Below are 72089 nucleotides of genomic sequence, written 5' to 3'. Positions count from 1 at the left end.
TGTATTTGGGGGTCCAAAAAGTTGCTTATAGTAATCAAAGATGTATTCTTTCAAATTTTCATCCCCACTATTGTCCCCTCGTCCTATTCAAGATGGATGATTTTCTTCTTCCTATGTTTGCCATTTGCAACCATATGGAAAAATTGTGTATTATCGTCCCCTTGGACAACCATAAGTGTTTTGGCATGCAGTGCCCACTTGAGCTCCTACTCTCTCAAGAGAGCTCGTAGACCTTGCTCAGCTTCGGACTTGGATTGTTGCTCATTAACCGAAAGAAGAGTATCTTCAGAATTTAAGTCTAGTGCCTCAATTAATTGAGTAAGACGCTCTCTTTTGTGTTTGTAAATCCCACTCTCATTTCTGGCCCAACCTCTCAAAAACTGTCGGAGATGTCTAATCTTGTTTTGCCATCTCTCAACATGCGTCCTTCCACTAACTGGCTTAGCCCATTCACATGCAATGAGTTCCAAAAATCCTTCTCTCTCAAACCAACTTTGTTCGAAGGAGAAAGAATTTTTATTTGCCACATGGGTAGCCTCACCCGAGTCTAAAAACAGTGGTGTGTGATCTGAGATTGCTCTCTGCATCGCATGGACCGACACCAAAGGATATTTTTGTTCCCACTCCACACTAGCAAGCACCCTATCCAACTTCTCATAAGTCGGAATGGGTAATGAGTTGGCCCATGTAAATTGTCTACCGATGAGTTCAATTTCCCTCAAATTAAGACTCTCGATAATCATGTTAAACATCATAGACCAACGTCCATCAAAATTGTCATTATTCTTTTCATCTCTCCTCCTGATTATATTAAAATCCCCCCTACGAGTATCGGCAGATTTTCATCTCCACAAATCCGCACTAAATCGGCTAAAAAGTCTGGTTTGAATTCAGGTTGTGCTGCCCATAAATAGCAACTAGAGACCACGAGAACTCGTCCAGTTTTGATCTCACCCTAAACTTAACCGAAAAGTCACCCTGAATTAATCACCTCAAGCGTATGGCACCACACACCTAGTAAAATCCCATTGGATCTTCCTCTAGGGGGTAAAATGTGCCAGTCAAAGTCGATACCATTGGATAGACTTTGAAGAAACTGTGATGTAAAATGATCTCGTCCTGTTTCCAATAGTGCAATAAAGTCCAAGTGTTTTTCCATCGTTGTCTCCGCTAAGAACCTTTGTTTAGCCAAGTCAGCTAGACCTCTGCTATTCCAAAAGAGTCCTTTCATAAGTCATCATGAATTTTTTTTCTTAAGCCTAACTCGAGCACTTCTATGTACTATCGAAGTAGGATAATTTTTCCGCTTCCAGGATCGTTTGGGCTTCTCCCCAATACCATGTGGGAGAGTTGGATCGGGTACTACAGAAACCGCGCCCTCCATCATAAGAGGCGCTACCGTGTCAATATTCTCCGACCCTCCTCATCCTCATCCTTGGCCTCCGTATCAGGCAAAAGATTGTTACATATATTTGCGAGGTCAACCATTCCTAAGTTATAAATTTCGTTATCATTCATAGGTTTGATTGATGCAAGATTACGAATAATTTCGGAGGCCCTCTCTGCTTCCAAGTCTAAAAGATCATTGACGGATTTGGCGACCTCGGTTTCATTTGACCCCAAAGAAATTCCTAAGTCATTAGCCTTATCCACTATTTCATTCTCAATGAAATGCAAAATTGAACAACTTTTATCAAAAGATGTACCTGTAGTCGCCTCGGCATGACGCAGCATGGCTGCCCTCTTGGCACGCGCTAGCTGCATGTCATCCGCATCTGGCTGCCCCTGAATCCGGTTGCTGACACGCCTGCCAGCCGTCACCGGATCCACGATCCTGCCGAAGGTGATAAGCTCGTCCACCGTCCGCTCCCGAGGAGTATGATCCCGACTCGCACACCCTTCCCCTAATGTCGGTGAAGGAGGGTAGGGCATGGTCGTGCGGACATTGCCCTCAGTGATGAAGGGAGAAGAGGACCGTGGAGCCACGTGCTCAGTAGTCCCGCTCCCCCCTCGGCAACATAGTGTCGCGGTCCCTGACCATCCAGCGTGGGGCGGTCCTACAGAGGAGTTAAGGCACGGGCCTCCTGCCTGCCCCTCACTCCCAAGTCACCCGAGACAACCGTGATAGAAGAGGTACGACGGACCTCCTGTCCGGGTGCCCCTCCCAAAGGGCTCGAGCCGGACGCGTGTGAGCGGGCGTGATGAGCCTCCTGCCCACGACCCCCCCCCCCAACTCGCGAGCAGCCCGGAAGCGTCCATCAGCCCACCTGGCGTGGAGCCTGTCCTAACTGGGCCACTGTCAGTCTGTCTAAATCCCTGTGGTGCTTGCTGAGTATCGGAGACCTCAAGTGTTGTCATCTCCTCACAGACAGGGACCAGCACCGGTGGGAGCTCAAGCTCTGCCGGGTCATCCGCCTCGACTCTGGAACTCCATAGCTGACTAGGAGCCGCCGACCTTGCTCCAAACGAACCAAAACGAAGAGTGTTCATCGGAGTAGTGGACGGGGTCACCTCTTTGGCAGAGTTGTCTGCCTTATCTGGTTTATCACTGGGCCCCTTGGCCGGCTCCTGTGGTGGATTCTCAGACCCCTTATCCTGATCCCCGGAGGCTCCGCCCCCCTCAGTTGTGTCCATATCCTGAATCTCATCCCCATCCTGGGAAATCGGAGTGTCCTCAATCTCAAGCTCAAGAACGTATGTGACTTGAGCATGTGTCCATCGAACCACATCTGGTATGAACTCAACACTCAGCACACTAACCAACAACCTCGCAGCCCCGTGCGCGTGAGTGAAAGGCATGTCTACCTTTTCTGTCTTGCCAATCATAGAACCCAAGGTCCAGGAAATCAAGAAGTGCTTAATCAGTTTTGGTGGTGCACCAAAGAACCGTACCCACACCTTCTCCAAAGGTGTACCCTCTAGTTCATCCGGCTTCCACTCATCAAAAGGAATAATATTGTTGGTACATGGAACCCTGCATAAACCCCACTTAAGAAAATGCATCTGATCCTCTTTAGTTGGAAAATCCACCTTATAAGCATGTCCCTTCAGTTTTTCCAGATGCCACTGATGATTACCCGGTACCAGGTCATGCAGCTGCCTCACAATCTGAGCTTCAGTCAATTGCCCATTAGTAACCCGGACCACTGCAGGAAAAGAACTCTCAACCATCTGGGGAAGGGGATCCACCTCCGGTGTCTCAAAGAACATCAGCTCCTTGCACCATACACCATAAATGTTGACGCCAGGTTTGGGACCGGTTAGGAGTGGGCACTCCCCGGTCACATGTTGCGATCTGTTACAATAATCGCAAAGCTCATTAGTGCACTCTGCCACAAAGTGACCCGGTTCACCACATCTATAGCAAGGCAACTTCTTCTTTTTAATTGCCCACTTCGAAAGTTTTCGCCCTCCGGTTTATCTGTGTTCTTACTCGGTCCACCATCACTAATCTTAGCAGCCCCAGTGACCGCCGGAATAGAGACTGCTGCCAGGGCCTTGACTGTTTCTACAGCCACAGTGGGAAGAGTCGGTGAAGCTGCCACCGCCGAGGCTCCGGGGTCCGTCACCGCCCCTGGGGACGCATACGCCGCGTCCGCCGTCGGAGTTGGCGGTGGGGGTTGGCGCGGTGGAGCTGGGCGCTTCCCCCCCCCCTCCCCGCCACCGGCGAAAACCATCTCGGTACCGGTCTGTAGGTCCGGCAACTCCCTCAACAAAATTTCCAGGCGGTCCCTGAAAGTGCCCGCCTCCATTATGCCAGTTGTTACCTCGACCACCACCCAAGGATGACCCACGGTGTTGACCATCACCGTACGCATCATATCCATTGTCGCCCCACTGCCCATATCGATTGTACCGAGGGCCATCTCTGCCGTAGCCACTGTAACCCTGGCCATCCCAACTCTAATTCGTCCCACCTCCACGTCCCAACGCCCGCGCTTCGGCCGCCGGCAGCTGCGTCGGCTCGTCCGGGTGCCCCGCATTCACCCAACCAGTAGCAGGAGCGCCCCGGCCGACACCAGCGACGGTGGTGGCAGAACAGCAGGTGGCGGCAGTTGCGCCACGGCCTGTCCTAGCGGCAGTCGTCGGGCCCTGCTTGGCAGGCGGCGGTTGCCTCGGGGGGGGGGGGCGGATGTGCACCACGGCCGGCCCCAGCGGCGGCAGGCGGGCCTCCGCGTCCAGCCATCGTGTCGGCGACGAAGATCCTAGTCGCTCTCCCTGCTCCGAGCGATGGAAACCCAGGAGAACGAGAAACCCTAGACGAAACAACGCGAGTCGACTCGGGCCTCAGCGTCTCATGCATGTACGTAGAACCGGGCAACCTGGCTTGGGCTTCTGACTGGGCCACATGCCCCAAGTTCAGAGAGCCCACGACCTGTGTCAGCTCCGATTCCACATCAAGGCCCAGCAACGAGTTCAAACGCGCCTTCCTGGCCGCTCGAATCACGCTAGCCGAGGTGGCCACCGGCGATCGCTGCGGTGCCGGCCTCGATAGTTGCCCTTTCTTGCCTTTCTTCTTTCTAGTGACTAACGTCCAAGACTCCGGAATAAAATCAGACAATGTAATGGGTGCATGAGATACCTTAGGGATCGGACCAATCCAAGGTTTAACAATTTTCTTCAAAGTCGGAGCTTTGGATTGAGGACGATCAATTGAATGTGTAAATTCCAGCGATCTCTCCGGTCCCGGAGTAAAAACCGTCAAAGTATTCTTCTTGGCATGCTCGATCTCACCCTCATCTTCTTCATTGCTCTCGATTAGAACCCAGAAACATCCTCCCAGTCGATCCCGCCTTGTGGTGTTCGTTGTGTTCGTCAGATCAACCAAGTCCACCGCCGTGATCTGATCAACCCACACACGCTTACCAACAATAATGTAATAGTTATCCAACTTAAATTGAAACCCTACCTTGATCTGATCTTCGTCGGGGAGGTAGTCTCCGGCCAACACGTCCTTTTCCAAATCTATCAGGGCCATCCACCGAGAGGACGGAGTGAACCGGAGCTGCCCAACGATCCAATGATCGGGATCTGTCGCATTAGCAAAATGAACCTGCCACTGCCACCACTTCGTCAGCCCTCCCGCGATCTCACCATCCGACTTGCCGCCGGGATCCACTCCCGCCGCTGCCGCTAGATCCGCCCCTCCCCCCAGACGACGACGCCACACGAGTGGGAGATTGCGCTGAGGGCAAATCCGCCGCTTCAGACTCCCGCGAAGATTCGGTACCCGCGTCGAGGTCGGCCTCATCGGCACCGGCCGTGGTGGCGGTGGCCAGAACGGGCACCTGCGTGTCGTCGGGCGGCCTCATCCTCCGCCGGCAGGAGACACGATTTCTCAAGAACATGTGATGGCCATAAGGTACGTACTGGCTATCGCTAGTCTGGTCTCGTCATACGATCATCGGCTCAAGTGCAAGAGCGCCCATGCATGCATGCGTGCGCTAGCTATGTGAGCTTAAAAATAGGGGAGAATTTTACTTCACCGGTCTCTGCATCAACTAGGGATGCATACAGTCATTTTAATATCAGTGTCAAGATAAACATAGTCCTTAAAAAAATTAATGAATATCAAGATATTTTTTGATGAGTGGTTTCACCACACACCAAACTTGATCCTCAATAAATGAGGGAAAACTCATGTGCATCATCTGTCGATTCTAAGAATTGAACTCGGGTCGTTAGGCTGCACAACTGCATGCCCAACCACTGAGCCAAAGCTCTCTTTGCAAAAGCCAAGATGAGTGCGAAGCAGCCCATGAAAGTAGATACACCTTTGTTTTTCCTAGCTGACGTACCGCATGGTTGTAGATAGCTCTCTTTTCTTTTCTTTGTGCAGGTGATACACACGAGTTTGGTAGCACCAGTAGGAAATACGGTGCTGCGCGGGTTGCATACGGACGAAGCGCATCCGGGCCGGCTGGCAATCCATCCATTCCATTCCATTGTAGGAGCAGCTAGCCGGTCTCCCTCCCTCCCTGTGTCTACACTAGACGATAGCTATTGCTGAACCGTATTAACTTGACTTTGGCGTGCGTACTTCGTCATAGATCCCACACCCTCTGCCTCTTCTGCTTGCTAGAGTACAGTACTGCATATCCCCTGCACCGATACGCTACACGTACTCCCCGCGAAGAAAGAAAGGAAAAAAGATAGGCTACACATAGTACGTAGGAGTACTCCTAGTTGTAAGCACCACCAAATCACGGGAATAAATGGCCGTGATCTCTTCTTGATATAACTCGACTGCTAGTACTGCTGAAGTGCTCCCACTCGTGATCGAGCCAGGCAAACAAAGACTACAAGGACATGATCGGAAACGGGAGAGTTTGGCCTTGGCACCTAGGTGATGTACTGGTACTAGTACTGTAGTAGTACTGCTTTTTCTTAAAAGGGTGGAGATCCAAGCAGTTAATACTAGCACTTATACACTCGTCCTGGTACGTCCAGGAGGTGCCCAAAATGTCAAACAAGTTGCGTCATCGGCTCCGCGGTGGGGGCTCAGTTCTCACCACCACAATCCACGAATGTAACACAGGTTGTTCTCTTCGAGTGCAAAGGAGAGGGCAAACACATCATGATATAAAAAAAATTGATCGGATGCAGAAAGGCAGCATAGCACATCATATAGCTATCCCATAGATACTGATCAATTAGCCCGGTGGACGGATAGGAACTTACTTGTGATAATATAATATAACAAAGCCAGGTTGAGTTTCGAATAAAATACATAGATAAATACATAGATAACAAAGCCAGCTTAGTGACGATTTGACCGGCCAACAAACACGTAGTACGAATCATCGGTAGGGTGGATGCATCATCATCATCATCATCGATCAATCACCTCGGGCCGTGGCCATCAACTCGGGATTACCACATACTGCATTTTAGGTAGAGCACCACTATTAGAGTAGCACATCTATATATATCGTGGTGGACGTCAGGTCAGGTGGGGTTTGAGTCGAAAGGTACGAGCAGCAATTAGCCAATCATCGGCCAACCAAACCAATCAATCATTAGGAAAAGAGAAGCATCTGATAATTGAGGGCTGAGCGCTTTGGTGGTGTTTCATTTCATACCAGCATAATATCTCGCTCTAGGAATCGCCGGAGACTAAACAAAAGAGAATTGTAACCTCCAGGTCCAGGATTATAAGCTCCAAACAGAATAAGAATTCAGCAATTCCTCTTGCTGACGTTTTAAAAAGGGGACGGGGGGCTCCAAACGTACTATTAGTAGCTGCGATAGGGTAGCATCAATGATGCCACTGCAGAAGAAAATTAACACTTGTGGTGGTAGCATGATCATGCCCACCACTTACTAATGGTGTGGGACGATGGTAGGAACTAGGTTTTTACCGGGTCTAGGCCGGAGGTTGTACGGGAAGGAGGGAGATAGGCGAGGGCGAACACGCGGCGGCCGGCGGCTGGGCGCCGTCCTACGCGGAGGAGGAGGCGGCTGCGATGAGAGGAGGCGGCTAGGGTTTAGGGTTTTCGGCTCCTCGGAGAGCCGGGTAATAGAATTATCTTATTGCTTAATTTCCAAAAGAACCTTTACAGCTGTTTATATAATCTCGATGCTAATAAAAATAAGATAACTTGTGGGCTAAGCCCCTAACTAAACGCGTTCAGTGGGCCTCCTCCGGGTATAAGTTACCCCGGTCATAACATCTCTCCCCGCGTGCACAAACAGCTCGTCCTCGAGCTGGAAGTCTGGATATAGTGTTAGCGGAACTCGTCACGCTGCTCCCAAGTGGCGTCCTCCCCCGGAAGGCCTTCCTACTGGATCAACAAGTACCACACCCCGCGGCATAGCTGGGCCTGCAACACCTTCGCTGGCCCGGGAAGGAGTCGCCCGTCGGAGGTCGGAGGAAGCGCTGGCATGGTCGTCGATGGCTCCCCACGGAAGGGTTTCAACAACTCCGCATGGAAGATGTCGTGGATGTGAGCACCGGCCGGAAGCTGAAGGCGGTAGGCCACCTTTCCGATGCGCTCCAGCACGAAAAATGGCCCGGCGTAGCGAGGGCCCAGCTTGCGCTTCGCGCGCGGGTCAAGGGACTGCGTAGAGCGGTGAAGAAGGCGCATCCACACCCAGACGCCCACCGCGAACTCCGCCTCACGATGGTGGCCGTCGTAGTAGTGCTTGGCCAGCTGTTGGGCCTGAATGAGGCGTTGCCGCACCCTCGCAAGCATCTCGTCCCGACTATGAAGAAGGTCGCCTGCCGCCTCCGTCTGAGCCGTCTCCGGGTCAACCGGTAGAATGGGCGGGGGCGGTCAGCCATAGACCACCTCGAACGGCATGGCACGCAGGGCGGAGTGATAAGAGGTGCTGTAGCAGTACTCCGCCCACGCGAGCCAGTCCACCCAAGCGCGAGGACGATCACCTGTGACACAACGCAAATACATGGCAATCACCTTGTTGACCACCTCGGATTGGCCATTCGCCTGAGGATGGAAGGCCGTGATCAGGCGAAGCTTCACGCCCGCCATCCAGAAGAGATCGCGCCAGACATGGCCCGTGACCACCGGGTCCCGGTCGCTGACGATCGAAGAGGGAAACCCGTGAAGGCGGACGATGTCGTCGAAAAAGGCACGGGCCATGGATGCGGCAGTGTAGGGATGGCCGAGCGCGATGAAATGCGCGTACTTGGAGAAGCGGTCGACCATCGTGAGGATGACGGACTTGCCGCCCACCTTGGGGAGGCCCTCGATGAAGTCCATGGAGATATCAATCCAGACCTGAGAGGGCACCGCCAAGGGTTGTAGTAGACCAGCCGGCCTCAGTGCCTCCGTCTTGCTATGCTGGCACGTCACACAAGACCGCACCCAGTCCCGGACCAGTGCCCGATCACCGGGGATGTAGAAGTCGGCGCGGAGACAGTGGAGGGTCTTCTACACACCCTCGTGGCCGGCTGAGTGTGCCAGCTGCAGAACCTGGTGACAAAGGTCATCGTTGTCTGGCATGAAGAGACGGCGCCCATGAAGGAGCAAGCCATCCGCCAGATGCCACGGCTCCTCCAAGTCGCCGGCATCAAGGCGCTACCGAAGGAGCTGAGCGTCCGGCGCGTCCGCGGTGGCCCTGCGGATGTCGACAAAGAGGGCGAAGGAGGGCCTCAAGCGGATGCAGAGAGCCACCCCAACAGAGTCGTCGATGGCTGCGTCGTGGTCGGCGTCGCGGCTGGACATGGTGTCGGCCACGATGTTAAGGCGGCCCGAACGATACTCGATGGTGAAGTCGAAGCCAAAGAGCTTGCTGATCCACTGGTGATGCGGCACGGTAGACAGCCTCTGGTCCAATAAGAACTTGAGGCTGCAGTGATCCGTGCGAATCTGGAATGACCGGCCCCAAAGATAGGGCCACCAGTGGCACACGGCTTGCACCAAGCCAATGCGCTCCCTCTCATAGGCAATGGTCTCCTCGCTTGCACGCTCGCCGTCGATCTGGCCCTCCGCCAGCCGGTGCTGCTCTACAAGGAACATGTTGTATCGCTATTCCTCCTGCACCTGCTGCAACACCGACATAGGCACCGACGCAGGCTGCTCCTCTGCCATGGCAGCGTTGTAGTGCGCCTGCGCTTGCTCCATGGTGAAGCCAGCGTGCATAGGCGCGGGCTTTGTTGCGGTATCGTCGAAGCCCGTCTCCATCGTGGGGTCGTCCTTATTGTTGGAGAACTTGGGCGAGCTGGCAGGCATGCCGGCCTCGGTCCGCCTGGCACGGCGGCTCTTCCAGGTGGCCGCAACGACAGCTACCTCATGCCTCATCTCCGTGGAAAGGCCCTCCCACAAAGTGTTGCCGCATGCAGTCATGGCGGATGCGATGTAAGGGAGGAGGCTATGGAGCGGCTTGTGTTGTGGCGTGGAGTTAGCCGGGTGTGGCCGCCTTTAAATAGCGGATTCCGGTGAGGCCAGGGCGTCTGGGGGTGACAATGCTGAAGGAAATATGCCCTAGAGGCAATAATAAAGTTGTTATTTTATATTTCCTTATTCATGATAAAGGTTTATTATTCATGCTAGAATTGTATTGATCGGAAACTTAAATACATGTGTGAATACATAAACAAATACCATGTCCTTAGTAAACCTCTACTAGACTAGCTCGTTGATAAAAATGGTTAAGATTTCCTAACCATGGACATGAGTTGTCATTTCATAACGGGGTCACTTCATTAGAAGAATGATGTGATGGACAAGACCCATTCGTTAGCTTAGCATAATGATCATTCAGTTTTATTGCTATTGCTTTCTTCATGTCAAACACATATTCCTTCGACTATGAAGTTATGCAACTCCTGGATACCGTAGGAATGCCTTATGTTCTATCAAACATCACAACGTTACTGGATGATTATAAAGATGCTCTATAGGTATCTCCGAAGGTGTTTTGTTGAGTTGGCATAGATCGAGATTAGGATTTGTCACTCCGAGTATCGGAGAGGTATCTCTGGGCCCTCTCGGTAATACACATCATAAGCTTTTAAGCAAACGACTAAGGATTTAGTCACAAGGTTATGTATTACGGAATGAGTAAAGAGACCTGCCGGTAACGAGATTGAACTAGGTATGAAGATACCGACGATCGAATCTTGGGCAAGTAACATACCGATGGACAAAGGGAATTACGTATGTTGTCATAACCGTTCGATCGATAAAGATCTTCGTAGAATAAGTAGGAGCCAATATGGGCATCTAGGTTCCGCTATTTGTTTTTGACCAGAGAGGTGCCTCAGTCATGTCTACATAGTTCTCGAACCCGTAGGGTCCGCACGCTTAACGTTCGATGCCGATATAGTATTATATGAGTTATGTGATTTGGCGACTGGATTTTGTTCGGAGTCCCAGATGAGATCACGAACAAGGCGAGGAGTCTCGAAATGGTCGAGAGGTAAATATTTATATATAGTAAGATGGTATTCGAACACTAGAAGAGTTTCGGGGGGTACCTGGTACTTACCGGGTCACCGGAAGGGGTTCCGGGCAACCCCGGCAAAAGATATGGGCCTTATGGGCCAAGAGGGGAAATGCACCGGCCACAAGGGGCTGGTGCGCCCCCCATATGGGCGGCCTAGGAGGAGAAGGGAAGAGGGGAAGGGAAAGGAAAGAGTGGAATAGGATTCCCCTTCCTTCCCCCTCTGTCCTTCTTTCCTTTCCCCTTCGACAAACATGGCAGGGGCAGCCAAGGGGAGGATCCCAAGTAGGATTTGGCCTACTTGGGGCTCCTCCTGGCAGCCTCCCCTCTCCCTCCCACCTATATATATGTGTGGGGAGGGGGGGCTAGCACACCCCCAGACTATTGCCTAGCCGTGTGCGGCGCCCCCTCCACCGTTTACACCCTCGGTCATATTTTTGTAATGCTTAGGCGAAACCCTGAGGAGATCACTTCACCATCACCGTCACCATGCCATCGTGCTGACGGAACTCATCTACTACCTCGATGTATTGCTGGATCAAGAAGGAGAGGGACGTCACCGAGCTGAACGTGTGTAGAATACGAAGGTGCCGTGTGTTCGGTACTTGATCAGTTGAAGCGTGAAGAAGTTCGACTACATCAACCGTGTTGTGAAACGCTTCCTCTTATGGTTTACGAGATTAGGTAGACATACTCTCCCCCTCATTGCTATGCAGCTCCATGGATAGATCAATGCGTGTGCGTACAATTTTTTTGTTTTCCATGCAATGATTCCCAATAGTGGCATCATGAGCCAGGTCTATGCGTAGATGATATGCACGAGTAGAACACACAGAGTTGTGGGCAGGAATAGTCATACTACTTACCACCAACGTCTTATTTTGATTCGGCAATATTGTAGGATGAAGCGGCCCAGACCAACCTTATGAAGGAAATATGCCCTAGAGGCAATAATAAAGTTATTATTTATTTCCTTATATCATGATAAAATTTTATTATTCATGCTAGAATTGTATTAACCGAAAACATAATACTTGCGTGAATACATAGACAAACAGAGTGTCACTAGTATGCCTCTACTTGACTAGCTCGTTGATCAAAGATGGTTATGTTTCCTAGCCATAGACATGAGTTGTCATTTGATTAACGGGATCACATCATTAGGAGAATGATGTGATTGACTTGACCCATTCAGTTAGCTTAGCACTTGATCGTTTAGTATGTTGCTATTGCTTTCTTCATGACTTATACATGTTCCTATGACTATGAGATTATGCAACTCCCGTTTACCGGAGGAACACTTTGTGTGCTACCAAACGTCACAATGTAACTGGGTGATTATAAAGGTGTTCTACAGGTGTCTCCGAAGGTACTTGTTGGGTTGGCGTATTTCGAGATTAGGATTTGTCACTCCGATTGTCGGAGAGGTATCTCTGGGCCCTCTCGGTAATGCACATGACTTAAGCCTTGCAAGCATTACAACTAATGAGTTAGTTTCGGGATGATGTATTACAGAACGAGTAAAGAGACTTGCCGGCAACGAGATTGAACTAGGTATTAAGATACCGACGATCGAATCTCGGGCAAGTAACATACCGATGACAAAGGGAACAACGTATGTTGTTATGCGGTTTGACCGATAAAGATCTTCGTAGAATATGTAGGAGCAAATATGAGCATCCAGGTTCCGCTATTAGTTATTGACCGGAGACGTGTCTCGGTCATGTCTACATAGTTCTCGAACCCGTAGGGTCCGCACGCTTAACGTTACGATGACAGTTTCATTATGAGTTTATATGTTTTGATGTACCTAAGGTTGTTCGGAGTCCCGTATGTGATCACAAACATGACGAGGAGTCTCGAAATGGTTGAGACATAAAGATTGATATATTGGAAGCGTATGTTTGGACATTGGAAGTGTTCCGGATGAAATCGGCATATTACCGGAGTACCGGGAGGTTACCGGAACCCCCCGGTAACCTAATGGGCCTTATTGGGCCTAGTGGAGGAAGAGGAGAGGAGGCCAAGGGGCAGCCGCGTGCCCCCCCCCCAAGTCCGAACTGGACAAGGAGAGGGGCGGCGCCCCCTTTCCTTTCCCCTCTCTCTCTCTCCTTCCCCCCCCCCAAGTCCTAGTCCAACATGGAAAATAGGGGAGTCCTACTCCCGGTAGGAGTAGGACTCCTCCTGGCGCGCCCCTTGCCTGGCCGCACCTCCTCCCCCTTGCTCCTTTATATATGGGGGCAGGGGGCACCCCATAGACACAACAATTGATCATTGATCTCTTAGCCGTCTGTGGTGCCCCCCTCCACCATAATCCTCGATAATATTGTAGCGATGCTTAGGCGAAGCCGTGCGCGGTAGAACATCAAGATCGTCACCACGCCGTCATGCTGACGGAACTCTTCCCCGACATTCTGCTAGATCGGAGTCCAGGGATCGTCATCGAGCTGAACGTGTGCTAGAACTCGGAGGTGACGTAGTTTCGGTGCTTGATCGGTCGGGCCGTGAAGACGCACGACTACATCAACCTCCTTGTGCTAACGCTTCCACTTTCCGTCTACGAGGGTACGTGGACAACACTCTCCCCTCTCGTTGCTATGCATCACCATGATCTTGCGTGTGCGTAGGAATTTTTTTTGAAATTAATATGTTCCCCAACAGTGGCATCCGAGCCTGGTTTTATGCATTGACGTTATATGCACGAGTAGAACACAAGTGAGTTGTGGGCGATATAAGTCATACTTCTTACCAGCATGTCATACTTTGGTTCGGCGGTATTGTTGGATGAAGCGGCCCGAACCGACATTACGCGTACGCTTACGCGAGACTGGTTCTACCGACGTGTTTTGCACACAGGTGGCTGGCGGGTGTCAGTTTCTCCAACTTTAGTTGAACCGAGTGTGGCTACGCCCGGTCCTTGCGAAGGTTAAAACAGCACCAACTTTACAAACTATCGTTGTGGTTTTGATGCGTAGGTAAGAACGGTTCTTGCTAAGCCCGTAGCAGCCACGTAAAACTTGCAACAACAAAGTAGAGGACATCTAACTTGTTTTTGTAGGCATGTTGTGATGTGATATGGTCAAGACATGATGCTAAATTTTATTGTATGAGACGATCATGTTTTGTAACCAAGTTATCGGCAACTGGCAGGAGCCATATGGTTGTCGCTTTATTGTATGCAATGCAATCACCCTGTAATGCTTTGCTTTAGCACTAAGCGGTAGCGATAGTCGTAGAAGCATAATATTGGTGAGACGACAACGATGCTACGATGGAGATCAAGGTGTCGCGCCGGTGACGATGGTGATCATAACAGTGCTTCGGAGATGGAGATCACAAGTACAAGATGATGATGGCCATATCATATCACTTATATTGATTGCATATGATGTTTATCTTTTATGCATCTTATCTTGCTTTGATTGACGGTAGCATTATAAGATGATCTCTCACTAAATTTCAAGATAAAAGTGTACTCCCTGAGTATGCACTCTTGCCAAAGTTCGTCGTGCCCAGACACCACGTGATGATCAGGTGTGATAAGCTCTACGTCCATCTACAATGGGTGCAAGCCAGTTTTTGCACACGCATAATACTCAGGTTAAACTTGATGAGCCAAAGGTATGGCCTCGGAACACTGAGACCGAAAGGTCGAGCGTGAATCATATAGAAGATATGATCAACATAGTGATGTTCACCATTGAAAACTACTCCATTTCACGTGATGATCGGTTATGGTTTAGTTGATTTGGATCACGTGATCACTTAGAGGATTAGAGGGATGTCTTTCTAAGTGGGAGTTCTTAAGTAATATGATTAATTGAACTTAAATTTATCATGAACTTAATACCTGATAGTATCTTGCTTGTTTATGTTTGATTGTAGATAGATGGCCCGTGCTGTTGTTCCGTTGAATTTTAACGCGTTCCTTGAGAAAGCAAAGTTGAAAGATGATGGTAGCAATTACACGGACTGGGTCCGTAACTTGAGGATTATCCTCATTGCTGCATAGAAGAATTACGTCCTGGAAGCACCGCTAGGTGCCAGGCCTGCTGCTGGAGCAACACCAGATGTTATGAACGTCTGGCAGAGCAAAGCTGATGACTACTCGATAGTTCAGTGTGCCATGCTTTACGGCTTAGAACCGGGTCTTCAACGACGTTTTGAACATCATGGAGCATATGAGATGTTCCAGGAGTTGTAGTTGATATCTCAAGCAAATGCCCGGATTAAGAGATATGAAGTCTCCAATAAGTTCTATAGCTGCAAGATGGAGGAGAATAGTTCTGTTAGTGAACATATACTCAGAATGTCTGGGGTACCATAATCACTTGACTCGGCTGGGAGTTAATCTTCCGGTTGATAGTGTCATTGACAGAGTTTTTCAATCACTGCCACCAAGCTACAAGAGCTTCGTGATGAACTATAATATGAAAGGGATGAATAAAACAATTCCCGAGCTCTTCGCAATGCTAAAGGCTGCGGAAGTAGAAATCAAGAAGGAGCATCAAGTGTTGATGGTCAAGAAGACCACTAGTTTCAAGAAAAAGGGCAAAGGGGAGAAGAAGGGGAACTTCAAGAAGAACAGCAAACAAGTTGCTGCTCAAGAGAAGAAACCCAAATCTGGACCTAAGCCTGAAACTGAGTGCTTCTACTGCAAGCAGACTGGTCACTGGAAGCGGAACTTCCCCAAGTACTTAGCGGATAAGAAGGATGGCAATGTGAACAAAGGTGTATGTGATATACATGTTATTGATGTGTACCTTACTAGAGCTCACAGTAGCACCTGGTATTTGATACTGGTTCCGTTGCTAATATTTGCAACTCGAAACAAGGACTACGGATTAAGCAAACACTGGCGAAGGACGAGGTGACGATGCGCGTGGGAAATGGTTCCAAAGTCAATGTGATCGCGGTCGGCACGCTACCTCTACATCTACCTTCGGGATTAGTATTAGACCTAAATAATTGTTATTTGGTGCCAACGATAAGCATGAACATTATATCTGGATCTTTTTTGATGCGAGACGGTTATTCATTTAAATCAGAGAATAATGGTTGTTCTATTTATATGAGTAATATCTTTTATGGTCATGCACCCTTGAAGAGTGGTCTATTTTTGATGAATCTCGATAGTAGTGATACACATATTCATAATGTTGAAACCAAAAGATGCAGAGTTGATAATGATAGTGCAACTTATTTGTGGCACTACCGTTTAGGTCATATCGGTGTAAAGCGCATGAAGAAACTCCATACTGATGGACTTTTGGAACCACTTGATTATGAATCACTTGGTACTTGCGAACCATGCCTCATGGGCAAGATGACTAAAACGCCGTTCTCCGGTACTATGGAGAGAGCAACAGATTTGTTGGAAATCATACATACAGATGTATGTGGTCTGATGAATGTTGAGGCTCGTGGTGGATATCGTTATTTTCTCACCTTCACAGATGATTTAAGCAGATATGGGTATATCTACTTAATGAAGCCTAAGCCTGAAACATTTGAAAAGTTCAAAGAATTTCAGAGTGAAGTTGAAAATCATCGTAACAAGAAAATAAAGTTTCTACGATCTGATCGTGGAGGAGAATGTTTGAGTTACGAGTTTGGTCTACATCTGAAACAATGCGGAATAGTTTCGCAACTCACGCCACCCGGAACACCACAGCGTAATGGTGTGTCCGTACGTCGTAATCGTACTTTACTAGATATGGTGCGATCTATGATGTCTCTTACAGATTTACCGCTATCGTTCTGGGGTTATGCTTTAGAGACGGCCGCATTCACGTTAAATAGGGCATCATCAAAATCCTTTGAGACGACGCCTTATGAACTGTGGTTTGGCAAGAAACCAAAGTTGTCGTTTCTGAAAGTTTGGGGCTGCGATGCTTATGTGAAAAAGCTTCAACCTGATAAGCTCGAACCTAAATCAGAGAAATGTGTCTTCATAGGATACCCAAAGGAGACTGTTGGGTACACCTTCTATCACAGATCCGAAGGCAAGACATTCGTTGCTAAGAATGGATCCTTTCTAGAGAAGGAGTTTCTCTCGAAAGAAGTGAGTGGGAGGAAAGTAGAACTTGATGAGGTAACTGTACCTGCTCCCTTATTGGAAAGTAGTACATCACAGAAACCGGTTTCCGTGACACCTACACCAATTAGTGAGGAAGCTAATGATAATGATCATGAAACTTCAGATCAAGTTACTACCGAACCTCGTAGATCAACCAGAGTAAGATCCGCACCAGAGTGGTACGGTAATCCTGTGGTCTGGAAGTCATGCTACTAGATCATGATGAACCTACGAACTATGAAGAAGCGATGGTGAGCCCAGATTCCGCAAAATGGCTAGAAGCCATGAAATCTGAGATGGGATCCATGTATGAGAACAAAGTGTGGACTTTGCTTGACTTGCCCGTTGATCGGCAAGCAATTGAGAATAAATGGATCTTCAAGAAGAAGACTGACGCTGACGGTAATGTTACTGTCTACAAAGCTCGACTTGTTGCGAAAGGTTTTTGACAAGTTCAAGGGATTGACTATGATGAGACCTTCTCGCCCGTAGCGATGCTTAAGTCTGTCCGAATCATGTTAGCAATTGCCGCATTTTATGATTATGAAATTTGGTAGATGGATGTCAAAACTGCATTCCTGAATGGATTTCTGGAAGGAGAGTTGTATATGATACAGTCGGAAGGTTTTGTCGATCCAAAGGGAGCTAACAAAGTGTGCAAGCTCCATCGATCCATTTATGGACTGGTGCAAGCCTCTCGGAGTTGGAATAAACGCTTTGATAGTGTAATCAAAGCATTTGGTTTTGTACGGACTTTTGGAGAAGCCTGTATTTACAAGAAAGTGAGTGGGAGCTCTGTAGCATTTCTGATATTATATGTGGATGACATATTACTGATTGTAAATGATATAGAATTTCTGGATAGCATAAAGGGATACTTGAATAAAAGTTTTTCAATGAAAGACCTCGGTGAAGCTGCTTACATATTGGGCATTAAGATCTATAGAGATAGATCAAGATGCTTAATTGGACTTTCACAAAGCACATACCTTGACAAAGTTTTGAAGAAGTTCAAAATGGATCAAGCAAAGAAAGGGTTCTTGCCTGTGTTACAAGGTGTGAAGTTGAGTAAGACTCAATGTCCGACCACTGCAAAAGATAGAGAGAAAATGAAAGATGTTCCCTATACTTCAGCCATAGGCTCTATCATGTATGCAATGTTGTGTACCAGACCTGATGTGTGCCTTGCTATAAGTCTAGCAGGGAGGTACCAAAGTAATCCAGGAGTGGATCACTGGACAGCGGTCAAGAACATCCTGAAGTACCTGAAAAGGACTAAGGATATGTTTCTCGTATATGGAGGTGACAAAGGGCTCATCGTAAATGGTTACGTTGATGCAAGCTTTGACATTGATCCGGACGATTCTAAATCGCAAACCAGATACGTGTTTACATTGAATGGTGGAGCTGTCAGTTGGTGCAGTTCTAAACAAAGCGTCGTGGCGGGATCTACATGTGAAGCGGAGTACATAGCTGCTTCGGAAGTAGCAAATGAAGGAGTCTGGATGAAGGAGTTCATATCTGATCTAGGTGTCATACCTAGTGCATCGGGTCCAATGAAAATCTTTTGTGACAGTACTGGTGCAATTGCCTTGGCAAAGGAATCCAGATTTCACAAGAGAACCAAGCACATCAAGAGACGCTTCAATTCCATTCGGGATTTAATCCAAGTGGGAGACATAGAAATTTGCAAGATACATACGGATCTGAATGTTGCAGACCCGCTGACTAAGCCTCTTCCATGAGCAAAACATGATCAACACCAAGGCTCCATGGGTGTTAGAATCATTACTGTGTAATCTAGATTATTGACTCTAGTGCAAGTGGGAGACTGAAGGAAATATGCCCTAGAGGCAATAATAAAGTTATTATTTATTTCCTTATATCATGATAAATGTTTATTATTCATGCTAGAATTGTATTAACCGGAAACATAATACTTGTGTGAATACATAGACAAACAGAGTGTCACTAGTATGCCTCTACTTGACTAGCTTGTTGATCAAAGATGGTTATGTTTCCTAGCCATAGACATGAGTTGTCATTTGATTAATGGGATCAGATCATTAGGAGAATGATGTGATTGACTTGACCCATTCCGTTAGCTTAGCACTTGATCGTTTAGTATGTTGCTATTGCTTTCTTCATGACTTATACATGTTCCTATGACTATGAGATTATGCAACTCCCGTTTACCGGAGGAACACTTTGTGTGCTACCAAATGTCACAACGTAACTGGGTGATTATAAAGGTGCTCTACAGGTGTCTCCGAAGGTACTTGTTGGGTTGGCGTATTTCGAGATTAGGATTTGTCACTCCGATTGTCAAAGAGGTATCTCTGGGCCCTCTTGGTATGCACATCACTTAAGCCTTTCAAGCATTGCAACTAATGAGTTAGTTGCAGGATGATGTATTACAGAACGAGTAAAGAGACTTGCCGGTAACGAGATTGAACTAGGTATTAAGATACCGACGATCGAATCTCGGGCAAGTAACATACCGATGACAAAGGGAACAACGTATGTTGTTATGCGGTCTGACCGATAAAGATCTTCGTAGAATATGTAGGAGCCAATATGAGCATCTAGGTTCCGCTATTGGTTATTGACCGGAGACATGTCTCGGTCATGTCTACATAGTTCTTGAACCCGTAGGGTCCGCATGCTTAACGTTACGATGACATTTTCATTATGAGTTTATATGTTTTGATGTACCAAAGGTTGTTCGGAGTCCCAGATGTGATCACGGACATGACGAGGAGTCTCGAAATGGTCGATACATAAAGATTGATATATTGGAAGCCTATGTTTGGACATCGGAAGTGTTCCGGATGAAATCGGCATTTTACCGGAGTACCGGGAGGTTACCGGAACCCCCCGGTAATCTAATGGGCCTTAATGGGCCTAGTGGAGGAAGAGGAGAGGAGGCCAAGGGGCAGCCGCACGCCCCTCCCCCCCCCCCCAAGTCCGAATTGGACAAGGAGGGGGGCGGTGTCGTGGTTCTAACTCTGACAGCGATGTAGGGGGGTAAGTATGGAGAGGCTAGATCTCAGCTATTGGGAAGTTGTAAACACACCAAGATGTACGAGTTCAGGCCGTTCGCGGAGGAAGTAACAGCCCTACGTCTCGGTGCCCGGAGGCGGTCGATTGGATTACTGGCATGTGAATAACAGGGGTGCGAACCCTTCATATTGAGGAGGGGGTGGCTTATATAGAGTTCGCCGGCCCCCTCCTGCCCTCAGTAATGCAGGGTTTAAGGTACATTTAAGGTTGGGCGTTACTAGTAACGCCCCTAATAAAGTGCTATGATGACCATAAAGACTACTTAACAGCTGACCGTTTGCCTGCGGAGTGACTGTAGGTCTCCTGGCGGTCGAGTGGTTGGCTTCATGGTCGAGTGATAGCTTTCTGGTTGAGTGTCTTGAGTCCGTCGAGTGGGATACCTTTAAGTCGATTGAAAGGTGACTTCTCCTAGGGATGTCCTAGGGTAGGACTCTTTGGTCAGGTCCGTGTCCCTACCCTAGGTATATGTCTTCATCATTAGCCCCCGAATGGATCGAGGTTAGAGTGGGGAAAGAGTTGGAGATCTTTCCGACTGGTTCTTCAGGCTACGTGAGCGCCTCGTTTTGGGCCAATCGTCACGGATGACGTTGCCAACCTTTTTCAGTCACCTTGATCCATTCCAGGCCTTTTGTCGAGTGAATTTCTTTGCTTGTGACATACCGAGCGCCGACGCGGTCGGGGTCTTCTATTTTGACAAGTTGTTTTGTGGTCCGCGGATGTCACGGGATTCGGATTTTGGGAAGCGCGCGGGACGGGAGCGGCCGCAGTAATCGGAAGCGATAAAGCGGAAGCTCCTCGATCCCCGCGTCGCCTTTTTCGCCACGTACCGCGCGCGCGTCTGTTGCGGGATTTGACTGGATAGCCTGGGCCTACCAGTCAGCCACTCGGAAGCGGTCCCTTATAAATCGCCGGCTCGGGGTTTCCCAGCAGTGCGCTCTCTTCTCCTCCTCTCTTCTTCCTCTCTCCCTTCGCAAGTCCTTCCGCCACCTCCGTTCTCGCCCTAACGCAGCAGGCTCCTGCAAGACCTCGCCGGCGATGATGACGAAGGGCAAGACCTCCGCTCTGGAGCGCGCGAAGAAGGCGGCGGCGTAGGGGAAGGGAAGAAGATCGGCTCGGGGCGGATCCTCCTCTTGGACCGCTCTGCCCAAAGGTTGGATTCAGGGCGACTGGATGCCGTCGGTGCTCCATCAAGAGGATCTCGATGACATGGTCGAGGGGGGAGTCATCCCCCACCAAGCCGCGCGTCTTCCGGGGGGAGAGATCGAACCTCAACCCCGTGACAGTGAGTGCGTGCTCCTAGCCACCCACATCGACCGAGGGTTTTCTCTGCCGCCCCATCCCTTTTTCCGGAGTTTTCTGAACTTCTTCAGAGCACAACTCCATCACTTCACTCCCAACTCCATCGTATACCTCGCCGCTTACATTTCTATGTGCGAGGCCTTCTTGGGTTGCCTCCCCCACTGGGGACTCTTCAAGCACATCTTTACCTGTCGCTCTCAATCGGTCAAGAAGGCCAAGTCGAGTGACGAGAGGACACAGGTGATCCAGCTGTGCGGGGGTCTGGCGATCCAGACGAGGGGGAAGAGTTGTTTTCCTTCCATCACTTTCCTGGAGTCGGTCCGCGGTTGGCAGGCAACCTGGTTCTACTGTCAAGACCAGGCGACCCCAGGGCAGTCGACTGGACTTCCTCCATTCTCTCTCGACCGAGCTGAAAAGCCTGCTTCTCTGAAAGTGTCGCCGGAGGAAAGGGCCCAGGTCAAAGTGTTGGCGGGTCGAGTGGTTGACCTCGTCCGTGAGGGTGTGACTGGCATGGACCTGCTGGAGGTCTTCCTCCGGAGGCGTATCCAACCGCTCCAGGCCCGTGACCACCCGATGTGGTTGTACGCGGGCCTTGACGACACCACTCGGGTCCACCCGGAGGAGGTCACCGACGAGATGCTGGAGGGGTGGCTGTCGAGCATTACGGGGAACAAAGACAACCCCCGAGGAGCCAGGAGGGTGGTTCCACTCGACAATTCGTATGAGGTGGACTAGGTATGTCTTTATGTTCCCGACTGAAATCTTGTTTTCTGCATTGGTCTTCTTTGAGTTGGTCGATTGACTTTCGTCTTGTCTATTGTCTTCCAGGCGATCACCGAGATGTACTCGACGCCCAACGGGGCTCAGGAGCCAGCTGAGGAAGGGGAGGCGAGCGGAGGTGAGAGTGGGGACGACCAAGGCGAGTGGGAGTCCAACGGGGAAGGAGAGGGAGACGACGACGTCGACTCTAGCGAAGAGGAGGAGGAGTAGGTCGACCCCCCTCGCCCAGAGGGGCGGTCCAAGCACGCACACGACCCAGCGCGGGAACGTGGTAAGGCGACTGATTCTGTTGGGCAGTCGTCGAAACGCCCTCGGACCTCTTCTCCTACGCCGATTGGGAAGGTTCCCAAGCACCCACGCACGACGCTGTCCAAGCCGCCCAAGGCTCTGCCTAAGATGAAGATAGCTATCCCTACCATTTCCGGGTAATAATAAAACTTGCTTTCCTTCGTCGACCATGGACAGATCCTTGGTCGATTCATTGAGCCAACTGACTGACTTTCGAGATTTGCAGCGCTGCTACTTCTGAGGTCTCCGCCAAGGACGGTGACCAAGAGATGGAGGATGCTGTTACCTCCAACCCTGGTACGGTTACTGACGTTCTGCTTTGAGTCGACTGATCATTTATTGCAACCCTGGTCGATTGAACCTTTCCTTTGTAGCCCCTCCTCATGTTATCGACCTCCCGGATGACGATGACAACGGTCCGTTGAGAGTGAGGAGGCACAAGAGGGCGTCGGCTGACAAGACCCCCCCAATCTGCTCCAGCGTTCGAGGCCGAGGCTCGGGATGGTGGTGACACCACTCGGGCTTCAGTGACCTTCGCCGTTCCTCTGGCGAGTGCGCGGCCCTCGTCGTCGACTGCGGATCCGTCTTCGCTTTTTGCCACATACCCCGTCCCTGAGGACCAAGCGGCTGCTGCGAAGGAGGCTATACGCCAGGCGGGGATCATGATGGAGCAAGTGAAGATGGCTAGGGAGGCCAGCCAAGCAGCCTATGACGCGAGTTCGGCTCTTCAGAGCAACGTCCAGGTCAGTCGACTCAACACTTGGTCTGTTATGTTATGCCGTTTGGAGAGTCTCTTTTTCGAAGATCTTTGTATCTGTACACCCACTGGGTGTGTCTGCCAATCCTTGGACAAGTGGGGGCACGCTGAGTGCACCCACTGGGTGTAGTCCCCGAGACTACGGTGGACTGCTGGCAGTCGACTGTAGTCTTTACATTGTGTTGCTGCAGTTGTATTTCTTCACTCGGTTTGGTCGGGCCAGGTCGAGTGGAACTTTTTCTCTCTTTTTTTTGGTCAAACCAGTGGGGGCACGCTGAGTGCACCCACTGGGTGTAGTCCCCGAGACTATTGTCGAATGTTTTTGATTCGGTTGTGGCCTTAGAAACGTCGTCATTATCCCTTAGTTACTCGGAAGCAACTTATCTTGGACGTCTGTCGACTGACTTTGCTTTTACAGAAATCCTGCGAACTCGTAGCTCGCTATACTGAGTTGGAGAAGTAGAAGATTCAACTGAACCTTGATCTGGAGCTGGCCAGAACAGAGCTGCAGAAGGTCAGAGACGGCGCCGCAGGTAAGACGACTTTGTCGATTGGTTAGTCTTTGGGCTTGAGTACCCTTTTGTTATTTCCGATTCAATCATCATTTCTTCGCAGAAAAACTGAACGAAGCTCTGGCGAAGAAGGATCAGGACTTGGCTGCTGCCCATAAGGAGGCTGATGACAAGACTGCTCTGGCCGCACAGAAGCTGGCTTCGGTCGACCACTTAGAAGAAGAGAATACCAAGCTGAAGACCGCTCTGAATGAAGCCAACAGGGAGTGTTCACGTTGGAAGAAGGAGAACCTCACCCTGAGCGAGAAGCTGGAAGGCATCGCTCGCAGGAGGGACGACTTGGAGAGCTACTTGGGGACGCTCGCCAAGAAATTGTACCTTAAGCTTGAAGGTGCACATTCAGTTCCGACTGGTTTTTGTGTCGACTCAATCTATGAAAATTGACTTATCCTTGGATCGTGTATGCAGAGCTTTGCCAGAATTTTGAAGAGGAGACCAGTCGAGTGGAGCCAAGCTTGGACCCTGTTAACTCTCTTGTGAAGGACGAGGCTGCAATGAACGTGCTCCGTCTGGAGTCTCGTACTGCCAGCGTCGTTGACTATCTGGCTCGGCTGAAAGTGGCGATGTCGCGGATCGACACATCACTCTGGCCTGGGACGACGCTTCAGAACGACCTCGAGTCTCTGATGGCTCGACTTAATGAAGTCCCAGGTCGAGTGGCGGAATGGAAGAAATCTTCTGCTAGATGTCGTGCTGATGTCGCTCTGTCTCTGGTCCGCGTCCATTGCAAGGAGGCGCGAGAAGAAAAGCTGGCGGCCATCCAAGTTGCCAATACCAGGAAGCACAGCTTTCAAGACTTCATGGAGACTTTCATCGCTGCTGCCACCCGCATTGCCGCCGGGATCGACTTGGATGAGTTCGTTGCCCCTTCCAGTCCTCCTCCCGAGGAGTGAAAAACTTTGAATTTACCTCGGGATGCCGAGTGGATTTGTAACCGTTTAAACTCCGCCGAGCCGAGGGCTCGAGTACTTTGAGGTCTGGGACCTTTTGGGCTTTTTCTGAACTTGATTTATCGTTGGATATCTTCACGGTTTGATTCGTCGAGTGGAACTTGATCTTCACTCGGAATAATCTTGTATTTGCGACGCAGCTCCGAGGGAGAAGGTAGCAGTCGACTCGCGAATTGGGCTGTGTCCTGTACTTAGGCGAGCGTTGTGCTGCAGCTAAGCCCCCGAGTGGGAGGTTTGCTCTCCACTCGGTAGGATTTTTAAACACTTAGGCGAGCGTTGGGCTGTAGCTAAGCTCCCGAGTGGGAGGTTTGCTCTCCACTCGGTAGGATTTTTAAACACTTAGGCGAGCGCTGGGCTGCAGCTAAGCCCCCGAGTGGGAGGTCTGCTCTCCACTCGGTAGGATTTTTAAACACTTAGGCGAGCACTGACTGCAGCTAAGTCTCTTAGTGGGAGAACTTAGGCGAGTCCTGGACTGCAGCTAAGCCCCCGAGTTGGAGGTTTGCTCTCCACTCGGTAGGATTTTTAAACACTTAGGCGAGCGCTGGGCTGCAGCTAAGCCCCCGAGTGGGAGGTTTGCTCTCCACTCGGTAGGATTTTTAAAACACTTAGGCGAGTGCTGGGCTGCAGCTAAGCCCCCGAGTGGGAGGTTTGCTCTCCACTCGGTAGCATTTTTAAACACTTAGGCGAGCGCTGGGCTGCAGCTAAGCCCCCGAGTGGGAGGTTTGCTCTCCACTCGGTAGGATTTTTAAACACTTAGGTGAGCGCTCGGCTGCAGCTAAGCCCCCGAGTGGGAGGTTTGCTCTCCACTCGGTAGGATTTTTAAACACTTAGGCGAGCACTGACTGCAGCTAAGTCTCTTAGTGGGAGAACTTAGGCGGGTCCTGGACTGCAGCTAAGCCCCCGAGTGGGAGGTTTGCTCTCCACTCAGTAGGATTTTTAAACACTTAGGCGAGCGCTGGGCTGCAGCTAAGCCCCCGAGTGGGAGGATTGCTCTCCACTTGGTAGGATTTTTTCAAACATAGGCGAAACGGATTCGCAGCTAAGCCACCCACTGGGGGATTTTGTATGTAAACAAAAGTGACAACAATTATTGGAACACTTTTGCCTTTGATAAAAACGAACTGTAGAAATTTTTCTTATTACATCTCTGCCAAGGGAGAACTCAAGTGTAAAAGGGGCGGAGTAGTTCCGCATTCCAAGCTCGTGGCTCATCGATCTGGTGATCAACATTGTAGAGGTGATATGCTCCATTGTGGAGGACTCTGGTAATGATGAAGGGGCCTTCCCAAGTAGGAGCAAGTTTGTGTGGTTTCTGTTGATCCACTCGGAGGACCAAATCTCCTTCTTGGAAGGCTCGACTCTTCACATTCCGGGCGTGGAATCGACGTAAGTCTTGCTGATAAATGGTCGATCTGATCATGGCCATCTCCCTCTCTTCTTCTAGGAGGTCGACTACGTCTTGCCGGGCCTGTTCTGCTTCATCTTCAGTGTAAAGCTCGACTCGGGGCGCGTTGTGAAGAAGATCGCTTGTCAGAACTGCTTCGGCTCCATAAACCAGAAAGAATGGAGTTCTTCCAGTCGACCGGTTAGGGGTGGTCCTCAATCCCCACAGAACTGACGGAAGCTCATCGACCCAAGCACCTGCCGCATGCTTGAGATCACGCATCAGTCGAGGCTTTAGTCCTTTGAGAATCAGACCATTTGCTCTTTCAGCTTGTCCATTCGACTGGGGATGGGAGACCGAAGCGTAGTCGACTCGGGTGCCTTGAGAGGCGCAGAAAGCTCTGAACTTGTTCGAATCGAAGTTTGACCCATTGTCAGTGATAATGCTATGCGGGACTCCATATCTGAATGTTAGCCCTCTGACGAAACTGATAGTAGTGCAAGCATCAAGATTCTTGATAGGCTTAGCTTCAATCCATTTGGTGAACTTGTCGACTACCACAAGCACGTGAGTGAAACCACTTCTGCCTATTCTCAGTGGACCAACCATGTCTAGTCCCCAGACAGCAAAGGGCCAGACGAGTGGAATGGTCTTCAGGGCCGATGCAGGCTTGTGTGACATGTGGGAGTAGAACTGGCACCCTCCACACTTGTTGACTATCTCTTTTGCCATCTCATTTGCTCTTGACCAGTAAAATCCTGCTCGGTATGCTTTAGCCACAATGGTCCGAGAGGATGCATGGTGACCGCAGGTCCCCGAGTGAATATCATTAAGGATCATCTGACCTTCTTCTGGTGTTATGCATTTCTGACCAATTCCAGTCGCGCTTCCCTATACAACTGTCCCTTTATGACTGTGAAGGCCTTGGATCGATGGACGATCTGTCGAGCCTCTTCCTCGTCCTCTGGGAGTTCTTTCCTTAGGATATACGCGATGTACGGTATCGTCCAGTTGGGAGTGATTGCCAAGATTTCCATGATTAGGTCGACCACAGCAGGAACTTCGACTTCAGTCAGATCTGTGGCGCTTTTTGGCTGCAGGGCTTCTTCTGTAAAAGGATCTTCTTGGACTGACGGTGAGTGAATGTGTTCCAGGAACACGTTGCTGGGAATGGCTTCTCTCTTGGAGCCTATCTTTGCCAAGTCGTCAGCTGCCTGATTTTTCAGTCGGGGAATGTGATGAAGCTCCAACCCCTTGAATTTCTTTTCTAGCTTTCTCACTGCATTGCAATAAACAGTCATAGCCGGACTTCTGACGTCCCACTCCTTCATCACCTGGTTGACCACCAAATCTGAGTCGTCATAGACCATGAGGTGACGGACGCCGAGTGAAATGGCCATGCGCAACCCATATAAAAGTGCTTCATATTCTGCTTCATTATTGGAGGAATCGAAGTGAATCTGGAGAACGTATCTGGGCTTATCCCCTCGGGGGGAGACTAATACTACCCTAGCACCGGAACCATTCAGCATCTTAGATCCGTCAAAGAACATGGTCCAGTGCTCCGAGTGGACTTGAGTCGGAAGTTGCTGTTCAATCCACTCGGCGACGAAATCTGCGATTGCTTGGGACTTGATAGCCTTCTTTGCTTCAAACCTGATATCTAAGGGAAGGAGTTCAATCGCCCACTTAGCCACTCGAGCAGTTGCATCTCTGTTGTGCAGGATTTCTGACAATGGGGCGTCGCTGACGACTGTAATGGAGTGGTCAGAGAATAATGTGCAACCTTCTTCGTGGTCATATAAATCCTGTATACAAGCTTCTGGTAATGGGGATATCTTTGCTCTGAAGGGGTCAAAACTTCAGACACATAATATACTGGGCGCTGAACTCTGAAGGCCTTTCCTTCTTCTTCCCGCTCGACCGTGAGCACTGTACCGCCAACTTGTCCCGTGGCCGCAATGTACAGCAGCAGAGGCTCTTTGCTGATTGGGGCAGCAAGCACCGGCTGGGTGGACAGCAGAGCTTTGAGCTCTGCAAACACTGCGTCAGCTTCTGGAGTCCACTCGAACTTGTCAGACTTCTTCATCAGTCATTAAAGAGGCAACGCCTTTTCACCGAGTCGAGAAATGAATCGACTTAGAGCGGCCAAGCAACCTGTAAGCTTCTGGACATCGTGTATACGCACGGGGCGCTTCATCCGGAGTATGGTGCCAACTTTCTCGGGGTTAGCATCGATTCCTCGTTTGGAAACGAGAAAACCGAGTAACTTTCCACCTAGAACTCCGAATGTGCACTTTGATGGATTGAGCTTGATATCATATCTCCTGAGGTTAGCAAAGGTTTCGGCAAGGTCAGTCAGTAGGTCGGAACCTTTCCGTGACTTAACCACAATATCATCCATGTATGCTTCTACGTTCCGACTGATCTGAGTGAGCAAACACTTCTGAATCATCCTCATGAACGTGGCTCCAGCATTCTTGAGGCCGAAGGGCATGGTGACATAACAGAAGCACCCAAATGGGGTGATGAAAGCTGTTTTGATCTCGTCGGGTCCATACAGACGGATCTGATGGTACCCTGAATAAGCATCTAGAAAAGACAAACGCTCACATCCCGCGGTCGAGTCCACCATCTGGTCGATGCGGGGGAGAGGGAAATGATCTTTCGGGCAGGCCCGATTGATATGTTTGAAATCAATGCACGTGCGAAGTGACTTGTCCTTCTTGGGGACCATGACGACATTGGCGAGCCACTCGGAGTGGTAAATCTCTCGGATGAACTCCGCTGCTAAGAGCCGAGCCACCTCCTCGCCAATGGCTTTCCTCTTCTGGACGGCGGACCGTCGAAGATGTTCTTTCACAGGCTTGAACTTCGGGTCGACTCGTAGACGGTGCTCAGCCAGCCCCCTGGGAACTCCAGGCATGTCAGAAGGCTTCCATGGAAGACGTCCCAGTTCTCACGGAGGAACTGGATGAGCGCTTCTTCCTATTTGGAGTCGAGCGTCGTTGAGATGTGAGTCGGAGCAGCGTCGGGGTCGGTCGGGTGAATGTGAGCTGTCCTTGTTTCACCGGACGACTGGAAAGCTGACTCTGAAGCAGGCTTCTTGGCCCGTAGCAATTCACTCGGATCGGCAGTCTTTTGGTACTCTTGCAGCTCGACCACTGCCATCTGAGCATCTGCAATCTTTGAGCCTTTCTGAAAGCACTCTTCTGCCTTCTTCCGATTGCCTGTAACGGTGATCACACCTTTGGGACCAGGCATCTTCAATTTGAGATACACGTAACATGGTCGAGCCATGAAGCGTGCATAAGCTGGCCTGCCCAGAATGGCATGATAGGCACTTTGGAAGTCCACAACCTCGAATGTCATCTTTTCCTTGCGGTAATTCTTTGAATCTCCAAAAACCACATCAAGAGCAATCTGGCCGAGTGACACGGCTTTCTTCCCGGGAATGACTCCGTGGAAGCTCATGTTACTGGTACTGAGTCTGGACATCGGAATGCCCATCCCTTTCAATGTTTCAGCATATAGTATGTTCAAGCCACTGCCGCTATCCATCAGGACTTTGGTCAGTCGAGTGCCTTCGACAATTGGGTCGACCACCAAAGCTTGCCTCCCAGGGGTGGCAATGTGCGTCGGGTGATCGGACTGGTCGAATGTGATGGCAGTCTGAGACCACTTCAGGTAACTGGGTGTTGCTGGGGCAACCATGTTCACCTCGCGGTTAATGACTTTCAGTCGACTTTTGCTCTCGACATCGGCAAAAATCATCAGGGTGGAATTGACTTGGGGGTATCCATCGTCACTGTCTTCCTTGTCCTCAACTCTGTCCGACTCATTTTCCTTGTCTTTGGGCTGTTTTCCCTGAAACTGCTGGATCAGGAGTCGACACTCTCGAGTGGTATGCTTTGGGTAAATAAAATTACCCTCTTCATCTTTCTTGGTGTGGATGTGGCATGGCAGATCCAAAACATCATTTCCATCTTGATCCTTGACTTTCTTGGGCTTCTAGGGGCCTTTGGGTTTTCCCTTGAAGTTTCCCTGGGCTGCGGCCAGGGCCTCCCCAGGAGCGGCTGGCTCGGCCTTCCGCTTCTGTTTCCGACTGGAGTTTCCTCCGGTTTCTTGGGCGACTGCCTTGAGCTTGCCGCTTCGGAGTCGATCTTCGTCTTCACCATTAGCGTACTTGGTGGCAATCTCCATCATCCGATTCAGAGACATCTCTCCAGTTCGACCGAACTTCAGATTCAACTCTCTGTATTTAACGCCTTCCTTGAAGGCACAAACTGCTTGATGGTCTGGCACATTCTCAACCGTGTGATGCAGCGTGATCCACCTCTGGATGTAATCCCTCGGTGTTTCATTCGGCTTCTGTACGCAGGACCTCAACTCTGTAAGGCCTGCAGGTCGCTTGCAGGTTCCTTCAAAGGTTTTGACAAACACTCGGGAGAGGTCCTCCCAAGTGTAGATGCTGCTGGGTGCCAACTGATTCAGCCACGCTCTGGCTGAGCCCTCTAACATGAGAGGCAAATGCTTCATGGCCACCTCATCATTGCCGCCGCCAATCTGTACAGCCACTCGGTAATCTTCGAGCCAAGTGTCAGGCTTAGATTCACCGGTGAACTTGCTGAACCCAGTCGCCAGCCTGAAGTTGGGAGGAATCACTGCGGCCCTGATGGCTCGACTGAAACACTCTGGCCCTGAAACACGTGCTCTGCTGCTGGCGAGCGCATCTCTGTTCTGGCCTTCTCGATGAGCCATGTTCCTGTCAACCAAGCCTTGAACGAGGACAGATCTCGCGTCAAAGCCTGGGTCCCTGGGGTCGACTGGAATCCCCTGCCCAACACTATGAGGGCGTCTGTCATCTTGCCGTCGGGGCGCATATGACCCACTCCTCGGGGGAGGGGTTGGCACTCGACGTCGATCATCACGATCGAGCCGGCGATCATACTGCTCATTCCTCCTGTACCGATCATGTCGGTCACCATGTCCCTCACGCCTCGGGGGCGATCTCGGGCTGTGAGCCGACTCGACTGTATCGGTTGCGACGGGTCGACTGTGGATCCTGTTCCACGACTGAGAGATGGCGGAATTCTGGTCTCCCGCCGCCCGGAGCAACGCTCTGATCTACGACAAGCCCCTGCCAGCCTCCGACTGGGAGGGCTGAATTGATTCTGCTATACGGGCCGCAGCGGCCAAATTCTGAATTGGGGTTCGGTATACCTGCAGTGGCGGGAAGAGCTGACGCCGACTGGACTCGGGAGCTTGCTGACGTCGACTGGACTCAGGAGCCCGCTGACGCGCTTGCTCGTCGAGTATTCGCTGGAGATTCTCCAATCGAGTGCGCTCGGCCAGGTTAGCCAAGCGCGCGTCCTCCAAGGCCCGGGCCTCGGGGGTTTCTCCGACAATAGGAGTGTGGAGCGCGTCCATGTTCCGGCGGCGAAGCTCCTCTCGCTGCAATGATGTGAGAGGTTCGAGGAGATACTCATCGTGAGGATGCGACGGGTCGCCCCCACCTGCGCCTCCATCAGCGCGAGGGAAACCGGGAGGACCGTGCGCCCCATCGACCGCCAGAACCTCAGCCGCTGGGTCGCTGCTGTCGCATTCGGATGCGGTCTCCGCGGAGCCAGTCGACAGGTCGAACATGCCGCAGAGGGATTCGTCGGGCTCGATTGCTGCGACTTGCGGGGCGGCCGACTGGCAAGCCACGGCATGTCTCACCCACCTCTGAAGTCTCGACCGACCGGAGCGCTTGCGCCGGTGGGAGACAGAGCGGGGAGACGATACGGGGGCCGACCGATATTGGGTCGACGGCTGCCGCAGGAGGACGCCACGAATGCATGCGCGGAAATGCGTCGCACCGCGGACGGGGAGCGCGTCGATGTCGAGTGGCGCCTCCTGAAGCCAGGCGGAGTCATCGACGAAGAACGTGAGCGTGCCGAGACAGATCTCGCGGCCCTCCACCAAAACTCCGCACGAAACCATGATCAAAGGGATCGGAAAAATCACAACTCCTCCAATTAGGCGCTAAGATTCCGGCCCCATGGTGGGCGCCAGCTGTCGTGGTTCTAACTCTGACAGCGATGTAGGGGGGTAAGTATGGAGAGGCTAGATCTTAGCTATTGGGAAGTTGTAAACACACCAAGATGTACGAGTTCAGGCCCTTCGCGGAGGAAGTAACAGCCCTACGTCTCGGTGCCCGGAGGCGGTCGATTGGATTACTGGCGTGTGAATAACAGGGGTGCGAACCCTTCATACTGAGGAGGGGGGTGGCTTATATAGAGTTCGTCGTCCCCCTCCTGCCCTCAGTAATGCAGGGTTTAAGGTACATTTAAGGTTGGGCGTTACTGGTAACGCCCCTAATAAAGTGCTATGATGACCATAAAGACTACTTAACAGCTGACCGTTTGCCTGCGGAGTGACTATAGGTCTCCTGGCGGTCGAGTGGTTGGCTTCATGGTCGAGTGATAGCTTTCTGGTCGAGTGTCTTGAGTCCATCGAGTGGGATACCTTTAAGTCGATTGAAAGGTGACTTCTCCTAGGGATGTCCTAGGGTAGGACTCTTTGGTCAGGTCCGTGTCCCTACCCTAGGTACATGTCTTCATCAGGCGGCGCCCCCCCTTTCCTTTCCCCTCTCTCTCTCCTTCCCCCCCAAGTCCTAGTCTAACATGGAAAAGAGGGGAGTCCTACTCCCGGTAGGAGTAGGACTCCTCCTGGCGCGCCCCTTGCCTGGCCGCACCTCCTCCCCCTTTCTCCTTTATATACGGGGGCAGGGGCACCCCATAGACACAACAATTGATCATTGATCTCTTAGCCGTGTGCGGTGCCCCCCTCCACCATAATCCTCGATAATATTGTAGAGGTGCTTAGGCGAAGCCCTGCGACGGTAGAACATCAAGATCGTCACCACGCCGTCATGCTGACGGAACTCTTCCCCGACATTCTGTTGGATCGGAGTCCGGGGATCGTCATCGAGCTGAACGTGTGCTAGAACTCGGAGGTGCCATAGTTTCAGTGCTTGATCGGTCGGGCCTGAAGACGTACGACTACATCAACCGCGTTGTGCTAACGCTTCCTCTTTCGGTCTACGAGGGTACGTGGACAACACTCTCCCCTCTCGTTGCTATGCATCACCATGATCTTGCATGTGCGTAGGATTTTTTTTGAAATTACTACGTTCCCCAACACCTTACATGTCCACGCACATGAGACCGGTTCCAACGACTGACATGCAACTAGTTTTGCATAAAGGTGGCTGGCGGGTGTCTGTTTCTCCTACTTTAGTTGAATCAAATTTGACGGCGGCCGGTCCTTGAAGAAGGTTAAAACAACAAACTTGATAAATCACCGTTGTGGTTTTATGCGCAGGTAAAAACGATTCTTGCTGGAGGCCCGTAGCAGCCATATAAAACTTTCAACAACAAAGTAGAGGACGTCTAACTTGTTTTTGCTGGGCATGTTGTGATGTGATATGGTCAAGATATGATGTGATATAGGTTGATGTATGATATGATAATGTCTTGTAATATTGACAACCGGCAGGAGCCTTAAGGTTGTCTCTTTATTATATGAAGTGCAAACGACATGTAATTGCTTTACTTTATCACTATGCGTTAGCGATAGTTGTAGAAGCAATAGATGGCGTGACGAACTTGACGCTACGATGGAAATCAAGGTGTCGAGCCAGTGACGATGGAGATCATGACGATGCTTTGGAGATGGATATCAAAAGCACAAGATGATGATGGCCATATCATGTCAAATATTTTGATTGCATGTGATGTTTATCCTTTATGCATCTTATTTTGCTTAGAACGGCGGTAGCATTATAAGATGATCCCTTCCCTTAATTTCAAGACAAAAGTGTTCTCCCTGAGTATGCACCGTTGCTATAGTTCATCGTTTCGAGACACCATGTGATGATCAGGTGTGATAGACTCTACGTTCACATATAACTGGTGTAAGAAAATTTTGCACATGCAGAATACTTGTGTTAAACTTGACGAGCCTAGCATGTACATACATGTTCTCAGAACACTAGAGACCGGAAGGTCGAACATGACTCATATAGTAGATATGATCAACATAGAGATGTTCACCATTGATGACTACCCCATCTCACGTGATGGTCGGACATGGGTTAGTTGATTTGGATCATGTATCACTTGAATAACATGAGGGGTGTTAATTTAAGTGGGAGTTCATTAGTAATTTGAATAATTGAACTTAAATTGATCATAAACTTAGTCTTATAGTTTTGCATATCTATGTTGTAGATCAATAGCCACGATACAGCTCCCCTATTTTTGATATGTTCCTAGAGACAAATAAAGTTGAAAGATGATAGTAGCAATGATGCAGAATGGGTCTGTGATCTGGGGATTATCCTCATTGCTGCACACAAGAATTTTGTCCGTTATGCACTACAGACCTATTCCAGGAGCAGATGCAGATGTTATGAACGTTTGGCAAGCTCGATATGATGACTACTTAATAGTTTAGTGCGCCATGCTTTACAGCTTAGAACCGGAACTTCAAAAAACGTTTTGAATGCCAAGGAGCATATGAGATGTTCCAAGAGCTGAAATTGGCATTTCAGACTCATGCCCATGTCGAGAGGTATGAGACCTATGACAAGTACTTTGCCTACAAGATGGAGGAAAATAGCTCAGCCAGTGAGCATGTACTCAGAATGTCTTGGTACTACAATTGCTTGAATCAGGTGGGAGTTAATCTTCCAGATAAGATAGTGATTGACGGAGTTCTCTAGTCACTATCACCAAGCTACTAGAACTTCGTGATGAGCTATAATATGCAAGGGATGACGAAAACGATTCTCGAGCTCTTCGTGATGCTGAAATCGGTGAAGGTAGAAATCAAGAAAGAGCATCAAGTGTGGATGTTTAACAAGACCACTAGTTTCAAGAAGAAGGGCAAGGGAAAGAAAGGGAACTTCAAAAAGAATGGCAACCAAGTTGTCGCTCCCATGAAGAAGCCCAAAGCTGGACCCAAGCCTGAAACTGAGTGCTTCTACTACAAAGGAAATGGTCACTAGAAGCGAAACTGCCCCCAACACTTGGCGGATAAGAACGATGGAAAAGTGAACAAAGGTATATTTTGATATACATGTTATTTATGTGTACCGTACTAGTGTTCATAGTAGCACCTGGGTATTAGATACCAATTCAGTTGCTAAGATTAGTAACTCGAAACAGGAGTTGCAGAATAAACAGAGACTAGTTAAGTGTGAGGTGATGATGTGTGTTGGAAGTGATTCCAAGGTTGATAAGATCACCATCGCACACTCCCTCTACCTCCAGGATTAGTGTTGAACCTAAATAAATGTTATTTGGTGTCTGCATTGAGCATGAATATGATTAGATCATGTTTATTGCAATACGGTTATTCATTTAACTTAGAGAATAATTGTTGTGCTGTTTACATGAATAAAACCTTCTATGGTCATACACCCAATGTGAATGGTTTATTGAATCTCGACCATAGTGATACACATATTCATAATATTGATGCCAAAAGATGCAAAGTTGATAATGATAGTGCAACATACTTGTGGCACTGCCATTTAGGTCATATTGGTATAAAGCGCATGAAGAAACTCCATGCGGATGGACTTTTGGAATCATTTGATTATGAATCATTTGATACTTGCGAACCATGTCTCATGGGAAAAATGACTAAAACTCCATCCTCCGGAACAATGGAGCGAGCTAATGACTTATTGGAAATAATGCATACCGATGTATGCGGTCCGATGAGTGTTGAAGCACGTAGCGGGTATCATTATTTTTTGACCTTCACAGATGATTTGAGTAGGTATGGGTATATCTACTTGATGAAACACAAGTCTGAAACATTTGAAAAGTTCAAAGATTTTCATAGTGAAGTGGAGAATCATCGTAACAAGAAAGTAAAGTTTCTACGATCTAATCGCAGAGGCAAATATTTGAGTTATGAGTTTGGCCTTCATTTAAAACAATGTGGAATTGTTTCACAACTCATGCCACCTGGAACACCACAGTGTAATGGTTCCGAATGTCGTAACCATACTTTATTAGATATGGTGCGTTCTATGATGTCTCTTACCGATTTACCACTATCGTTTTGGGCTTATGCATTAGAGACAACTGCATTTACGTTAAATATGGCACCGTCTAAATTTGTTGAGATGACACCGTATGAAGTGTGGTTTGGCTTGAAACCTAAGCTGTCATTTCTTAAAAGTTTGGGGATGCGACGCTTATGTCAAAAGGCTTCAGCCTGATAAGCTCGAACCCAAAGCGGAGAAGTGCGTCTTGATAGGATACCCAGAAGAAACTATTGGGTATACCTTCTACCATTGATTCGAAGGCAAAATCTTTGTTGCTATGAATGAGTCCTTTCTAGAGAAGGAGTTTCTCTCGAAAGAAGAGAGTGGGAGGAAAGTAGAACTTGATCAGGTATTTGTACCTTCTTTCGAATTGGAAAGTAGTACATCAGAGAAATCCATTCCCATGATGCATACACCAACTAGAGAGGAAGCAAATGATGATGATCATGACACCTCAGTCAAGTTACTACTGGACCTCGTAGGTCAACTAGAGCACATTCTGCACCAGAGTGGTACAATAATACTATCCTGGAAGTTATATTATTAGCCCATGGTGAACCTACGAACTATGAAGAAGCTATGATGAGGCCAGATTCTGATAAATGGCTGGAGACCATGAAATCTAAGATAGGATCCATATGTATGAGAACAGAGTATGGACTTTCGTGGACTTTCCTGACGATCGGCAGGCCATTGATGGATCTTCAAGAAGAAGACAGACAGTGATGGTAATCCAACCATCTACAAAGCTTGACTTGTGGCAAAAGGTTTTCAACAAGTTCAAGTGGTTGACTACGATGGGACTTTCTCACCCGTAGCGATGCTTAAGTCCGTCCGAATCATGTTAGCAATTGCCGCAATTTATGATTATGACTGGCAAATGGATGTCAAAACTGCATTCCTTAATGGATATCTTAAATAAGGGTTGTATATGATGCAACCAGAAGGTTTTGTCGATCATAAAGGTGTTAACAAAGTGTGCAAGCTCCAGCGGTCCATCTATGGGCTGGTGCAAGCATCTCAGAGTTCGAATATATACTTTGATAAGATGATCAAAGCATATGGTTTTATACAGACTTACGGTGAAGCCTGTGTTTACAAGAAAGTGAGTGGGAGCTCTGTAGCATTTCTGATACTATGTGTGGATGAGAAATCATTGATTGAAAATGATATAGAATTTCTGGATAGCATAAAAGGATAATAATTTTTCAATGAAAGACCTTGGGGAAGCTGCTTACATATTAGGCATCAAGATCAATAGAGATAGATCAAGACGCTTGATAAGATTTTCAATGAGTACATACCTTGACAAGATTTTGAAGGAGTTCAAAATAGATCAGTCAAAGAAGGAGTTCTTGCCTGTATTGTAAGGTGTGAAGTTAAGTAAGACTCAAAACCCGACCATGGTAGAATATAGAGAAAGAATGAAAGTCATTCCCTATGCCTCATCCATAGGTTCTATAAAGTATGCCATGTTGTGTACCGGTCCTATTGTGTGCCTGGCCATAAGTTTGGCAAGGAGGTACCAAAGTAATCCAGGAGTGGATCACTCGACAGAGGTCAAGAACATCCTGAAGTACCTGGAAAGGACTAAGGAAATATTTCTCGGTTATGGAGGTGATAAAGAGTTAACCATAAAGAGTTACATTGATGCAAGCTTTGACACCAATTCAGATGACTCTAAGTCTCAATCTGGATACATATTGAAAGTGGGAGCAATTAGCTAGAGTAGCTCCATGCAGAGCATTGCAAACATAATTTGCAAAATACATACAGATCTGAATGTGACAGACCCATTGACTAAACTTCTCTCACAAGCAAAACATGATCACACCTTAGTACTCTTTGGGTGTTAATAACAAGGAGTTGTGAACTAGATTATTGACTCTAGTAAACTCTTTGGGTGTTAGTCACATGGCGACGTTAACTATGGGTGTTAATCACATGGCGATGTGAACTAGATTATTGACTCTAGTGCAAGTGGGAGACTGAAGGAAATATGCCCTAGAGGCAATAATAAAGTTGTTACTTTATATTTCCTTATTCATGATAAAGGTTTATTATTCGTGCTATAATTGTATTGATCGGAAACTTAAATACATGTGTGAATACATAAACAAATACTGTGTCCCTAGTAAACCTCTACTAGACTAGCTCGTTGATCAAAGATGGTTAAGGTTTCCTAACCATGGACATGAGTTGCCATTTGATAACGGGATCACTTCATTAGGAGAATGATGTGATGGACAAGACCGATCCATTAGCTTAGCATAATGATCGTTCAGTTTTATTGCTATTTCTTTCTTCATGTCAAAAACATATTCCTTCAACTATGAGATTATGCAACTCCCGGATACCGGAGGAATGCCTTGTGTGCTATCAAACGTCACAACGTAACTGGGTGATTATAAAGATTCTCTACAGGTATCTCCGAAGGTGTTTTGTTGAGTTGGCATAGATCAAGATTAGGATTTGTCACTACGAGTATCGGAGAGGTATCTCTGGGCCCTTGTCGGTGTCAAAATCGACCGATCTCGGGTAGGGGGTCCCAAACTGTGCGTCTGGGGATCGAAGGTAACAGGAGGCAGGGGACACGATGTTTACCTAGGTTCGGGCCCTCTTGATGGAGGTAATACCCTACTTCCTGCTTGATTGACTTTGATGAGTATATGGGTTACAAGAGTTGATCTACCACGAGATCATAATGGCTAAACCCTAGATGTCTAGCGTGTATGATTGTGATTGCCTCTACGGACTAAACCCTCCAATTTATGTAGACATCGGAGGGGCCTAGGATTGTACAGAGTTGGTTTACAAAGAAAGGAATCTTCATATCTGAACCCCAAACTTGCCTTCCACGTCAAGGAGAGTCCCATCCAGACATGGGGGGAAGTCTTCTATCCTGTATCTTCAAGGCCCACCAGTCCGTCCCATGCCACCTAGCCCGGACGCCCGAGGACACCCTAATCCAGGACTCCCTCAGTAGCCCATGAACTAGGCTTCAATGGCGATGTGTCCGGCGCGCATATTGTCTTCAGCGTTGCAAGGCGGGTTCCTCCTCCAAATACTCCAAAGTAGTTGATAAAAAGGACTATATCCGGATCTGTACAATAGCTACAACCAAGAACCACAAGGGTAAATACTTAAACAAAAACAGGTCATGTCTTCTAACGGCTTTTTCAGCGAGGCGTCGTGTTCCAGCATTATTATCATTTCGAACCGTTTTTTAGCCTCCCGCTTCACGTTTCGAGACGCGGTCTTCATTGACACGTCTCGTCAAAGCAGAGATCGTGTCCCTTTATTGTGGGATTCTCATCAATACGGGTTTGGGTAATCCAACTGCGTCGTTCGCACGACCCCTGGGGAATAGGCGAGTTTTAAGGCTCGTGAGGGGGACGTTCGATATTCACTGCCTTTATAAGGAGATAAGGATCCACCTTTTTACCCCACGCCTTCTTCCTCCTCAGCCCATCCGTCCTTGAGCTCTAGCGCCCCAACTTCAACCCCTTCCGCCCCCAGTTGACACTCTAGCCATGTTCGGATCTGGAGCGCAGGGCAAGTGGATGGCCTCCTCCGTCACAGAGGAGAACATCAAGGAACTCCAGGAAGCAGGGTACTTAGCCAAAGAAATCGCCCATCGGCTCCCTACCAAGAAGCAGATCATCCCCACCCCGGAGCCCAATGAGAGGGTAGTCTTATCCCCCACTTTCTTCGCGGGCTAGGGTTTCCACTCCACCCTTTCGTCTGTGGGCTCATGTTCTACTACAGGCTAGATTTCCATGATCTAGCCCCGAATTCATTCCTCAACATCTCGGCGTTCATCGACATGTGTGAGGCGTTCCTCCGCATGCCCCCCCCCACTTTAGCATGTGGCTCAAGGTCTTCAATGTGAAGCCCAAAGTGGTCAAGGGTCAACACGCGGAGTGTGGCGGCGCCATGGTGAGCAAGCTCCCTAACGTCACCTGGCCCAAGGGGACCTTCGTAGAGACCGTGAAGGGATGGCAACAGGAGTGGTTCTACATCACCGAACCCCATGACACCACATGGGCCGCCACTCCTGTATTCAAATCTGGTCCTCCAATGCGGCCTACATCATGGATCAAGAAGGGCCTAGACCGGGCATCGTCCAACGAGGTGATGACGCTGCAGAAGCGGGTCCAAAGCATGATAGAGAAGAACACCAACCTTGCCAATGTGATCTAGGTGATGCTTTTTTGCCGGATTCTCCCCTGCCAGCGCCGGACTCTCCATATCTGGGAGTTTGATCCGGCCAGTCCCCAAACCCTGCAACGGTTCTTCGCACAACGCACAAAGATATATGGAAGCTGCTTTTCAAGGCCCAGAAGTCGTGGCCGAAAATGACCGAAGACCTCGGCCTCGACCGTGCTCATCAGGCCACTCCAGTAAGTTTTTCAGATTTTCAAACATATCCTCAACTTATAGATCCAGAGAGCATATAAGCCTTCCCCTTATTCTTCAGGGGTGGACCAAGGAGGCGGAGCGGATCCAGTATCCGGCTCCATTGCCCGAAGACCCAGCTATTCCTCTTCTGACGAAGATGCTGGTTCCGGCGCCATACCAGGCACCAGAGAAGAAGGCCAAGAAGAAGGGCAAGGAGGCCAGAACTGGCCTTCGCCGCAAAGGTACTTCAGACATAACGTCCAAAGATACCGAAGCTCCCTCCTCCCACGAGGGAGACGAAGAGGAAGAGGAAGAGGAGGAGAACAATTCTCCCCCTAAGGGAGAAAAGAAGAAAAGGGGGGCTTCCACAGACCTAGAGGCGGAGGCGTCCAAGAAGGGGAAACTCTCCCTTCCGGGCGATTCGGACTCAGACGTCGAAGCCGTCCCTGAGTGGAACCCTAGGTCAAAGCCCCTGGCCGAATCGTAAGTATTCAAAGATAATGTACATATCCAGCTTTTTATGAATTGTAGGATGACATATCATCTATGTTTTTCAGTCCGTCCCGTGTCCTTCCCAACAATCATTGTCTTCGGGGAATTCATTGGCGTTGGAGATGATGGAGAGCGAGTTGCCTCCACAAGCCTACCCGCCACATGCCACGGATGACACCGAGGTGTTATCCCAAAGGACCTCTCCGGGGCAAGGAGAGGTGCGGAAGGCCGTTGAAACGGCGCTAGAGGGAAATGCCTCAGCGGCTAGAAACATGGAGGGCGTAATCTCCATGGAAACTAACGACGGGGGACTTGACCAATCCGACCCCCAGCCGAATATTGCTCCGAAGTCCCACACGGCTCTGGACCCGAGCGAGCATCCCCCTTCAAAATAGGGCGAAATTCGGACTCCACCGATGACCTCCATTAATCCGGAGGTTTCAGATACATTGAGGGAAGCACTTCACCGTGCTTCCATCGTGGATGAACACCGTGCCTTGATGGGTACGGTGGTTGAGAAGGTTCAGTCTGCCAAAAGCGTACTGAACGAAGCATTCACTAGCCTGCTAACAGGTTTTGAGGTATGTGATGTAATATTTGTGGTTGCTTTTGCCTGTGTAAGAATACACCTGTGTATAGATAGTAGCCCCTGAGACTCTGTTTGGATTTTTGAAGAAAGGGTCGGACAGAGGGTCGAATATTCCGGAGGTAACATACTTGTCAATTTTGGTGAACAGGCTTCGCTGCTAGCAGCTTCGGCCAAGAACGCGGAAGTTTCCGAACTCCAGCGGAAACTGAAACTGGCCGATTATGAGATCGACCATATTGACAATCGGTTCAATGAGACCCAAGGTATGCTTTTAAAAGACCCCTTACAAGCCTGAATTATAATGCAAACTCAAAGTTTTAAGCTTTGGTGCAACTATTAATGATTGTAGGCAACGCGACCGAGGTCGAGGCCCTCAAGAGTGCCCTGGCCGAGGACAAGGAGGAGGCAAGGGTAAGCAAGGCAGCCGCAGAGAAGGCGGCTGCGGATGTGAAGGCCGAAAAGGCTGCCCGCCTTAAGTATGAGGCGAGGGTGACCGAAGTAGAGTAAGCGCTCCAAGAGGCCACCACCAAGTGTGAGTTCTTGGAAGAGAGTAACAAGGCCCAAGCGGCCGATCTCACCAAGTCTCTTCAAGTTGCGAAAGAGCCGCGATCTGACATCTCTTATTGGGAAGAAAAGTGGACATTTTCACTGACCACAAGAGTCTCAAGTACATCTTCACTCAGCCTAATCTCAACCTTAGGCAGACGCGATGGGTCGAAATGATTCAAGAGTATAATCCAAGTTTCGAGTATACTCCAGGCAAGGCCAATGTGATTGCCGACACATTGAGCAGGAAGGCTTATTGCAACAGTCTGATTCTCAAGCCTTATCAACCCAAGCTTTGTGAAGCTTTCCGCAAACTTAATCTGCAAGTTGTTCCTCAAGGTTTCCTCGCCAACCTTCAAGTCTCTCCTACCTTGGAAGACCAGATTCGCCAAGCTCAGCTTCTTGATGCTATGGTGAAGAAGGTGAAGATTGGGATTGCCAAGAGTCAACCCAAGTACAAGTGCTACCGCCTTGATGACAAGGATACTCTCTTCTTCGAGGATCGTATTGTTGTGCCCAAAGGTGACCTCCGTAAAGTGATCATGAACGAGGCTCACAATTCTATCCTCTCCATCCACCCTGGGAGTACGAAGATGTATCAGGACCTCAAGCAGGCTTATTGGTGGACTCGAATGAAGCGCGAGATTGCTCAGTTCGTGAATGAGTGTGATGTCTGCAGAAGAGTGAAGGCAAAACACCAAAGGCCAGCGGGTCTCCTCCAACCTCTTGCCATTCTAGAATGGAAGTTTGACCACATTGAGATGGACTTCGTGAATGGGTTTCCAAAGTCCAAGCGTGGCAATGATGCTATATTCGTTATTATAGACAAACTCACTAAAGTGGCTCACTTTCTACCTATCAAAGAGTCTATCACTGCAGCTCAATTGGCGGAGCTCTATACCTCTCGAATTGTTTCACTGCATGGTATTCCACAGATGATCTCTTCAGACCGTGGTGGCATCTTTACCTCCATGTTTTGGGATTCTTTTCAGAAGGCCATGGGCACCAACATCCGCTTCAGCACAGCTTTCCACCCTCAGACTAGCGGTCAAGTCGAGCGTGTCAACCAGATTCTCGAAGATATGCTCAGGGCTTGTTTGATCTCCTTCGGCATGAAGTGGGAGGATTGTCTTCCATATGCTGAATTCTCCTACAACAACAGTTTTCAAGCAAGTTCGAGCAAGGCCCCATTCGAAATTCTGTATGGCAGGAAGTGCCATACCGCTCTCAACTGGTCCGAAACCGGTGAACGTCAACTTCTGGGAAATGACTTAATCACAGAGGCAGAAGAGATGTGTAAAGTCATTCGAGATAACCTCAAAGCAGCGCAATCGCGCCAGAAGAGCTACTATGATAGTAAGCACCGTGATTTGGCTTTTGAGATCGGAGATCATGTTTACCTCCGTGTCTCTCCTATGAAAGGTACTCGTCGCTTCGGTATCAAAGGGAAGCTTGCCCCTAGATACGTGGGACCTTTCAAGATCGTCAGCAAGAGAGGCGATCTCGCCTATCAACTCGAGCTTCCTTCAAACTTTGCAAATGTGCATGACGTGTTCCATGTCTCTCAGCTCCGAAAGTGCTTCAAGACTCCTGACCGCACCGTCAACTTCGAAGACATTGAGCTGCAAGAAGATCTCTCTTATCGTGAGCACCCCGTGGCTATTCTTGAAGAGACTGAACGCAAGACTCGCGACAAGTCAATCAAATTCCTCAAAGTCAAGTGGTCACACCATTCCGACCATGAAGCCACCTGGGAACGCGAGGATCACCTCCGTTCTGAGTACCCGGCATTCTTTCAGTCCTAGATCTCGGGACGAGATCCTTTCGTAGTGGTGGAGTGTTGTAACACCCCGGATATGATTTACCCAATATGTAATCCAACTCTTGCCGTTTCCGGTGTTAAGTTATTTTATTTTCTCGGGTTAGGGTCTTTGTCTCCGTGTGTTGTTGTTGTTGTTGTCATGCATCTCATATCATGTCATCATGTCAATTGCATTTGCATACGTGTTCATCTCATGCATTCGAGCATTTTCCCCGTTGTCCGTTTTGCATTCCGGCGCTTCGTTCTCCTCCGATGGTCATTTCTACCTTTCTTTCGTGTGTGGGGGTTAAACATTTCCAGATTGGACCGAGACTTGCCAAGCGGCCTTGGTTTACTACCGGTAGACCGCCTGTCAAGTTTCGTACCATTTGGACTTCGTTTGATGCTCCAACGGTTAACCGAGGGACCGAGAAGGCCTCGTGTGTGTTGCAGCCCAACACCCCTCCATTTTGGCCCAAACCAACCAAAACCCTCTCCATCATCTAGATCGTTCGATCACGATCGCGTGGCCGAAAACCGCACCTCATTTGGACTCTCATAGCTCCTCCTATGCCTATATTAAGACCCCCTCCGAAATCCGGATCTCCTTCTCCCCCGAAACCTTAAAATCATCCCTCTCTGCACCGGACGTGTCCATCCACCGCCGGACACGCCGCGCCGCCGCCCGCGGCCACTGGCGGAGCGCCGCGTGGCGCCGCCAGCACCTCCACCGCCGCGGCCCGCCCGGCCCGCGGGAGGCCCTCCCGGGCCCAGCCGCCAGCGCCGCCCCGCGTCTCCTCTTCTCCGACGCTGTCGCTGGCCAGACCTCGCCCCGGCCGCCACAGCAGCTCACTGGAGCCAGCCGCCCCGCGCCCCTCGCCGCCATCGCCGGCCGGAGCCGCCGCCCTTGCCGGATCGGGACGAGAAGGGGCCGGATCCACCCCTTCCCGGCCTCCCCCTCGACTTCCCTAGCCGGAGCCGCCGCCACCTCGCCAGAGTTCTGCCTCGGTTCGCGCGCCAGTGTAGAACCCTAGATCCGAGAAGGGTTGACCTCATATTTCTTCCTAAGTCCCTAAATATTTTGCCCTTGTTCATCGTGCCATAACTTTGCATTCGTAGATCCGTTTTGGGCATATAGCATATCAAAATGTTCGCCTCAAAGAGCACATCATTTCATATCATTGCATCATTTTCATTTGAGTTCATCTTGATGCCCGGAATGGTGTTGGAAAAATGCTAGTTGAGATATTTGTTAGATCTGCTGCTCCATTTAGATATTTGTCATTTTTGCCATGATTATTGTGTGCATGATATACCTCTGAGTTCTACATATGTTTTGTTATATGTTTTGCCATCTTTCCAGAGGTGAAACCCATGTATTTTTGTGATGTGTGTGGTGACTAGCACAAGCTTGCAAAGTGGAGCATTCGTTAATGCTGATTTCAGGGACTTAGCATTTCCACTAAGTCCTTGATCTGCTTATCTCAATATGCCATATGTTCATGTTGTTTCCTAGTGATCTGTGCCTCTTTTGAGGATTATCAGTAAGGATGTTTTGTTAATCTTGTAGTTCTCTATCCATCCATGTCTTTGTTTGGAATTATGGAGCAGCCTAGCTTGAGTCAATCGAGCTCTACTTTTGTCATTTCGTGAATCTGGGCAGATTGTCTACTTGTTAGCGATTTTGCCGAGGATGTTGTAGTTGATCCGTGCATGCTATGTTATTGTTCTTGCCATGACTAGCTTCCATAATGTGTATTCTTGATGCGAGTATGCTTAGATTGTCACGACTTGCTCTGTAGTGAGTGCATCGAGCTCGTAAACATGCCTACTTGATATCTGTTTTGCATGCTCCAGTTTTTCACTAAGTCTGTGATCTGATTATGTTTTTGCCATGTTCACATGCTTGCAAATGTATTTTCTGATCCCTTTTGGCTCAAGGTCACTAAGGGACTTTTGTTAAGCTCTTTGAGTAGCTCCATGCCATGCTTTACTTTGCCATGTTCAGGTCCTGTAGCATATAGTTTTCATGCTCCAAAGTGTGCTACCTGATCTGAAATTCCAGACAAGTGTTAATTTCACTAAGTCTGAAATCTGTTTACCAAATGCATTTTTGCCATGCTTGTTTGAACCTGTTAATGGATGAATTGGCCGTAGCTCAGTGTTCATCTTTTGTTAAGCATCATGAATGGATCCCTGCCATTATTTTGTTGCCATGTTTGAGTGTTGTAGCGTGTTCATCTTGTTGCATTTAGTTGTTCACTTGTTGTATATCACAGACCGGTGCCATATTTGTTTTGCTCGCCATTTCCAAACCATGTCTCTGATTCCGGCGTTCTTTATATCGTTTTCAAGCGGAATCATCTCACCTTTCCAGTGGAACACTTGGATTTCCAAGTTGAGGCCAGGTTCATTCATGTCTTGTCAAATCTTGCATATGGATCACATATCGCATCCCGCATAGCATACCATGTTTGCATCATGTTGTTTGAGTTATGCATGTGGTTGATTTCGTTCCTTTTGCTGGTTTGTCTTGTTTGGGTAGAGCCGGGAGACGAGTTCGCTAACGAGGAGCCCGTTGAGTTTGCTTTCAAGGATCCAGTCAACTCTGACAACTTTGCAGGCAAGATGGTCATACCCTCGAAATAACTTCTATCTTTGCTTTGCTAGATGCTCGCTCTTTTGCTATGCCTATGCTACGATGCCTACCACTTGCTTATCATGCCTCCCAAATTGCCATGCCAAACCTCTAACCCACCATGTCCTAGCAAACTGTTGATTGGCTATGTTACCGCTTTGCTCAGCCCGTCTTATAGCGTTGCTAGTTGCAGGTGAAGATTGGAGACCGTTCCTTGTTGGAACATTATTTACTTGTTGGGATACCATTATATTATCTTGTTATCTTAATGCATCTATATACTTGGTAAAGGGTGGAAGGCTCGGCCTTTTGCCTGGTGTTTTGTTCCACTCTTGCCGCCCTAGTTTCCATCATATCGGTGTTATGTTCCCGGATTTGCGTTCCTTACGCGGTTGGGTTATAATGGGAACCCCTTGATAGTTCGCCTTGAATAAAATTTTCCAGCAATGCCCAACCTTGGTTTTACCATTTGCCACCTAGCCTCTTTTTCCCTTGGGTTTCCGGACTCAAGGGTCATCTTTATTTAAACCCCGGGCCAGTGCTCCTCTGAGTGTTGGTCCAACCTAGTAGACCGTGCGGGGCCCGTCCCTTGGCAATCTTGGGTTACGTTGGCTCCCGTACGCTTAGCTTATCTGGTGTGCCCTGAGAATGAGATATGTGCAGCTCCTATCGGGATTTGTCGGCACAGCGGGTGGTGTTGCTGTTTGCTTTGTTTTACCATTGTCGGAGTTGTCTTGAAGAACCGGGATACCGAGTCTGATCGGAATGTCTCGGGAGGAGGTCTATTCCTTCGTTGACCGTGAGAGCTTGTCATGGGCTAAGTTGGGACTCCCCTGCATCCCCTGCAGGGATTGAACATTCGAAAGCCGTGCCCGCGGTTATGGGCAGATGGGAATTTGTTAATGTCCGGTTGTGGGATAACTTGAACCTTAATTTAATTAAAATGAATCAACTGTGTGAGTTACCGTGATGGTCTCTTCTCGGCGGATTCCGGGAAGCAAACACGGTGTTGGAGTAATGCTTGCCGCAGGTTGTTCTCTAGTTACTCGTTCGTGCTTTGCCTTTATCTTCTCGCTCTCTTTTGCGAGGAGGTTAGCCACCATATATGCTAGTCGCTTGCTACAGCTCCATATTGTACCTTGCCTTTTCCTATAAGCTTAAATAGTCTTGATCGCGAGGGTGCGAGATTGCTGAGTCCCTGTGGCTCACAGATTACTTCCAAACCAGATGCAGGGCCTGATGATTCCGTTCCAGATGATGCGCATGAGCTCAAGTGGGAGTTCGATGAAGCTTCCCGCCGTTACTATGTGTCTTTCCCTGATGATCAGTAGTGGTGCCCAGTTGGGGCGATCGGGACCGTGTCGCATGTTGGGTTGATCTTTTATTTTGGCGCCGTAGTCGGGCCATGAGTGTTTGGTTGATGCAATGCTATTTATGTACTTTGATTGACATGGCGAGTGTAAGCCAACTATGTATCTCCCCTTTTATTATCTATATATATTACATGGGATGTTGTGAAGATTGCCTAACTTGCGACATTGCTTTCAATGCGGTTATGCCTCTAAGTCATGCCTCGACACGTGGGAGATATAGCCGCATCGAGGGCGTTACACCATGCCTCCGTCCTTGCCCATGGTATTTTTAACGCGTAGTTATGTACCCGCGGTACGTATGCCACTATCAGGCTGGGGCTTTGGCGGAGGCCAAATTGCTAATCCAGCTCTAGATGAGCCGGAGTGTCATTCTACGGGGTAGATCGGACTCGTTTAACAGTGTCCGGGGGCTTTACTGCCAATGTAGTTTTCGGCCTAGGTAGGCCACCCTGTACCTCGGCCGCAAGAGATGCGGTATGCTCCTCTGTACGGAGGGAGCACTCCATGTTTCCGTTGACTGTTATAATGCCACGTGGTCTAGGCATCTTGAGCTTTAGGTAGGCGTAGTGTGGCACTGCATTGATATGGGCGAAAGCGGTTTGTTTGAGTAGTGTGTGATAGCCACTGCGGAACGGGACGACGTCAAAGATCAGGTCTTCGCTTTGGAAGTTATCAAGTGAGCCGAATACGACTTTCGGCGTTATGGATCCTATGCAACAGGCCTCGACGCCGAGTATTACCCCTTTATAGGTGGTTTTAGTGGGCTTGATACTTGATGGATCAATGCCCATTTTACGGACGGTGTCCTGATAAAGCAGATTGAGACTGTTACCGCCGTCCATAAGGACTCGCGTGAGGTGGAATCCATCAATAATTGGACCGAGGACCAATGCAGCCGAATCCCCATGACGGATACTGGTCGGATGGTCTCTGCGATCGAAGGTGATCGGGCAGGCTGACCACGGATTAAATTTCGGGGCGACTGGCTCTAAGGCATAGACATCCCTTAACGCACGCTTGCGCTCCCGCTTGGGGATATGAGTGACGTAGATCCCGTTCACCGTTTTGACCTCGGGGGGGGGGGGGGTATCTTTTGTCCCCTTGTGTTCTCTAGGCGAGGATCTTCATCGTTGTCCTCGCTGGGCAGCCCTTTCCCCTTGTGTTCGGCATTGAGCTTGCCGGTCTATTTAAAGACCCAACAACTTCTGTTGGTGTGATTGGTAGGCTTATCGGGGGTGTCGTGAATCTGGGAAGGGCAATCGAGTATTCTGTCCAAACTAGATGGACCATCTTTGTTTCCTTTGAATGGCTTCTTCTGCTGACCAGGTTTAGAGCCACTGAATCCAGTGTTAACCGTCGTGTCTTCGGCATCTTGGTTGTTGTTTCGATGCTTGTGCTTGTTGCGTCATGGCTTGCCATTGCCATCCCTGGCTTCGAAGGTGCCAGGGTCGCTGGTGTTGTTGCTTCTACGAGCTAGCCAGCTATCTTCTCCCGCGCAAAAGCGGGTCATAAGTGCGGTAAGGGCTGCCATGGACTTCGGCTTTTCTTGGCCAAGCTGTCAGGTGAGCCACTCGTCTCGGACGATGTGTTTAAAGGCCGTGAGGGCTTCGGTGTCCGGACAATCCACAATTTGGTTCCTTTTAATTAAGAACCTGGTCCAGAGTTTCTGGGCTAATTCTCCGGGTTGCTGGACTATGTGACTAAGGTCATCGGCGTCTGGGGGCCGAACATAGGTACCTTGGAAGTTATCTCTAAAGGCATCCTCCGAGTCTTCCCAGCTGCCAATAGAGTTCTCTGGGAGGTTGTTTAGCCAGTGCCGAGCTGGTCCCTTTAATTTGAGCAGGAGGTATTTGATGGTATAGAGATCATCACCGCGTGCCATGTGGATATAGAGAAGAAAGTCTTCGATCCATACTGCGGGATCTGACGTACCGTCGTATGATTCAATGTTGGCAGGTGTAAAACCTTCCGGGAACCGATGTTCCATTACTTCGTCGGTGAAGCATAGGGGGTGTGCGGCGCCTCTGTACTGGGCGATATCGCGGCGTAGTTCGAATGAAGGCCGTATGCAGTTTTTGGCCCGTGTGAGGTTGTGTCTGTCACGCCAGGTCTGATGGCCATCCTCGCGCGTTGGAGCACGCCCCCTCGATCCATAGATTGATCTTGTTAGACCGGCTCTATAGTCCAGGTCCTTGCATAAGTCGTAGGTATAGCCCGTGGCCATTGCCTCCTTGCTCCGATGGTGGGGTGGCACAAGCTGGTGTTCGGCATGACTAGCCGGTCTATCCCGTCCATGTGGCGGTCGGCTAGGCTCGTCAGCAATTTTATGCTTTGGCGGTATGGGCTCAAAGGCCTCGTCGTCGAATTGAGGTAGCATCTTGCGCTTCAGGTAACTCTTAGTTGGGCGTTTGAGGCCATATTCCTCGGCTGCAAGGACATTAGTCCATCTGTCATTGAGTAAATCCTGATCAGCTTGAAGCTGCTGCTACTTCTTTTTCAGGCTTCTTGCAGTTGCTATTAGCCCGCGCTTAAAGCGCTCTTGCTCGAGTGGCTCGTCTGGCACGATAAAGTCTTCGTCATCGAGGCTCACATCCTCTTCAGAGATCGGTAGGTAGTTACTATCCTCCGAGTCTTCATTCCCGATTGGATCATCGGGGTTAACTGGCCCATCCTCCCATTCATCATGTTCGGATGTTGGCTCGACAGGGGCTTCGGGGTCTTTGGCGTTCTCCGGAGTGTTATTGTCTTCGGTGCCGGTATTACTGTCTTTTTCGTGACGCAATTTTGAACGGCACCGCTGACGTCGATGCTTTGGAGGTGCTTCGGCAGGCTTCTCCTCAACCGGTTCCTTCTTGCTGTCATTGTCATCCTCTTTGGGTGTATCTGCCATGTATACGTCGTATGAGGAGGTGGCCGTCCAACGTCTGATAAACGGAAGGTTTTGGAATTGATCGTCTCCGGCATCGTCGTCCATGTCTTCGGAGGCATAGTCCAGCATGTCGGTTAGATCTTCGACAGTGGCTATGAAGTGGGTGGTGGGTGGGACGTAAAATTCCCCGCTCACAGCCCCTAGTCCGGGTTGGGTGTAACTCGGAAGTGATTCCTCTGTAATGGCGAGGGATCGCATTAAGTCCAGAGCCTCGTTTAGGAGTGAGGTTTGGACAGAGAAGCGAGAGTCCATCGGGCCGACCGGGTTGAGGTCCTCCTGGCCGCGCCCGCTTTCCACGGACCTCGAGAGTTCGGATTTAAAGTCCGAGGGAGAGTCTGGCACTTTAGCGACAAGAGGAGTCCGGTTCTTCTTTGGGCTTGCCGATGACGCCGTCCCCTCCGGATCTCCGGTAGTGAGTTCCATAATTGCAGGGAGTCCAGCGGGCTCTAAATTCCTGTCTTCGGACCCCGTCGTCCGCTCTGGATCTAAGGCCAGAGCAGCAGTCAGGGCCACGACTCCTTCGAACATCAAGTCTCCTCGGATATCAGCGACATAGTTTAGGTTCCGGAAACTGATTTGATGACCAGGGGCGTAGCTGTCAATCTGCTCAAGGTGGCCAATCGAGTTAGCACGTAGTTCGAAGCCACTGAATACAAAGATTTGCCCGGGGAGGAAAATCTACTCCAAAACGACATCATTGTAGGTAATCGAGCAAGCCATCGAACCTCCTGTCGACAGCACAGAGGAACTCTCAATGAAAGCACCAATGTCGGTGTCAAAACCGGCCGATCTCGGGTAGGGGGTCCCGAACTGTGCGTCTAAGGATCGAAGGTGACAGGAGGCAGGGGACACGATGTTTACCCAGGTTCGGGCCCTCTTGATGGAGGTAATACCCTACTTCCTGCTTGATTGACTTTAATGAGTATATGGGTTACAAGAGTTGATCTACCACAAGATCGTAATGGCTAAACCCTAGATGTATAGCCTGTATGATTGTGATTGCCTCTACGGACTAAACCCTCCAGTTTATATAGACACCGGAGGGGCCTAGGGTTGTACAGAGTCAGTTTACAGAGAAAGGAATCTTCATATCCGAACACCAAGCTTGCCTTCCATGTCAAGGAGAGTCTCATCCGGACACGGGGGGTAGTCTTCTATCTTGTATCTTCATGGCCCACCAGTCTGGCCCATGCCACATAGCCTAGATGCTCGGGGACCCCCTAATCCAGGACCCCCTCAGCCCTCTCGGTAATACACATCAAAATCTTGCAAGCAAACGACTAAGGAGTTAGTCACAAGGTGATGTATTACGGAACGATTAAAAAGACTTGCCAGTAACGAGATTGAACTTGGTAGGAAGATACCGATGATCGAATCTCGGGCAAGTAACATACCGATGGACAAAGGGAATTAAGTAAGTTGTCATAACGGTTCGATCGATAAAGATCTTTGTAGAATATGTAGGAGCCAATATGGGCATCCAGGTTCTGCTATTGGTTATTGACTGGAGAGGTGTCTCGGACATGTCTATGAAGGAAATATGCCCTATAGGCAATAATAAAGTTGTTATTTTATATTTCCTTATATCATGATAAATTTTTATTATCCATGCTAGAATTGTATTAACCGAAACCTTGATACATGTGTGGATACATAGACAAAACACCGTGTCCCTAGTAAGCCTCTACTAGACTAGCTCGTTATTCAAAGATGGTTAAGTTTCCTCACCATAGACATGTGTTGTCATTTGATGAACGGGATCACATCATTAGGAGAATGATGTGATGGACAAGACCCATCCTTTAGCTTAGCATAATGATCGTTAAGTTTTATGACTATTGCTTTCTTCATGACTTATACATATTCCTTTGACTATGAGATTATGCAACTCCCGGATACCGGAGGAATACCATGTGTGCTATCAAACGTCACAACGTAACAGGGTGATTAAAAAGATGCTCTACAGGTATCTCCGAAGATGTTTGTTGGGTTGGCATAGATCGAGAATAGGATTTGTTACTCCGAGTATCGGAGAGGTATCTCTGGGCCCTCTCGGTAATGCACATCATAATAAGCCTTGCAAGCAATGTGACTAATGAGTTAGTTACGGGATGATGCATTACGGAACGAGTAAAGAGACTTGCCGGTAACGAGATTGAACTAGGTATGGAGATACGGACGGTCGGATCTCGGGCAAGTAACATACCGATGACAAAGGGAATAACATATGTTGTCATAACGGTTTGACCGATAAAGATCTTCGTAGAATATGTGGGAGCCAGTATGAACATCCAGGTTCCGCTATTGGTTATTGGATGGAGAGGTGTCTCAGTCATGTCTACATAGTTCTCGAACCCGTAGGGTCCGCACGCTTAACGTTCGATGACGATTTGTATTATATGATTTATGTGATTTGGTGACGCAATGTTGTTCAGAGTCTCGGATGAGATCACGGACATGACGAGGAGTCTCAAAATGGCCGAGAAGTAAAGACTCATATATAGGACGATAGTATTTGGACACCGGAAGTGTTCCGGGGTATTGGGTACGTATCGGGTCACCGGAAGGGGTTCTGGGCAACCCCTGGCAAACTATATGGGCCTAATGGGCCAAGAGAGGGACAGACCAGCCCGTGAGGGGCTGGTCCGCCCCCTCCCCCATATGGGCTGGCCAAATTGGAGTATAAAAGGGGAAGTAGGAATGGAAAAAGGGAAATAGGATTCCCCCTTCCCCCTCTTGCCTTCCTACTCCGAATAGGAATAGGAAAGGGGGAGGCCGAATTGGCAGGACCCCAAGCAGGATTCCTCCTACTTGGGGCGCCCCTTGGCTGCCTATCCTACCCTCCAACCTATATATATATGAGGGGGGCACCACTAGAACACATAACAAACATTGTTAGCCATGTGCGGCGCCTCCCTCCACAGTTTACGCCTCCGGTCATATTCACGTGGTGCTTAGGCGAAGCCCTGCACGGATCACTTCACCATCACCATCACCATGCCATCATGCTGACGGAACTCTCCCTTGAAACTTTGCTAGATCAAGAGTTCGAGGGACGTCATCGAGCTGAACGTGTGCAGAACTCGGAGGTGTCGTCTGTTTGGTGCTTGATCGGTCAGAACGAGAAGAAGTTCGACTACATCAACTGCGTTGTCAAACGCTTCTGCTTTCGGTCTACGATGGTACATGGACACACTCTCCCTCTCTCATTGATATGCATCTCCTAGATAGATCTTGCGCGTGCATCAGAATTTTTTTGAAATTGCATGCTATGTTCCCCAACAGTGGCATCCAAGCTAGGTCTATGCGTAGATGATATGCACGAGTAGAACACAAAGAGTTGTGGATGATGATAGTCATACTGCTTACCACCAACATCTTATTTTGATTCGGCAGTATTATTGGATGAAGCAGCCCGGACCAACCTTACATGACCACATTCATGAGATTGGTTCCACCGACAGACATGCAACTAGTTTTGCATAAAGGTGGCTGGTGGGTGTCTGTTTCTCCGACTTTAGTTGAATCAAATTTGACTGCGGCCGGTCCTTGTTGAAGGTTAAAACAACAAACTTGACGAAACATCGTTCTGGTTTTGATGCGTAGGTAAGAACGGTTCTTACTAGAAGCTCGTAACAGCCACGTAAAACTTGCAACAACAAAGTAGAGGACGTCTAACTTGTTTTTGTAGGGCATGTTGTGATGTGATATGGTCAAGACATGATGTGATATATGTTACTGTATGAGATGATCATGTTTTGTAAAAGTTATCGGCAACTAGCAGGAGCCTTATGGTTGTCGCTTTATTCTATGAAACGCAATCGCCATGTAATTGCTTTACTTTATCACTATGCGTTAGCGATAGTTGTAGAAGCAATATAGTTAGCGATAGTTGTAGAAGCAATATAGTCGCTACGATGGACATCAAGGTGTCAAGCCGGTGACGATGGAAATCATGACAGTGCTTTGGAGATGGAAATCAAAGGCACAAGATGATGATGGCCATATCATGTCACATATTCTGATTGCATGTGATGTTTATCTTTTATGCATCTTATTTTGCTTAGTACGGCGGTAGCATTATAAGATGATCCCTGGCTAAAATTTCAAGGTATAAGTGTTCTCCCTGAGTATGCACTGTTGTGACAGTTCGTCGTGCCGAGACACCACGTGATGATCGGGTGTGATAATCTCTACGTTCACATACAACGGGTGTAAGACAATTTTGCACATGCAGAATACTCGGGTTAAACTTGACGAGCCTAGCATATACAGACATGGCCTCGGAACACTGGAGACCGAAAGGTCGAACGTGAATCATATAGTAGATATGATCAACATAGAGATGTTCACCATTGAAAACTCCTCCATCTCACGTGATGATTGGACATGGTTTAGTCGAATGGATCACGTGATCATTTAAATGACTCAAGGGATATCTATCTAAGTGGGAGTTCTTAAGTAATATGATTAATTGAACTTAATTTATCATGAACTTAGTCCTGATAGTATTTGCATATCTATGTTGTAGATTAATAGCTCGCGTATAGCTCCCCTGTTTTATTCTTGATATGTTCCTAGAGAAAACTAAGTTTAAAGATGATAGTAGCAATGATGTGGACTGCGTCCGTGGTCTAAGGATTATCCTCATTGCTGCACAGAAGAATTATGTCCTTGATGCACCGCTAGGTGACAGACCTATTTGAAGGAAATATGCCCTAGAGGCAATAATAAACTTATTATTTATTTTCTTATATCATGATAAATGTTTATTATTCATGCTAGAATTGTGTTAACCGGAAACTTAGTACATGTGTGAATACATAGACAAACAAAGTGTCACTAGTATGCCCCTACTTGACTAGCTCGTTGAATCAAAGATGGTTAAGTTTCCTAGCCATAGACATGAGTTGTCATTTGATTAACGGGATCACATCATTAGAGAATGATGTGATTGACTCGACCCATTCCGTTAGCTTAGCACTTGATCGTTTAGTTTGTTGCTATTGCTTTCTTCAAGACTTATACATGTTCCTATGACTATGAGATTATGCAACTCCCGATTACCGGAGGAACACTTTGTGTGCTACCAAACTTCACAACGTAACTGGGTGATTATAAAGGTGCTCTACAGGTGTCTCCGATGGTACTTGTTGAGTTGGCATAGATCAAGATTAGGATTTGTCACTCTGATTGTCGGAGAGGTATCTTGTAACGCCCCAAGACCGGAGCTTCAGTTGCCTTCCAGGGTTTCCGGGTTTCGTCGTGTGTTTTGTTTGGTCCGCTGCATTTCATCTTTGCATCATGTGCATTGCATCATGTCATCATGCAACCCATTTTAAAACTCAACTAAACAAATGGTATGGATCTTTGATCCATTTAAATCGAGGGAATTCACATGGTGATTCTCTTTACAACTTATCCTCTCGATATTTAGAGAGCTATAGTAATTATTGCAATTATGTGGACTTACCTTAACACACTTGCAAAAATCCCAATGCCTTTTATTATTTCAACTCTTGGCCTCTAACTTTGCCACATGTCCTTTCATCATTTTCCGGAGCTCCACCTAATTTCTCAACATTTTTGGGCACTTCGAAAAACCTATCCTAGTTCAAACCTTTTGAATTAAATTCAAAGGAATTTGAATTTAATCTTTCAAACTTGAACTTTTTCTATTTTCCCGGACCGTGTAGATTTTTCTGAGTCCGTGAAAATTATCCCCGTGCCCAAATTCTTCCTCTAACCTTCTCTTCTCTCTTTTCCCTTCTCTTATTTTCTTTGTTTTTGTAAAGAGAAGGAGATGGGAGAGAAAAGAGCCCGGCTGGGCCTCCCAGCCCAGCTGCAACCTGCCAAGCCGGCTCCATCCGCGCTGGCCCATTTGGCCCAAGGCCTCCCGCAGCCAACTACCCTAACCCTAGCGCTACCTTAGCCCGATCCTTCGCTCCCTCTCCCCTTGTTCGATCTCTCCCATTTTCCCCTCGCTGCGCCGCCAGGAGAGCTGCGGCTCGATCCATCTCTCCCTCTCGTTCTGTGCCCCGCTGCCTCCCGCACGAGAGGTGGAGGCGTGGCCTCGATCCCCTCCTCTCGAACCCGCTCGCAGGCCCCTCTGCTCGATCCCTTCTCTCTCCCTCGTTTCCTCCCAACGTCGCCGCGCGCCACACACACACCCGCACAGCGCCCCGCAGCCAGCGCCAGGAGCTCGCCTTCCCTTCGCCATGGCCTCACAGCCCGATCCACATGGCGCCATGGTCGCCGCCAAGCTCTGCACGCCAAGCCTGGCCCGACCGCCTCCTAGGCCGTCGCCTCACCATGGACCAGCTTCGCTCGGACCTCTTCTGCGCCTCCACGCCGTCTTCCGCACCCCGGCCTCCTCGACACTGCTGAGCCTGTCCCCTTCCACCGGTGCCCTTGCCGGAGCCACCTTGCCTCGCCTCCTCCTATAGGTCCCGACGACACAAGCCCCGACGCGAACGCCCTTGGCTCGCCTGCCTTGCCTCGCGCAACCCACATGGCCGCCGGCCATGGAGGCCACCATGCGGGCCTACAGCTTCGCTCACACCACCGCTGCCCTCCTTTGCTCCGCCTCCGTTGCGTCAAGGAACCACGGCCATCTCCTGCTCCTCGCCGGCCTTCGCTGTGTGCGCCGCCGCTTCCCTATTTCAGGCCAAGACCGATGCCGGCCACTGCTTCTAGCTGTGGCTCGGCTACGCACCAACAATCAGCAGCTCAAGTTGCCTCCATTCATCTTAGGTGACCTCTTGAGGCAGAGTCGTGCAAGACCCCAATGCACCCGTGGGCGTCAAGTACATCTACCGAAGACTCCCACCGAAGACACGTGAACGAATACTACATGAAACGAGCACCACGGCGACCCTCTAAGAGTTCGGATTCGTCAAGTTCATCTACGGAATGTGCATGACTACAAAATGGGTACCACTACCATTGACGAAGACCCGTGTAATGGAACCATCAAGTTCGACTACCGTCATGTGAACAACTACTTCCTCTACCATCGCCGAGTACCACTACTTCCCACGGCGATCGTGAACGACTACACCGCTTGAACCGAACCGCTCCGAGAACACACGCTTCAAAGGTATAACCATCGAGACGACATCCATGATCGAATGCTTGCGATGTTTGAGATGCTCATGTTTGAACCGTGTTCGAATTGTCGATGCACGTTGCCCCTCTTTTTCCTTGTTACTGTCGTCTCATGGGACACCCGAAATCCGGGAGCGCCCCACCATCTTTTGCACGCATCCGCACACTTCTCCTTTGCATCGGTATCTCAATCGAGTTACCGGGACCGGAACGTTGTCGTGGCACCGTTTTCGTTATCGTTGCCGTGGCACCTCCTTTTCTTTCCACCACGGTGAAAAATGCTTCATAATGCTCTTGTCAACTTTTAATAAAAATTGCATAAACTTGTTCATGTCATCCGCATCATGATAACAACAATTAAAATGTTTAAATTGTCGTTGCTATAAATTGCTAATGCATATGGGGATTTACCGGATTCGTTATTTGTTATATCCGGCCCCATTTAAATTGTTTAGATGGTGTAGTTTTGTTTTGCTTCACCTCTTGCCATGTTAATCAACATTTAATATTGTTGAGTACCTAAATGAGAGAGAACTAAATAATTGTTGTGGTGCTTCGTCAATATGCAACTCGTTGCATATGGGGCTCCACTTAACTTGTAGTTTTGTTTGTGCACTTTGCCATACCATGCATAATTAAACCGGACATGCATCATACTTGTCTGCGCATCGTTCCATGCTTATGTGAGGGTTGTTTACTTTGTTGTTTGCTTCTTTCCGGTGTTGCTTCTTCGGGGTGGTTCCTATAACGTCGCGTTTGTGAGGAACCGTTCGACTACATCCGTTTGTCTTCTTCATGGACTCTTTCTTCTTCCTTGCGGGATTTCAGGCAAGATGATCATACCCTCGAAATCACTTCTATCTTTGCTTGCTTAGTTGCTCGCTCTTTTGCTATGCCTATGCTGTGATACCTACCACTTGCTTATCATGCCTCCCATATTGTTGAACCAAGCCTCTAACCCACCTTGTCCTAGCAAACCGTTGTTTGGCTATGTTACCGCTTTGCTCAGCCCCTCTTATAGCGTTGTTAGTTGCAGGTGAAGATTGAAGCTTGTTCCATGTTGGAACATGGATATTTTGTTGTGATATCATGATATATCTTATTTAATTAATGCATCTATATACTTGGTAAAGGGTGGAAGGCTCGGCCTTATGCCTGGTGTTTTGTTCCACTCTTGCCGCCCTAGTTTCCGTCATATCGGTGTTATGTTCCCGGATTTTGCGTTCTTTACGCGGTTGGTTTATAATGGGAACCCCTTGACATTTTGCTTTGAATAAAACTCCTCCAGCAAGGCCCAACATTGGTTTTACCATTTGCCACCTAGCCTTTTTTCCCTTGGGTTAGGCCAGCCCAAGGGTCATCTTTATTTTAAACCCCCCCCCCCCCGGGCCAGTGCTTGTCGAAGTGTTGGTCCAAACTATAGCCCCTTGCAACGCCACCTCTGGGAAACTCGAGGGCTGGTTTTAGTTGTACGGATTGCTTATCCGGTGTTGCCCTGAGAACGAGATATGTGCAGCTCCTATCGGGATGTCGGCGCATCGGGTGGTCTTGCTGGACTTGTTTTACCATTGTCGAGGATGTCTTGTAGAACCGGGATACTAAGTCTGATCGGAATGTCTCGGGAGGAGGTCTATTCCTTCGTTGACCATGCGAGCTTGTCATGGGCTAAGTTGGGACTCCCCTACAGGGATTTGAACTTTCGAAAGTCGTGCCCGCGGTTATGGGCAGATGGGAATTTGTTAACGTCCGGTTGTAGAAAAACTTGAAGTTGACCTTAATTAAAATACATCAACCGCGTGTGTTACCGTGATGGTCTCTTTCCGGCGGAGTCCGGGAAGTGAACACGGTGTTGGAGTTATGCTTGACGTAGGTTGTTCTAGGATCACTTCTTGATCATACTTTTATCGACCGTGCTTTTGCCTTCTCTTCTCGCTCTCTTTTGTCTATGTTAGCCACCATATATGCTAGTCGCTTGCTGCAGCTCCACCTCATACCTTTAGCTTACCCATAAGCTTAAATAGTCTTGATCGCGAGGGTGCGAGATTGCTGAGTCCCCGTGACTCACAGATACTTCCAAAACCAGCTTGCAGTTGCCGATGAGTCCGTGTAGATGACGCAACCAAGCTCAGGAGGAGCTCGATGAAGATCTTGCCCTTTGTGTTGTTTCGTTCTAGTTGATCAGTTGTGGAGCCCAGTTGGGGTCGATCGGGGACCTTTGTCGGGTTCTTCTTTTATTTTGGTTCCGTAGTCGGACCTTGTTTGTATTTGGATGTTGTAATGCTTTATTCATGTAATTGTGTGAAGTGGCGATTGTAAGCCAACTATGTATCTCTTTCCCTTATGTATTACATGGGTTGTGTGAAGATTACCTCACTTGCGACATTGCTTTCAATGCGGTTATGCCTCTAAGTCGTGCTTCGACACGTGGGAGATATAGCCGCATCGAGGGCGTTACATATCTCTGGGCCCTCTCGGTAATGCACATCACTATAAGCCTTGCAAGCAATCCAACTAATGAGTTAGTTGCGGGATGATGCATTACGGAACGAGTAAAGAGACTTGCCGGTAACGAGATTGAGCTAGGTATTGAGATACCGACGATCGAATCTCGGGCAAGTAACATACCGATGACAAAGGGAACAACGTATGTTGTTATGCGGTTTGACCGACAAAAATCTTCGAAGAATATGTAGGATCCAATATGAGCATCCAGGTTCCGCTGTTGGTTATTGACCGGAGATGAGTCTCGGTCATGTCTACATAGTTCTCGAACCCGTAGGGTCCGCACGCTTAACGTTCGGTGACGATCGGTTATATGTGTTTATGTGTTTTGATGTACCGAAGGTAGTTCGGAGTCCCGGATGAGATAGGGGACATGACGAGGAGTCTCAAATGGTCGAGACATAAAGATCGATATATTGGATGACTATACTCGGACATCAGAAGAGTTCCGGGTGAAATCGGGATTTTACCGGAGTGTCAGAGGGGTTACCGGAACCCCCCGGGGGTTAATGGGCCTTGTTGGGCCCTAGTGGAGAGAGAGAGAGGGGCCGGCCAGGGCAGGCCGCGCGCCCCCTCCCCTCTGGTCTGAATTGGACTAGGAAGGGGGGCCTTTTCCTTGTCCTTCTCCCCCTTCCTTTCCCCCTCCTAGTAGGAGTAGGAAAGAGGGGAGTCCTACTCCTACTAGGAGGAGGACTCCTCCTCCTGGCGCACCCTACAGGGGCAGCCGGCCTCCCCCCTTGCTCCTTTATATACGGGGGCAGGGGGCACCCTAGAACACACAAGTTGATTAGTTGATCTTTTAGTCGTGTGCGGTGCCCCCCTCCACCATAATCCACCTCGGTCATATCGTAGCGGTGCTTAGGCGAAGCCCTGCGTCGGTAGCATCATCATCACTGTCATCACGCCGTCATGCTGACGGAACTCTCCCTCGAAGCTCTGCTAGATCGGAGTTCGTGGGATGTCACCGAGCTGAACGTGTACTGAACTCGGAGGTGCCGTACGTTCGGTACTTGCATTGGTAGGATCGTGAAGACGTACGACTACATCAACCGCGTTCTCATAATGCTTCCGCTTACGGTCTATGAGGGTACGTGGACGTCACTCTCCCCTCTCGTTGCTATGCATCACCATGATCTTGCTTGTGCGTACAATTTTTTTTGAAATTATTGCGTTCCCCAACAGTGGCATCCAAGCCAGGTTTATGCGTAGATGTTATATGCACGAGTAGAACACAAGTGAGTTTTGGGTGATACAAGTCATACTGCTTACCAGCATGTCATACTTTGGTTCGGCGGTATTGTTGGATGAAGTGGCCCAGACCGATATTACGCATACACTTACGCGAGACTTGTTCTACCGACGTGCTTTGCACACAGGTGGCTGGCAGGTGTCAGTTTCTCCAACTTTAGTTGAACCGAGTGTGGCTATGCCCGGTCCTTGAGAAGGTTAAAACAACACTAACTTAACAAACTATCATTGTGGTTTTGATGCGTAGGTAAGAACGTTTCTTGCCCAGCCTGTAGCAACCACGTAAAACTTGCAACAACAAAGTAGAGGACGTCTAACTTGTTTTTGCAGGGCATGTTGTGATGTGATATGGTCAAGACATGATGCTATATTTATTGTATGAGATGATCATGTTTTTTAGCGGAGTTATCGGCAACTGGAAGGAGCCATATGGTTGTCGCTTTATTGTATGCAATGCAATCGCCCTGTAATTGCTTTACTTTATCACTAAGCGGTAGCGATAGTCGTAGAAGCAATAGATGGCGAGACGACAACGATGCTACGATGGAGATCAAGGTGTCGCACGGGTGACGATAGTGATCATGACGGTGCTTTGGAGATGGAGATCAAAGGCACAAGATGATGATGGCCATATCATATCACTTATATTGATTGCATGTGATGTTTATCCTTTATGCATCTTTTTTTTGCTTTGTTTGACGGTAGCATTATAAGATGATCTCTCACTAAATTTCAAGGTAAAAGTGTTCTCCCTGAGTATGCACCATTGCCAAAGTTCATCGTGCCGAGACACCACGTGATGATCGGGCGTGATAAGCTCAACGTTCATCTACAACGGGTGTAAGACAGTTTTGCACACGCAGAATACTCAGGTTAAACTTGACGAGCCTAGCATATGCAGATATGGCCTCGGAACACTAAGACCGAAAGGTCGAGCATGAATCATATAGTAGATATGATCAACATAGTGATGTTCACCATTGAAAACCACTGCATTTCATGTGATGGTCGGTTATGGTTTAGTTGATATGGATCACGTGATCACTTAGATGATTAGAGGGATATCTCTCTAAGTGGGAGTTCTTAAGTAATATGATTAATTGAACTTAAATTTATCATGAACTTAGTACCTGATAGTATTTGCATAACTATGTTGTAGATCAATAGCTCGTGATGTAGCTCCCCGTTTATTTTGATATGTTCCTAGAGAAAAACTAAGTTGAAAGATGTTAGTAGCAATGATGCGGATTGGATCCGTGATCTGAGGATTATCCTCATTGTTGCACACAAGAATTATGTCCTTAATGCACCGCTAGGTGACAGACCGATTGCAGGAGCATATGTAGACGTTATGAACGTTTGGCGAGCTCGATATGATGACTACTTGATCGTTTAGTGCACCATACTTTACGGCTTAGAATCGGGGCTTCAAAGACGTTTTGAACGCCACGGAGCATATGAGATGTTCCAAGAGTTGAAATTAGTATTTCAGACTCATGCACATGTTGAAAGGTATGAGACCTTTGACAAGCACTATGCCTACAAGATGGAGGAGAATAGCTCAGCTAGTGAGCATGTGCTCAGAATGTCTGAGTACTACAATCACTTGAATCAAGTGGGAGTTAATCTTCCAGATAAGATAGTGATTGACAGAGTTCTCTAGTCACTATCACCAAGTTACTGGAACTTCGTGATGACCTATAATATGCAAGGGATAACAGAAACGATTCCCAAGCTCTTCGTGATGCTGAAATCGATGAAGGTAGAAATCAAGAAAAACATCAAGTGTTGATGGTTGACAAGACCACTAGTTTCAAGAAAAGGGCAAAGGGAAGAAGGGGAACTTCAATAAGAACGGCAAGCAAGTTGTTGCTCAAGTGAAGAAGCCCAAGTCTAGACCTAAGCCTAAGACTAAGTACTTCTACTGCAAAGGGACTGGTCACTGGAAGCAGAACTGCCCCAAGTGTTTGGCGGATAAGAAGGATGGCTAAGTGAACAAAGGTATACTTCATGTACATGTTATTGATGTGTACTTTACTAGTGTTTATAGCAACCCCTCAGTATTTGATACTAGTTCAGTTGCTGAGATTGGTAACTCGAAACGGGAGTTGCAGAATGAACAGAGACTAGTTAAGGGTGAAGTGACGATGTATGTTGGAAGTGGTTCCAAGATTGATATGATCATCATCGCACACTCCCTATATTTTCGGGATTAGTGTTGAACCTAAATAAATGCTATTTGGTGTTTGTGTTAAGCATGAATATGATTTGATCATGTTTATTGCAATACGGTTATTCATTTAAAGTCAGAGAATAATTGTTGTTCTATTCGTATGAATAAAACCTTCAATGGTCATACACCCAAGGTGAATTGTTTGTTGAATCTCGATCGTAGTGATACACATATTCATAATATTGAAGCCAAAAGATGCAAAGTTAATAATGATAGTGTAACTTATTTGTGGCACTGCCGTTTAGGTCATATTGGTGTAAAACGCATGAAGAAAATCCATGCCGATGGGCTTTTGGAATCACTTCATTATGAATCAGTTGATGCTTGCGAACCATGCCTTATGGGCAAGATGACTAAGACTCCGTTCTCCGGAACAATGGAGCGAGCAACAGACTTGTTGGAATTAATACATATTGATGTATGCAGTCTGATGAGTGTTGAGGCTCGCGGCTGGTATCGTTATTTTCTGACCTTCGGAGATGATTTGAGAAAGATATGGGTATATCTTCTTGATGAAACATAAATCTGAAACATTTGAAAAGTTTAAATAATTTCAGAGTGAAGTGGAAAATCATCGTAACAAGTAAAATAAAGTTTCTACGATCTGATCGTGGAGGAGAATATTTGAGTTACGAGTTTGGTCTTCATTTGAAACAATGCGGAATAGTTTCGCAACTCACGCCACCTGGAACACCACAGCGTAATGGTGTGTCTGTAACACCCCGGATGTGACTTTCTGTAACACCCTCGATGCGGCTATAGCTCCCACGTGTCGAGGCACGACTTAGAGACATAACCGCATTCAAAGCAATGTCGCAAGTCAGGCAATCATTACAACATCCCATGTATAATATAATAAAAGGGGGAGATACATAGTTGGCTTACACTCGCCACGTCACATCAAAGTACATAAATAACATCCATCATACAAACACTCATGGCCCGACTACGGCGCCAAAATAGAAGAAAACCCAACATGCGACAAGGCCCTGAATCAAACCCCAACTAGGCACCACTACTGATCATCAGGAAAGGAAACATAATAACGCTGAGAGTCCTCGTTGAACTCCCACTTGAGCTCGTACTCGTCACCTGGAGCAGAATCACCTGGACCTGCATCTGGAGTTATAGTATCTGTGAGCCACAGGGACTCAGCAATCTCGCACCCTCGCGATCAAGACTATTTAAGCTTATAGGAAGGGTAAGGCAATTATGTGTGGAGCTGCAGCAAGCGACTAGCATATATATGGTGGCTATCTTATTCGCAAAAGAGAGCGAGAAGAGGAGGCAAAGCACGAGTGAGAATCTAAATGAACAACCTGCGCAAGCATTACTCCAACACCGTGTCCACTTCCCGGACTCCGCCGAGAAGAGGCCATCACGGTAACACACTCGGTTGAATCATTTTAATTAATTAAGGTTCAAGTTATCTACAACCGGACATTAACAAATTCCCATCTGCCCATAACTGCGGGCACGGCTTTCGAAAGTTCAATCCCTGCAGGGGAGTCCCAACTTAGCCCATGACAAGCTCTCACGGTCAACGAAGGAATAGACCTCCACCCGAGACATACCGATCAGACTCGGCAACCCGGTACAACAAGACAATTCGACGGGTTAAAACAAGACCAGCAACACCGCCCGAATGTGCCGACAAATCCCGATAGGAGCTGCACATATCTCTTCCTCAGGGCACACTCAGATGAGCCAGATGTCGGGTAAGCCAGCCCAGAGTTGCCCCTGGTAGCCTCGGACATCGCTCAGTGGGACCAACACTCAGAGGAGCACTGGCCCGGGGGGGTTAAAATAAGATGACCCTTGAGTCTGCAGAACCCAAGGGAAAGAAAAGGCTAGGTGGCAAATGGTAAGATCAATGTTCGGCATTGCTAGAAAAGCTTTAATCAAGGCGAACTATCAAGGGGTTCCCATTATAACCCAACCGCGTAAGGAATGCAAAAATCCGGGAACATAACACCGATATGACGGAAACTAGGGCGGCAAGAGTGGAACAAAACACTAGGCGAGAGGCCGAGCCTTCCACCCTTTACCAAGTATATAGATGCATTAAGATAACATAGCAATATATTGATACCCCAACAAGTAAATAAAAGATGTTCCAACAAGGAACGGCCTCCAAACTTCACCTGCAACTAGCAACGCTATAAGAGGGGCTGAGCGTAGCGGTAACATAGCCAATCAACGGTTTGCTAGGACAAGGTGGGTTAGAGGTTGACATGGCAATTGGGAGGCTGGCAAGCAAAAGGTAGGCATCATAGCATTGGCATAGCAAGAGCGAGCAAACTAGCATAGCAAAGATAGTAGTGATTTCGAGGGTATGATCATCTTGCCTGCACAGTTGTCAGAGTTGACTGGATTCTCACAAGCAAACTCAACGGGCTCCTCGGTAGCGAACTTGTCTCCCGGCTCTACCCAACAAGACAAACAAGCAACAATGATACAATCAACCACGTGCAAGACCAAGCAATATGATGAAATGATAATATGCTATGCGGGATGCGATGCGGGATGCAAAATGCAAGATATGACAGGAAATGCGTGAACCTGGCCTCAACTTGGAAAACCAAGTGTGCCACTAGATAGAGGGGATGAAATCGCTTGAAAACGGTATAAAGATCATTGGAATCGGAGTTACGGTTTGGAAATGGCAAGCGATTTAAGAATGGCACCGGTCTGCGATTTACAGCAAGTAGGCATCTAAATGCAACGAAATGAACATGCTACAGCCACCAAACATGACAACAAAATACATGGCAGGGATGCCCACAAGATTCTTAACAAAAGTCTAGCACTGAGCTACGGCCAATTCATCCATTATGAGGTTCAAACAAGCATGGCAAAAACGCAAATGCAAAACAGATTCCAGACTTGGTGAAATTAACACTTGTCTGAAATTTCAGATCACGAAGCCCTCTTCGGAGCAGCAAAACAACATGATACATGATCTGATTAAGATAAATAAGAACATGGCATGGAGCTACTCAACAAGCTTAACAAAAGACCCAAAGTGACCTGGGGCCAAAAGGGTTCACAAAATATACTAACGGGCATACGAACATAACAAAAACATAATCAGTTTTCAGACTTACAGAAAACTGAGACATGCTGAAATATAACTCACGAAGGCATGTAAACAAGCTCGATGCACTCACTACGGTGCAAGTCATGGCAAGGAAATCATACATCCATTAAGAAGGCACAAAATGCTACCTATACATGGCAAGAACAAAGCATAGCATGCACGGATCAACTACAATAACATCGGCAAAATCGCAAACGAGTTGACGATCTGCCCAGATTCACCATGAAGCAAAAGTAGAGCTCGATTGACTCAAGCTAGGGTGCTCCATAATTGCAAACAAATACATGGATGGATAGAGCATAACATGATTAACAAAACTCCTTTACTGATCATCCCCAAAAGAGGCACGGATCACTAGGAATCAAGCTGAACATATGGCATCATGAACTAAATAATCCCAGACTTAGTGAAAACAACTAAGTCCCTGAAAACAGATTTACCGGGTGCCTCACTTTGTAAGCATGCACAAGTCACCACACACATCCTAAAAATGCATGGTTTGCACCTCTGGAAAGAAGACAAAATGCTTAACAAAACATATGAAGGACTCACAGGCATATCATGCACACAATAATCATGGCAAAAATGACAAAAGTCTAAGATGAACTAGCAGATCTGACAATTAACTCACGAAGCCTCCTTCTAACAGCATTTTGGTCACCAAGATGAACTCAAATGAAAATGATGCAATGGAATGAAATGATGTACTCGTCGAGACCAACATTTTGATATGTTATATGTCCAAATCGGACCTACGGATGTAAAGTTACGGCAGGTCAAAGTAGGCACAAAAAATTAGGGTTCGGGGATAAAAGCCAACCGATCCTCTCAGATCCAGATCTGAGAGCACTGTTCACGCACGGATTCCGAGGTCGCCGGAATCACTGTAGCTGCCGGACTTGGAGCTCGCCGGAAATGGACTTGTCGCGGGGGGAGGCCGGAGAGGAACTTGGGGGCGCCGGATCCGGGGAGGAGGCGGCGGCCGGAGCGGAGTGGAGCGGCGGCGGCGCGGTGGCGTCCGGATGTGGCGGCGCGAGGCGAGGCCGGCGACGGCGGGGCTCGCCGGCGAGGTGGCATGTGTCGGAGCGGCTCCACGGTGTCGGGGAAGACGGGCGCGAGGCGGCGGCTGGGACTGGCGCGGAGAGGCGCGGGAGCGGGCCCGCCTCGGGCCTGGGCGGGCCAGCGGGAGCGGCTGGCGGGGAAGTGGTCCGCCCACCACGTGGCGGCTTCTGGTAGGCTGAGGCGGCGGCGGCGATTTCGTCCGGTCGGGTCGGACACGTCCGGCCGACGCGAGGGAATTTTAGGGTTTTCGTGGGGGAGAGGGATCCGAAAATGGAGGGGACTATTTATAGGCATAAGTGGAGCTAGGAGAGTCCAAATGAGGTGCGGTTTTCGGCCACGCGATCGTGATCGAACGCTCTAGGACATGGAGCAGAGTTTGGTGGGTTTTGGGCCAAATTGGAGGGGTGTTGGGCTGCAACACACACGAGGCCTTTTCGGTCCCTCGGTTAACCGTTGGAGTATCAAACGAAGTCCAAATGATACGAAACTTGACAGGCAGTCTACCGGTAGTAAATCAAGGCCGCATGACAAGTCTCGGTCCAATCCGGAAATGTTTAACACCCACACACGAAAGAAAGCTAGAAATGACCACCGGAGAAGAACGAAACGCCGGAATGCAAAACGGACAACGGGGAAAATGCTCGAATGCAAGAGATGAACACGTATGCGAATGCAATGCACATGATGACATGATATGAGATGCATGAAAACGAAAACAACACACGGAGACAAAGACCTGAACCCGAGAAATAAATATAACTTAACGCCGGAAACGGCAAGAGTTGGAGTACAAATTGGGAAAGTTACATCCGGGGTGTTACACTTTCCAAATGTGTATTCCAACTCTTGCTGTTTCCGGCCTTAAGTTATTTTATTTTCTCGGGTTCGGGTCTTTGTCTCCGTGCGTTGTTTTTGCTGTCATGCATCTCATATCATGTCATCATGTGCATTGCATTTGCATACATGTTCATCTCATGCATTCGACCATTTTCCCCGTCGTCCGTTTTGCATTCCGGCGCTTCGTTCTCCTCCGGTGGTCATTTCTACCTTTCTTTCGTGTGTGGGGATTAAACATTTCCGTATTGGACCGAGACTTGCCAAGCGGCCTTGGTTTACTACCGGTAGACCGCCTGTCAAGTTTCGTATCATTTGGACTTCGTTTGATACTCCAACGGTTAACAGTGGGACCGAAAAGGCCTCGTGTGTGTTGCAGCCCAACACCCCTCCAAGTTGGCCCAAAACCCACCAAAACCGTTTCCATCATCTAGAGCGTTCGATCACGATCGTGTGGCCGAAAACCGCACCTCATTTGGACTCTCCTAACTCCCTCTACCTCTATATAAAGACCCCTCCTCCAAATTCGTGGATCCCCTCTCCAAAAACCCTAGATCCATTCACCGCCACCGCCGGACGTGTCCGGACGGAGCCAGACAACGTCCGCCCGGCACCGCCGCCCAACCATGTTCCGCCACGTGGCGGGGAGCCGCCCGTTCCGCCGCCGACCCGGGGAGCCCGCATCTGGCCCCCGAGGCCCGTTGCCTTCCGCCGCCGCCCGCCGCATCTTCCCGAGGCCCGGCCTCTCCTCCGCCGAGGAGCGCCGCCCGCCGGCCGCCCTCCGCCGCACTGCCGGGCCGGCTCGCCGCGCCGTCGTCGCCCAGTCCCCACTGCACCGGCGCGCGCCTCCCCGCCGCCCAACGCCGCCCCGGCGAGGTACGCCGACGCCGGCGAACTCCGGCCGTCATGCCCCAAGTCCGGCGATGCCCCGCTTCGCTCTGGTGAAAAGTGTTTTCCGGCGAACAGGAACTTCCGGCGAACATCGAAGAGCGCGCCGGATCTGTATCTGGAAGATTGGATCGAGGTTGACTTTTTCGTCCCAAACCCTAATAATTTGCGTTTTTCATCATGCTATATCTCCGCATCCGTAGCTCCGTTTTGGGCATATAGCATATGAAAATGTTCTTCTCAAAGAGTACATCATTTCATCTCATTGCATCCTTTTCATTTGAGTTCATCTTGATGCCTGAAATGCTGTCAGAAGATTGCTACTTGAGTTAATTGTCAGATCTGCTGCTCCATTTAGATAATTGTCATTTTTGCCATGATTATTGTGTGCATGATATGCCCATGAGCTCTACATATGTTTTGTTAAGGGTTTTGCCATCTTTCCAGAGGTGCAACCCATGTATTTTTGTGATGTGTGTGGTGACTAGCACGAGCTTGCAAAGTAAGGCATTTGTTAATGCTGATTTCAGGGACTTAGCATTTCCACTAAGTCCTTGAGCTGTTTATTTCATATGGTCATATGTTCATGATGTTTCCTAGTGATCCGTGCCTCGTTTGAGGATGATCAGTAAGGATGTTTTGTTAATCTTGTAGTGCTCTATCCATCCATGTCTTTGTTTGCAATTATGGAGCACCCTAGCTTGAGTCAATCGAGCTCTACTTTTGTCATTTCGTGAATCTGGGCAGATAGTCTACTTGTTAGCGATTTTGCCGATGATGTTGTAGTTGATCCGTGCATGCTATCTTATTGTGCTTGCCATGTCTAGCTTGTATTTTGTGTATTCTTGATGGGTGTCTGCTTAGATTATCATGACATGCTCTGTAGTGAGTGCATCGAGCTCGTAAACATGCCTACTTGATATCTGTTTCAGCATGTTCCAGTTTTCACTAAGTCTGTGATCTGATTATGTTTTTGCCATGTTCACATGCTTGCAAATGTATTTTCTGATCCCTTTTGGCTCAAGGTCACTAAGGGACTTTTGTTAAGATCTTTGAGTAGCTCCATGCCATGCTTTACTTTGCCATGTTCAGGTCCTGTAGCATATGGTTTTCCTGCTCCAAAGAGTGCTATCTGATCTGAAATTCCAGACAAGTGTTAATTTCACAAAGTCTGAAATCTGTTTGTCAAATGCATTTTTGCCATGCTTGTTTGAACCTGTTAATGGATGAATTGGCCGTAGCTCAGTGCTAGACTTTTGTCAAGCATCATGAATGCATCCCTGCCATGTATTTTGTTGTCATGTTTGGGTGCTGTAGCATGTTCATCTTGTTGCATTTAGATGGCTACTTGCTGTAAATCGCTGACCGGTGTCATATTTGAATTGCTTGCCATTTCCAAACCGTAACTCCGATTCCGGCGTTCTTTATATCGTTTTCAAGCGATTTCATCTCATCTTTCCAGTGGCACACTTGGATTTCCAAGTTAAGGCCAGGTTCATGCATTCCTTGTCACATCGCACATATGCATCCCGCATCACATCCTGCATAGCATATCATCTTTGCATCATATTGTTTGAGCTTTGCACGTGGTTGATTGTGTTCCGTTTGCTTGTTTGTCTTGTTTGGGTAGAGCCGGGAGACGAGTTCGCTAACAAGGAGCCCATTGAGTTTGCTTTTGAGGATCCAGTCAACTCTGACAACTTTGCAGGCAAGATGATCATACCCTCGAAATCACTACTATCTTTGCTTTGCTAGATGCTTGCTCTTTTGCTATGCCATGCTACGATGCCTACCACTTGCTTATCATGCCTCCCGAATTGCCATGTCAAACCTCTAACCCACCATGTCCTAGCAAACCGTTGGTTGGCTATGTTACCGCTTTGCTCAGCCCCTCTTATAGCGTTGCTAGTTGCAGGTGAAGATTGGAGACCGTTCCTTGTTGGAAAATTATTTACTTGTTGGGATATCATTATATTATATTGTTATCTTAATGCATCTATATACTTGGTAAAGGGAGGAAGGCTCGGCCTCTCTCCTAGTGTTTTGTTCCACTCTTGCCACCCTAGTTTCCGTCATATCGGTGTTATGTTCCCGGATTGTTGCGTTCCTTACGTGGTTGGGTTATAATGGGAACCCCTTGATAGTTTGCCTTGATTAA

This window comes from Triticum urartu, chromosome 1, assembly GCF_003073215.2.
Source record: "Triticum urartu cultivar G1812 chromosome 1, Tu2.1, whole genome shotgun sequence".
NCBI classification, from domain to species: domain Eukaryota; kingdom Viridiplantae; phylum Streptophyta; class Magnoliopsida; order Poales; family Poaceae; genus Triticum; species Triticum urartu.
Note: the sequence above shows the minus strand (reverse complement) of the source record.